This window comes from Miscanthus floridulus, chromosome 18 (genome assembly GCF_019320115.1).
Source record: "Miscanthus floridulus cultivar M001 chromosome 18, ASM1932011v1, whole genome shotgun sequence".
Lineage (NCBI taxonomy): Eukaryota > Viridiplantae > Streptophyta > Magnoliopsida > Poales > Poaceae > Miscanthus > Miscanthus floridulus.
The window spans coordinates 41,574,064-41,646,152 of NC_089597.1; the positions used below are offsets into that span (position 1 = coordinate 41,574,064).

Below are 72,089 nucleotides of genomic sequence, written 5' to 3' on the forward strand. Positions count from 1 at the left end.
AAAAAAATCTAATCTTGGGCCCAGCTAAGCACAGGCCGGAAAGACGTGTTGTACATTTATATGCTAAAAATACCCCTCCAACAGCCAGCACATGTAGAAGTACACCATGTTCGCTTGGCTTATAAGCCGTACTTTTTCAGTCAACGAACAGTATTTTTCTCGCACAACAAATCAGCCAACAATATTTTCAGTCATGACCTATCAGTCAAGTAGCAACTAGAAGCTATGGAATGATTGGAGTAGTCTCTAGAGAGCATCCATACATACCCAATAATTTTAATGTCCTTTATTATTATTTTTTATAAAAATAATAAAACATATCCTCGTATCAGGTTCTCTCAAAAAATGGCGTATCCGCGTATCCGTCCGATACCGATACATGTATATGTATCCCTGCTTAGAGTAGGTCATTAAAGTACACTTTTGGTACAGTGGATGATCCAGTATTCTTCTCCAATTCCATCTTTCTACCAGGGAAGATGTCAATGTTAATCTCAACATAAGCCTTTTCTGATGCAAGAATAGACGAACCATTTTGCAATCTTCACGCCCCAGTTTTGTGTATATTATTATCCTACTCTTCAATGTTGGTGGCTCCAACAAACCAGGCACATTTTCATTCAATGCTTCCCCAGTTACAGAAGTATCGAAATCTCAGCCAATTTTAATGAAGTTCAGTGGGGGCCTGATTAGATGCCGATTTTTTTTTTTTTTGGCAAAACGGACTGTAGCAGTTTTCGTTATTATTTGACAATTAATATCCAATTATAGTCTAATTAGGTTTAAAAGATTCGTCTCGTGGATTTCGTCTAGACTGTGTAATTAGTTTTATTTTTTTATTTATATTTAATACTTCATGCATGCGTCCAAAGATTCGATGTGACGGAGAATCTTGAAAAATTTAGCATTTTGGGAGGGAACTAAACTGGACCTGGGTTCCCATGGATTGCAAGTTTTTTCACTCTCTCTCCATCATATCAAATCTTTGGATACATGCATGGAGTATTAAATGTAGATAAAAAATAACTAATTATATAGTTTGATTGTAAATTACGAGACAAATCTTTTGAGGCTAGTTAGGCCATAATTAGACAATAATTATCAAATACAAATGAAAATACTACACTACCAAATATTGATTCCTAGCCCCGATCTAAACGAGGATTTCTGCTGCACCTCTTTAGGCTTGGATTCAGCATCTGTCCCGGTCTTCTCGCAGTCCATGCATTCTGAACCAACAGTCTTGTCAGCTTCAACCTTGAATTCATTCTCGTCCTTTTTGCCAGAAAGGCGCCGCATAAATGTTGAAACTGCAATTGCACTCTTTTCTTTAACAAAATATTTTATTGCAACAGCCCGGTCATTCAGTACAGACGCCCTTGTTTAGTACGGACTCCAGCAGCTACAGTAACGTTTTATTTTTATTTGGTAATAATTGTCTAATCGTTGACTAATTAGGCTCAAAACGTTCATCTCGCAAAGTACAACCAAACTGTGCAATTAGTTTTTGATTTCGTCAACATTTAGTACTCCATGCATATATCGCAAGTTTGATGTAACGGGGATTCTTCTTTTTGCATAGTGTCAAAGTTAGGAATTTGGGAGTAACTAAACACACCCCAAGTTCCACAGATTGATCGGAAGAACTCCTCGTTTCTTCTATTTCAGGAACCTCAGTTCCATCAAACACTGGCTCTTCAGATTTGTCTTCAGCAAGAATCTCTTTTGTGATCTCGTTTGAGCTTGCACATTCCATGACATCTGAGCTTGTCCTTTCATTCATTTGTCCATTTAAGCCCTTTTCTGAATCATCATCTCCCTCTTGGATCTGCACTTCTGATTCATTGTTTAATTTGTCATTCGAGGAACTTGGTGCTTCTTCTACATTTAACATTTCTGTTTTCCTTGACAAATCCCCTTCATCTTCGCAATTTTGTCCATGATTAGAAGACTCTTCTGTGACAGCAATTGTTTGTCATCCTTGTCTGTACTCTCCATGATACAAAACAGCCTTCAGCAGGGCACCTGTGCAATCATCGAGACATGCAGTAAATTGTTAATATACAATATGACGAACGTAATGAACACATCTCAAGTGTGAAAAAATATTGAGGATTATGCTACCCTACCACAGAAACTTTACACAAGTAGGGATGTTGGCATTTCCACACGAATACCAACATATATGTTAACAAATGGTATACATAATAAAACCAAATAGATGGGAAGCTATCCTTCCTAATTTAGGTCCCATGCAATTTTGCAATCCAATGCAGTCAGTATCTTGTACAAATCAGCAACTTACATGTGTAAGACAAAGTTCATTAGTTTTAGCGGCACACACAAACTACATAATCAGATCATTTTGGAACGTCAAATGTAGAAGGTTAATCATCCCCTATCCTGAAGAATGTGTGCAATGTTGAATGTTCACAGCTCAAAGATTGTGTACTGCATGGTAAAAGCTCAACCAATCCTCAAAAGCAGCAAGGACTCTTGGGCAAGTTCTCAACAGCACATCCTTAGAAAAACCACTCAGATATCACACCATCCATTTCAACTGCAGCAACTACACAGAAAAAATGCACACAAATGTTGAAATTTGAACATGCCGTATTGAACAATAGGCCGTGGAGCCACCAAACCCTGGTTCATCACAAACTACCATCAAACTACTCACCTTAAATAACGCACTCAATCCAATATGTAACTAGATGATCGATCACGCATAAAAGGGACCAGAACAAGTATTATTATCCTACCAAAGAAGAGCAGGAACCATGGCATGATGCCTTGATGGATGATCCATATGCATGCAGGTGGGAACATTTTACTGATAGAAACAGACTTGGAACACACAAGCATGGCAATCTAGCTCCCAACATGAGTTGTGTCTCCATTGAATGATTGAAACATTCCCCCACAAACCTGTCGCGTGTCTCGACCAAGTCCCCCAACCCCAACAGGTTACATCCATTAAAACGCCCAGATCAGCCGCTCATAATCGACAGCACACCATCACCTCACACACACGAACGCTAAACATAAAGTCCCACTCCCACCCACAGGGTACACCGAGAGCACGAACATAAACCCTATAGGCTATAGGGGGAGAGAGAAAAATCCCCCAACTAAACTACATCCGCAGCAATCCGAGGAAGAAGGGAAAAAAATCAAAGCAAATGACCACCATTCCACGCCACTCCTCCCCAAAAAAAATTCAAGCATACCAACCTGACGAAGAACGTCGGAGCAAAGGGTCCCAAACTGAACACCGAAGTCCACGAGCTGCGCGATTCAACAAATGGACCAAAACAAAATTAGATGGAAGAGGAATAAAACAAGCGGAGATTAATCGAGAAGGGAGCAAAGGGATGGAGGAAGGAACAAGGAAGCTGGGGGCGTACGCGAGTGCTAAAGCCGAGGATCCGAAATCCGTTTGCTCCCGAGCAGGGTTTGACTGGGAAGAAGGTAAGCAGGACTGCAAGATGTGAGGTGAAGGAAACAGGGGAGCGGAGCGGCGGCGGAGTGGGAGGACGCCGACCCGAGTCGACCGGGTGGCTGTAGGAAGCGGGAACCGCGGGGCGAGCGGAGAAACTGACGAGAGAAACGGGAGAAAGGGGCAGGTTGCCGGGCTGGGGACGTTTTCCACTCACCTGGGTCTGCCTTCTGCGGATCGGGCCTGTCGAGTGCAGAGGATAGACGCGGACTTTTGACCGTGCGCCGGGTGAGGGGTAGAATTGCGTTTTTTTCTTCTTCTCCGGGATGGAGGGAGTAGATTTGTATTTTATGCAATATATTATTTTTGACGTAAAATAAAATATATTTTATACAATTATATTATTATAACAGTATAAAATTTTTATTATTAGTCATTACTTTTAAGCATCTTCAATAAGTACATAATCATTAACATTAAAATTAATATAACTAGTCATCATGAAATAATTTTTTATATAATTTCATCTAGTAGTATAATCCACAAATATGCAAATATTGATGGTATCGAATATCCATCATTTTATAAAATTTATTTTAATTAGATAGAGAAAGTGATTGAAAAAAATAGGTTCAAACACATCCATCATCTATATCATGAGTACTGATACAAATATTTATATTTCATTTCAAGGTTTAGTGGACACGAGATAGTTTTTGAAAAGAAAAAATATTGGTCCATTTGGTAATTTAGGAATGATATAGTTTTTGAAAATAAAAATTCTTCTCCTTTCAGGTTATCCTCTTGTTATTCATTGACATCATATGTGGGCTATCCTCCAAAAGCCGAATACACAAGATTTGGTTGTGGTTGTTTTGTAGCACTTGGTACATGTGGCCATGGTTATCTTCTTCTAGGCACATGGGTAACGTTCTAGTCTTTGGATTGATAGTCACTAGAGTGTGTGGTTTACTCTTTTGATGGTTGTGTGCTTTCTATCAGGCAGAGACCAGAATAATTGTTTTCAAGGTTTTATATCAACTCGATGTAATGTCCTTAAATATTAATAAAAGCTTCCTTTATAAAAAAACTCAATGCAACATGACTATAAGGCTTACTAGCAAGCAAAACCACACAAGCTTTCATGCCCAACACTAGAATGTGCACTTCATGGAGCACAAGCTTATTACCTTCCATATGTATGAGTGCTCCACAAATTGTTAAGGCGCATGTTAGCAGTAGTTGAAGCATTGAACTGATGAAGAAAAATATGACCAACAGAAAACTATTCATTAGGCCTAATTATATATGATTCATCTTCTTCCACCAAAAATTAAAGGATAATCACCGGTGATAGCATCACATGCAAAGATATGGTAAAATTGTCACCAAATATTATTAGAAACTGAAGCAAACAACATCTTAGCCTCAAGTAAAACAAATGGTATGGAGATCAAGTCACACAACCAAACATCAACAAACATATATTTCATGAAAATGGAGCATCATCAGATGGTTTGATGCAACACAAAATTCTTACGCATTTTTCCTTAAACAACAGTATGGAAATTTGTGGATTGATTGCTGTCATACACCCTCTCATGAAAATCATTCCCCCCACCGTTAGATAAAACCAGGGGGTAGCTTATCCATCTCATAGGAGCATGGGACGATATGCAGTAGAAGGCCTCCTACTCCTTCCCCTTTGTCTTCCTCTTCCTCCCCTTCCTTCAGTACTAATAGCCTTGCTGCGCTTGGTAGAAGTCCCTGTAATTTTTTTTCAAACATGAAGTATATAATAATAGACCTCAAATATAAGCACTACAAATCTCCATTTTAAATGTAATAAACATTGATTTTATAACCACATTATTGACATAATGGAATATGGGTATGATCTTTTAAGTGCTGTTGAAAAATAAACAATGCATAGAAAGAATTCATACCACTACTTTCATCATCATCAGAATCCACTACCCTCTGCGATACCAAAGAACATATTAAAACAATGTTTAGCATTGTACAGTCTTTTCTAAATACCAAATGAGCATAAAAGATGTCACTGACAATCCATATTTTCAATTTATGCAGTTGTGCTTTTAATGTGACTTGAAAACTGCATTAAAACAGTAGATGCAATTGAAAATTTAACTTTCTATCTACATACTTCAAACTTTAAAGCACAAGAGGGAATAATCTACTAATGGATAAAAACTACAAGTACTAATGGAGTTTTCTAGAAAAAAAGAAGTGGCTACCTTCTTCTGCAATTTTCTTCCATTGAACATATCTGCTCCTTTTGACAATGCTTTTGGAAGCAAGTCAACTTTAGGTTTGGAGTGAAACTTCTTCATGTAATCCTGCTGAGAGTAAAACTACAAGTCAATTAAAAAAATTACTAGGTTTTCGGTTTTGGACTAAACATTTGTAAGTGAAATTGCATATCAAGCTAATGGTGCATACAACCCAATATAACATATCTCATCAAGCTAGTAAAACAACATGTTTAATCAATCATATGCAAGTTGGAGGCTAGATTATTGTTAATTTAGTGCCACTCTGTAGCCAGATTTTGAGAATTACATTGTAATGTCTGATGCACTATAATGGTTGGATGGAAGAATATGACAAAGTCCACTTACTGAAATAGGACATTACTTTCTAATGGTAACTACTTTTTTCATTATGTTTCTAATTACACCAATCTACCCCCTTTTATGTCTGAACTTATATCTCATGAAACCTTTCTAGTTTAGAAGGTTATCAACAATTCTTTACTTCTATTATCACAATTTGAAACACTCATTAATATCATGGTTTCCCTATGTTTATATATGTGAAAGTTAAGCTTTCTAGTTCTTTATAGTTTCTTCTAGTAGCAATAGAGCTTTTAGAGTTCTTGATACTTCTTAATTATTCATTTGATCTACATTGGAGTTAGCTCTCACATTTGTATTTTGAAATGTGATCTCACAACAATATATTAGTTTAACACATAATGTTAATTCTACCATTGTTATTGTCTCCCTCACAAATTCCTTGTCAGTGGCATCATTGAGGCCCCTGACGTTCTAGATGAGTAGAAAGGACATTGGTACTAATCATTTCCACCTTATATGCAATGCCATAGCAATGTAATTGAAGTCATAGCTAATCACAAAATGCAACAAACTAATAACCAAGCCTCAAATACACTTCCCCAACATCCTAAGAACCTATAACATGCACTCATTGACCTCATACAACTCAGAATAAGAGATTAGTTGCCTCTCACCACGAGGGCTCCCACTAGGAATACAACTAGCTCAGATACAGGACTACCTTTACTGCTATACAATATATCAGCACAAGTAATAGGCTGACTGTGACATGATTTATGGCTAACATAGGAAACAAGGGGTCTACTAGGTACTTGGTTCGACGCCATCTCTCTACATTGTGATCTTCTCCACATGTGTCGCCTATTCTGTAGCAGCCAACTAACCCACGACATTAATAACTTGGCCACTATACCATGGCAATGGCCTTCAGCGGTAGTAGTGTACAAAAGGTCCTACTCTATGCCCCCATGGCATGTTCTCCAATTAGCTTGTTTGGTGCTACTGCATCAAAGGCCCTAATCAGGTGGTTTCTTGCTCTCTTTGACACTAGGACCGAGCAAGTTGTTTCCTTCTATGCTTGGTGCACCTTCATAGGCCTTCATTTGTTGCCTTGACATTCATGTTTTGTCCACCATTTCTGCACATCAATCTCTAGGGGTTAGAGCCACTAGGAATGGCTACCCCACCACAACAAAAGTCCTATCAACGATGCTAGGTTCCTAGAGCATCCATCGCACCTAGGTCAAGATCGGCTACCTAGGCCATTAAGTCTGACGTGATCAAGCTGAGCTGTAGGTCCTAAATGAATGGCATTCTCGCAACCCTGAGTAGTCACCTTAGTGTTCAACTGTGTAACTATATCCTAGGTGGACTCTAGTGGGGTATACTCTGGAGATAGAATGATGTCATTCAAAGGAACCCCTTGGGAGAGTGGAGAAGGAAAGCTCCCTATTGATTTCCCACTCGCACATGTCTGCCAGCTCCCAAGCATGGGGTCCCAATCCATCCTAGAGTAGTAGGGATCAACCTACATACTTGTCATGCATATAGATTGTAAAAAATCTAGCGTTGGATTGGGATGTAGCATTGTGGAGGTAGGACCCCCACAACTAGGTCATAGAGCTCCATTAAGAAGCACGAAGCCAAGGCCCAACTTTGATATAGAGTGGAATTTCTCATGAGTCCACTCTCCACACTACAACTCATGCCCACTCCTATCATCACCAAGGGACAGGCTTGCTATTGTCCTCTTATGTGTGTATTGGTTCATCACAATGTAGGACACTAGTTGGTGAGCGCAAACTATGATGGTCCCAGTCTACACATCACATAGTGGTAGATGCCCTGCATGTTGAGAGTTTGGGACAGAGCATTGTAGGCTCCTTCTGCAATCCTTGCTATAGCCTAGCACCAATGTCTGGCTGATGAACGTGTTTGCTAATGCTTTCCTTCTCCATGGTGGTCACTGTCGATGTTTCATCATCGATAGCCTGCCATGGGGGGTACCCGGGGTAGTTTGTTCGGACTTCAATGTATGCAGAACTCGACGGTAAACGCAAGAGACAGTCGATTTATCCTAGTTCGGGCTCTCGACAATGATTGAGTAATAGTCCTACATCCAGTCAGCGTTAGCCTTTGCGTTGGATTGATTATCAAATGTCGTACAATTGTTGTTCTGAGTCCCTAGGAACCCTGCCCTCCTTTATATAGTCAGGAGGTCAGAATCCTAATCGGTTTACAATGAGAGTTCCTAGTAGGATTATAGAATACTACTACTACTAAGATTATAGGGGAAGAATCCTAGTTAGACTAGATATTCTCCCTTCCTTACGGGGGTATCCCATGGGTCCCGCACCGACAAGCCCCCGAGCACTTCATGGTTGAGTTCTAGAAGCCTTGTCTTGTTTCTTTAGGTCTTGTCGAGCAGGAACAAGCGTCGTCCGAGTGCTTTCTTGAGCAAAATCATGTAGCGCTTTGTGAGATCTTCGCGTGGTGTGTACCTTTTTGAAGAAAAAAGTACTCCCATTTAGGTGTAGCCCTCGAGCCTCTTGCTGTTTGGCGTAAGGAGCTGGAGGGTCTTTTCTTGAAATCACCCTGATTCTTTATCGAAGGGCTCCTGAGCATATACCCTGGTTCTTTGTCGAAAAGACCTCGGATATAGGTATGTCCAGGTTCTTTTTGCCATGTGGCCTTGAAGTGGTCTGTCTTGAAGAAGTCTTCTGAGTGATGTGTGCTTTTTCGAAGGAAAAAGTGCACTCACTGAGTGTAGCCCCCGAGCCTCTTGCTATTTGGAACAAAAAGTTAGAGGGTCTTGAATCTTATGTTGTTTGAAAAACTGTTGTCTTGAGGAAGTCTTCTGAGTGATGTGCACTTTTTTGAATGAAAAAGTGCACTCTCTGAGTGTAGCCCCTGAGCCTCTTGCTGGGTTCTTTTATCAAAAAGAACTTGGATACAGGTTCTTGGCATGTTCTCTGGTGGTCTGCTGTTGTCAGATGTAGTTGTATGGTGGCGGTTGATAGTAAATGCTGTTTGTTCACGAGTTATATAGTATTGGTATATTCTTTCGAATATGCTCGTTCTCGAGTACTGCTCCTTCATGCCTGACTCCTCTTTCATTGAATTCTATCTTTTCACTGTGTCCTTTGTTAGGTTTGTTTTGCTGGTGCTCCTGGTCTAGGTGCACCGCTTCTTTGGCCTATAAATATCCTCCTTGTGTGCTGTTTTGATTCATCGAGCATTTTGTTGCGTGGTCTGAAATCTCCGTAGTCATGAATATGGTAGTTTGTGAAGTAGAGCAGCCTCTGGGCGTATTTTGTAGTTCTTATGTATCTTGCCATAGCTAGAGGGAGTCTTGTGATAGGGATTAGAGGTAGGCTAATATCACAGCAGCATTGTACTTGGAAGTATGTGGCGGTAGTTGGAGGGAGTCTTGTGATGTGGGATGCAATCCTTCATCTGGCAGTTCTAGGTTGATCCTCGTCGCCTGCCCTGAGACTATCTGGTGTAGATCAACACCATATCTAGCATCACATCGGACTTGGGTAGATAGATGCCTGCCAGCCTTCTCTGCTCCATGTTGTCCCGCCATGCTGCTGATTTCCGCCTTGGATGCATTGCGTCCGTCCTTTGAAGAAAATAGTGTAGCCGAGTGTGGTTTGTTCTATCGAGTAGCAATTTGAAACACGTAGTCATTCCAGAGCCTAGCTGTGTCTGGGTTCCTCTTTACTACCTTGCTTGTCGTAGTATCGAGTTTGTTGGGTCTTGTAAGATGTATAATCTTCTCTTTTTTGAAACCATTAATGGAAAGAATCTTGTCTTCGTGGTTGTCTTCTTCTTTTTTCTGATTGCTTTCTTTGGTATTCTCCTTACTATCTTTTCTTGTGTATCGATCTTTGAAGGTGTAGCAATCTTTGATGGTGTGATTTCCTTTGGGGTGCAAGATGCAATGCATGTTTTCAATGTTGTCATACCTTCTGGGCTTAGAAAACTTCCTTGATTTGTCAGTCACTGCTACGGTGTTGTCTAGTCCATGTTTTCTTTCCTGATGTCTGTTGTTTCGATGATTTTGCTTGTCTGGGTTGTCTCGGTTGTTTCTATCTGGGAATCTTTCTCGTGTTTTTTCCTCTGTGGTAATCATTTTTTCCACTGTTCATCTGAATTCTTCATTGTTTCTTGGGTTTTCTTTGCAGAAGTCTTGAAATTGCCACCTAGCCATGATTTCGTGAGAGAAAGCTTCGATCACTTCTCGTTGGGTGATGTCATGTACTTGAGCTTGTAGTTCGCCAAATCATCGATAGTAATTTCTGAGACTTTCACCTCCTTTCTGCTTGAGTCCTTTTAACTCTGCGTGGGTGATTGGGTGTGTAATGATACCCGCGAAATTTTCACAGAAAGCTCTTTGCAAGTCCTCCCAATTTCTTATTGATCCTAGATTCAATTTGTCAAACCATTGAAGGGGCATGGTTTATAGGGCCATGGGAAAGAACAAGGTCTTGATGCCATCATCTCCTCTGGCCAATTCAATTGATTGCGAGTAAATCCTGAGCCACTACCTTGGTTCGGTCTTGCCATCATACTTAGAGTGGTTGGATGGCTTGAACTTGTGAGGCAGTCGTATTGAAGCAAGTTTGTTTGCAAAACAGGGGAACCTATCGTGCGTTCTGGCTTCTGTGTATTCTGATTTGGCACCCCCATCTTGCCAACTATTGTCTTGGTGAGAGTAGTTTTGCGTGGCTGTCCGAGTAGGTGCTTTACTTCTGGCCTTTCTTGGTTGTTCGACTCGGTCGTTTTGATTATGGTTTCTTCTACTTTCTCTGTTGTGACTTCCACTTGGTCCAAGTCTCTCGAAAGCAGACTTCCTTTGATTTTGATCTTCCTGCTCATGTGATGTTGACCTGTCAGGTAGTCTTGAGCGGGCCCTTCCATCATGCGTCCTTAGGACTATTGATCGGAGGAAATCCTAGAGCTGTTCTTGTTTTTCACTAGGATGTGAAGTCGCCCTGAGTTCTTCTAGTGCTTCTCGGATCTTATCGTAGGGTGTATTCACCGCTCGTCCTTCTTCGACCTCTTGCTCTGATTTTCTTCTATTGTACTCGGCTAGGTCTAACTCATATCTGATCCAAGCTTCCTTGCGCTGCTTAGCATGGCGTTGATGTCCTTGTTTCAATTTGTTCTTTCTCTCTCTGGCTTTCCTCTGACTCTTGGTCTCACCATCATGCCCCTAGGTAAATGGTGATATGTTGGACTCAGATTCATCTAAAGACCTGACGTTGGGCGCTTGTGGGGGGACCAATGGTGATTGAGGATGATGAATCATGAATACTTCTCAAGCGTGAGTTGTTCTATCATTGGCATTGGTTTCCGTACTGTCAGAGTTGTTAATAACTTCAGTAGAGGCTTCAAGGTCGTAGATTGAGTCTCCTTCTTGGTAGGGTAGATCTGTTGTCATTCTTGTGTCAACTAGCCAGGTACTGCTATCCTTAGGAACAGAACCTGGCCAGTGGATGATGCAGTCTTGAGATGTTATGGTTAGTATGAGACCTTTCTGAGCTCCTGTCAGTGGTACCCCAAGCACTGTATTAAGAAATCTTTCGAGCTGTGCCCAATAAGATGTTGCCATGTTGCTGAGACCAAATGGAAAAGACCCATCTTCTTTAAAGTACTTTGAGTGTACTCCGAGTTGTATTCTTGATAGGTTGATGTCATGTTCTAGAGCCTTGTCGAAAAAGAACTCGGATAAGACTCTGCCTCGGAAGCGGAGCCTGAGTTTGAATTGGATGTGTGAAGCCACGAAATCTGAGTTGGATCGGACATCACGAGCTACGTGAATCTTCTAGCAAGTTGATCTGTCGTAGTCATTGAAATAGAATGGTCCTCATGGTGATCCGAATTTTCAAGGAGATGGCTTTGGAGCTTGCCATTGTCACCTGCTTCACAGATCCATGAACCGAAGATGAAGGTTGATCCCGTCGAGAAGATCATGTTGTCAAGGTCCATCGAGCTCTCGGATGCAAAGTCGCCGAAAGCCCCTACCTGGCGCGCCAACTATCGATGTTTCACCACTAATAGCCTACCATGGGGGTACCCGGGGTAGTTTGTTCGGACTTCAACGTATGCAGAACTCGATGGTAAATGCAAGAGACAGTCAATTTATCCTGGTTCAGGCCCTCGACCATGATCGAGTAATAGCCCTACGTCCAGTCAACGTTAGCCTTTGCGTTGGATTGATTGTCAAATGTCGTACAATTGTTGTTCTAAGTCCCTAGGAACCCTGCCCTCCTTTATATAGTTAGGAGGTTAGAATCCTAGTCGGTTTACAATGAGAGTTCCTAGTAGGATTACAGAATAATACTACTACTAAGATTACAGGGGAAGAATCCTAGTTAGACTAGATCTTCTTCCTTCCTTGCAAGGTATCCCGTGGGTCCCGCACCGATAGTCACCACCCCCGGTGTGGTGAAAAAGATTGAGCGCCTAGCGTCCATTCTCTATTAAACAGAGAAGGCCACTCCTCTACTCATGATCCTCATACTCATCTTGCTAGCATCACTAAATATGTGGCCGTGGAGCTATACAACCTGAGTTCCAAGCTAGAGTGAAGTGTTCATTCAGCACCCCAAGAATCTAGTTGTCAAAGTTGTGGATACTCATGTACTCGCTAGAATCAGAAGACTCCAAGGATGAAAAGCCACTCTAATGAGAGCTTGTACTATGAATGCACATCAGGCTCTAGTCCTCATGGAAGTCTACATAGATGAGCAGTTTGAATACCTCATTGTTCTTCTACACATTCCCAACTTGCTTTGGAGCCTGTCCAAGTGGCCAACATGTTATGGGAAGATGGTCATCCAAACCCACAACTAAAACACATCCATGGCATCCTAGAAAAAAGGTTCTAGTCCGAATCCAACCAAGCAAACAATTTTCCCTAGCATGTCCTTAGCCACCAAGCCATTCCACATGCACCAGTAAGTTCTTGATGGCAACACAGACATGGTATACCACCAAGTGATGTCCATGTCATGGATGGATGTTGAGTTGATTCCCTCTATGTGTATCATCCCAACATGGAGAGACATATTGCACTACATAGGGTAGTTAACAAGGGCAAGGAAGTTTTTTAGGTGACGGTGAGCCATCCACATTTGAATCATGGCACACATATCATGTTGATGACCACCTGCGTGATAGCCATGGTAGAGGAATGCTCCCACTATGTAGCATGGGCCACCATTAGCATCACCCTGGTGTGGTTCTTGGTGATCTCATATGCCACAGATTAGGAGGAAAGCACTATCCATGCCCTCCACTGCCCAGTTCTTGTGCCATACTCATAAAACAAGGCATTGTCTTCACTTCGACACATTGTTCAACCCCACTGTAGATGGAAGAGGAGGTGAAAGCATCTAGGCCCCTAGTTAGGTTTCAGTGATTAATGACAATACATGATTACTATGACTAACGTGTGTTTTGCAGATGCAATTAAGTTAGGTCATGATAATGGCAATTGATTGGGCAATTATGGTTGTCATGCCCCTACGATGGAAATCATTTTGGTTTTTAAAGGATGGACGACAAGGTTAAGGATGGACTAGTTCTAAGTGTCGTTTGGTGTTGAGGAGACACTTAGAGTAGTTTAGGACTTTGTTTTTCCTTTGGCCAAACTATTAAGGGGGGTATGGATGGGTAGCTTGACCTAGGTGAGTCTAATGGGTTAGGTGTGGTGCACACTTGTCAAATCTAGCACTAGGTAGCTCCTAAGTAGCCCTTAGATCAATTGGAGCAAACATCATTCGCATATGATTTTGAGTTGGAAGTGAATGGAGGGTCAAATGCTGATCGGACGCTGGTTTCGGTGTGACTAGACGCTGGCGCAGAGTCCAGTCAGTTTATTTGATCAAGGTGAAGTCATCTGGTTATGACCGGACGCTGAGTGAAATGTGATCAGACGCTGGGTGCCAGAGTTCGGTCAACTCCAGTAAGGTTCTAGAGAGGGAGAATCCTGATCGGACTCATCCGGTCAGTGCTGATCGGACGCTGGTCAGGTTCTGGCTACTGACCAAATGCTGAGCAGCAAAGTGACCGGACACTGGGTGCCAGAGTTCGGTCAACATCGGTAAGGTTCCAGAGAGTAGTTTTTTTTATCGGACACGTCCGGTCAGTGCTGACCGGACGCTGATCAGAGTCTGGTCACAACTTAATGGCTTAGTGGCAAGGAGAACTGACTGGAGCATCCGGTCACCTTGACCAGAGCGTCCAGTCACCCCACAGAGGCGCATAACGGTTTGTTTTGAATGAGGGGTTATAAATACTTCCTCTATTCACTCAAGGGATTAATTTTGCTCATTTCAACAGCTAAGAAACACCCTTGAGAGTACCAAGAAGAGCAAGGTCCTAGTGAGGTGATTGGGATTTGAGAATCCAAGAGAGAGGCCTCATTAGTGAAAAGAGAGTAGCAAGTGTGCATCCACCCTTCTTATTAGGCTTGTTGTGGTCAAGTGAGAGTTCTTGCTTGTTACTCTTGGTGATTGCCATCACCTAGATGGCTTGGTGGTGATTGGAAGTTTGGTGATCATCCGGCGGAGCTTGTGGATGACCCAACTCAAGTTGTGAGCGGTTGTGGGTGATTCACCGTGACGGAGTGTAACACCTCGGGTGTTTAAATACTAAAATATGCCATGTCATCATATGCATTGCAAAGCATTTGATCTTAGTGAAAATTTTTATGTGCATTCACTAAAACAAGTTTACCTTTATGTTATATGTGTTGACTTGTATGGCTTGAATTGAGTTAAAATTCTTTGAATTGAATTGGATTTCCGAAAACCCTGATTTTCAGTATTTAAATCCTACCCTGAAAACCCATTTCAAAACCTAAGCACATTTTGGGGTTGAGTCTAAAAGCAAAAGTGTAGAGCTTGTCAAGTTAGACAAAGTTTGTTTTTGGAGTTTTCAAAGTTGTTATGAAAAATTTGAAGTAATTTGAAAAGGCGTAAATTCTTGAAATGTCCCCTTTTTGAATTTAAACTTGAGTTTCAAAATTTATACCGAATTAGGGGGTGGTTATAAAAGCAAAGTTGTACAACTTTGAATTTTGAACAACTTTTATTTTTGGAGATTTTTAAGTTGTTACATAAATTTGGGAGTAATTTGAGATTCAAATCGAGTGGTAATTTTGTAATTTTGGGGAACAGTGACCGTGGAAGCCACCTCACCGTCGGCGATCTTCTTCTGGGTTCCAGGCACGTCCGTGGCCGTCTTCAGCTTCGTGCTGGCATGGGGAAGGCTCCTGTGTGGCTTCCTTTTGCTTCTAAGCCATGTTATAAGGCCTTCGTCGCCGTCGTTCTTTGTCATTTCTCCTCCTCTGTTTTCCCGTCGCCACCGCCGCTGCTCCGTTGAGCTGTGCCGTCGCCGTCGCGCATTCCCATCCCCAACAAAGCTTGCCACAGCTCTGCTTGTTCCTTGCGCACTCAGTTGACCCACCCTTGAAGCCTGACTCAGCCTGGAAACATCGCTTGGTGCCTTTCTTCCTCACGGCCGGCAGCGTCGCCGTCGCGTTCGCCTTACCGTGGCCAGTGCTCCACGGTGCGTAACTGTCCTTGCTCGGTCTTGCTTCAGCTTTGCCATGATGCCATGGTGCTTTATGCCCAGTTGATTAACCATTTTGTCCACCATAGTCACTGGATCACCGTCACCGACGACAGTTGCTCCGCCGTGGTTGCTGTGCACGCCGACCCGCCTTTCTATTGCTCCTCCGGCTCGGCCATCGACTCCAACACGTTCGCGGTGAGCTCCTGGTGCTTCCTATGCCATTTATTTAACCGCTACCAGTTCCATTTTGCTGGCGTAGTGCAGCCGCTCCGCCGTGTCCACCATGGCCGGCGTCGAGCTCGGTTTGAGCTGTTATCGATGCAATCTGTGACACTAGTAGATGCGCCTTGTCGTGGTGATCACAATGGTACCTTTGCCATCGCCGTTGGTCTCGCCGGCGGCGAGAAATCGCCGGTCAGCGCCGTTGTCGCCATAGTCAGCGTGGGAGGAAGGGGATGACAGGTGGGGTCACCTTGTCAGTGGCGGTTTGATTTGAAAATGAAAATTTTCTTTTTCAGAAATGAATGAATAGTGTATACTTTTGTTATTTTTGTGTAGAATTAATTAGAGCTCCAAAAATTATGAAAATTTTTGTGTGACCTCTCTGTGATGTATATTATTTAGAAAAAATATGAAATGTTGTTTTTCAGTAATTTTTGAATGTGATAAAAATTGCTCAATTAATTAATAAATGAGTTTCTATGATTTTTCTAGGTTTAAATAATTATCTAAAAATTATGAAATTTGCTTTGCCACTTAGTTATCATGTGATAAGCCTTCATAAAAATTTTGAGCTCATTTGGAGAAAGTTGAATTATTTCATAATTTTGAATTAAATAATTAATTCATAAAAGCAAATAGTAACCTTTAATGATTTAGGTTTTGTTTGAATTTTTGGATTGAGTGGTGACCTTGGGTCATTAGTTGGTAATGATCCTTGGCAATTGAAGTAAGTGTTATGAAAAAGGTTTAGTTAATTTGACTTGTAATTGTACCATGAAGGAAAGTTGTATTCGAGTTTTTAACTTTCGCATCCATCATCAAGCATCATGTTTCGTATCCCGCATCATGTTAAACAAGGCATTGTTACTATGTATAGTGAACGAAGGTGAGCACATGGTAGTTAATCAAGTTGCGGAGGAGGTTTATCTGTTTGTTGAGGTTGGATCTGATATCAGTGGGACGACTCCGGAACCTGACTTTTCCGCCAACCAAGGCAAGCCCCGGATGCATTTAAACCTACCTTGCGTTTTATAAATTTCTATTGCTTTTGCTTTTATATACTGCATGAAGTGATTAGGAGTCAAGTGGAAACCTAATTGGTACATTACCAACCTTATTTTTCCATATCTACCTTGTTACCAGTTTAATTCGTAATGCTTAGTTATGCTTAGCCATGCTTAGACAGATAAAAGTCGGATGATTACCTATCATCTGCGAGTTTTACATGGATCTTAGTTTACGTTTGGTTACTTATGTTATCATGAGATATGAGCATGTGGAGTAATAAATCTAGACCGAGCGGACTCGGTGTCTGAGAGCCACAAGACGTGGAGGTCTTGTGAGCGGGCTCTTTCCGCCTGTGTCGATTAAGGTCCGTCCATTGTTGAATTGCATGAGGTGAGACTTTGTAGTACTAACCACATACTCCGGTAAGCCTTAACTTGGCGATCCTATTACGAGAATGGCTACTCGCGCACTGGGAGTGGAGAGATGGCGAGAATAGTGTGTACCCACGTGGCAATGGGCTGGATTGGTGGAGTACTGTATTCTCGGGTGGTGCGGACCCATTCTTGTTTTAGGGGACCTGAGGGTAGGTTGGTATATGTAGGTCAGGGACCTGCATATGTCATGTGGTCTAGAATTCCTAGCTGGGTTTAATCGGTTCAAATTGTCGTTGCTCCTCGGTTATGAAGACTCAACTCACTGTTCATCATCGTAGTAATAACTAGAACTTGAAGAAGGAATGAGAAAGTGTTGGATATGAAGTTTCATGATCTCATTACGGATCATGTCAGCTTTATATATGATCTTTTGAAGATAAAATGTTGATATAAAGAATCCTATTAGCAAGCTTTTACGCAAAAAGAACTTTGACTATTGCTAAAGCCATACCTTGAATCCCTGAGCCTACATTCCTAAGTCGTCTCAGTTTTAATTTTGGTTAAGTCTTGTTGAGTACTTTTATACTAAGGGTTTGTTGACCCTTGTTGCAGGTGAGCCTCATGAGCAGGTCTGTTGTGGACCATATTGCATGACTGTTGTTCAGGTCGATGCCGTTAAGTGAATGTGTGATCCTTGGGTAGGATACTTATATTGTGTGTTTTTATTATATTACTAATGCCACTCCACTATGACTATGGTTTGTAATATGTATCGAACTTAGTTTGTAAGGTTTAAAAACAACTGGTTTGTAAACTAAGTTATTGTAAGACTTCCGCTAATTTACTTTGATGTAGATATTTGAATAAATGTTGTATTACTGCAATGACTCTGTAATGGGATCCTACTCAGAAATCATGGATGATTCGGGGTTTCCGAGGACACCCGATAGTCTTCTTAAGTTTCTAGGAACATATGCATAGTTGTCAGAGGTCGTTGGACCGTGATAGGTGCATGTGGGTCCTATAATTTAGGAGGTTTTGCCACATGGAGTGTCAAAGAATCAACCCGTAGAGAGCACTTGATCCTTGCATAGATCAAGGGGGAGCTACACCCTTGTGTGGGTGCTCCAATGAGGACTAGTGGGGAGTGGCGACTCTTCGATACCTCGGTAAAACATCGCCGCATTCCTCCTTCTCTCTTTACTTTAAGCATTTACTTTGAGCAATTCAATTCTTGTCTTTACATTCATAGAATTGTCATGCTAGAGTAGGATTGGAACTTAGGTTGCAAAACTTTTGTGCGGTTGAACATTAGAAAGACTTTCTAGGCACAAGGGGTGAAGTGGGCTAAGTGTAGGGTTTAATTATTGCAAAGAATTTTAGAATTAGCCCAATTCACCCCCCTCTTGGGCATCTTGATCCTTTCAATTGGTATCAGAGCCTCGTGCTCACGTATTTAGGCTTAACCGCCTAGAGAAAGATGTCTTATGGGGATGGACCTCCTCCTATCTTTGAGGGAGATGATTTTCCATATTGGAAAATCCACATGGAGGCGTATTTAGAAGCTCTAGATGTTGGAATTCTTAGAGCCGCCTCGCAAGGTTTCTCAAAACCTAGGGATCCCACGCACCTTCAAGGCGATGAAGTGAACTACGAAAAATGGAATGCAAAGGCTAGAAATACTATCTTTAGAGGCCTTTGCAAAGATATGTTTAACTAGGTGAGAAACCATAAGGATGCCAATGCACTATGGTTGGACATTTGTGTGCTCCATGAGGGAACTAAGAGCGAGCATGAGGAACACTATCATCTCATAATTAAAAAGCTTAATTCTTTTGAGATGCTTCCTAAAGAGAGTACTAATGAAATATACTCACGCTTGAATGTTCTTGTAGAGGAATCAATGGGCTTGGACTCACTCAAATGCAACCATTCGATGTTATAAGAAAATCTTGAGTGTCCTCCCCATTAATAAATATGGGCATATTGTGACCATGCTTTATCAAGGTGATCTTTCCACCGCTATACCAACTCAAATCTTAGGAAAGATCAACGCTCTTGAGATGTACATGCACATTAGCCACAAGATGGCTCATCCTCTACCAAGAAGAAAGACAAAGACTTGGCATTCAAGGCTAGCCAAGAGAAGGGCAAAGCAAGAATTGAGTATGAGAGCTCAAGTGATGATGAAATCGATGATGCAAGTATTTCTCTCATGGTGAGAAGAACCCAAGATGCTAAAGAAGCTCAACAAGAATGGCATCAAGTTTGATGGTAAAAAAAAGAAGTTCTTCACTAGCACAAGAAGGAAGCCAATCTCTGAGATGGATTGCTACAATTGTGGAGAGCTTGGTCAACTAGCTCATCAATGCACCAAGCCCAAGAAAGACAAGTACAAGAAGTACAAGGGCAAGAAAGATGACTCAAGTGATGAAGATAATGATGAGAAGAAGAAAAACAAGCCATACAAGAAGAAGGATGGCAAGAAGAATGACTTCCACAAGAAGAAGAAAAATAGAAAGGCATACATTATCGGTGATTGGCTCACGGACATTGATTCATCAAGTTGCTCATCTGATGATGATAGTGAGAACGAGAAGGTGGCCTCTATTATGATTGACTCTTCATCATCTTCACCGACACCACTGCCATCATCCTCTACACACCTATGCCTTATGGCCAAGGGTGATCGAAAGGTATCAAATGATGATGATAGTAGTGGTGATGATCATGCTCACAATGATGATAGTGATAGTGATAGTGATGATGATGAATTTGAATCACCTTCATATGATGATCTTGTTAAATTGCTAAATTAATATACTAAGATCATTAGAAAGGCAAGAGCTAAGAATGAAAAGCTAGAACTTAAGAATGATTCTCTCTTAGCTAAATGTGATATAGCAGAAAAGGCTAGTGTTGAGCTTAGAGAAGCAAATGATGCTATGTCATCCAAACTCAAGGAGCTCAAATCTTCTAAGAAAGAGCTTAAAGAAAAACATGATAAACTTGAGGGGATACATAATGAGCTCATCACTAGCTATAAAATGCTAAAAGATGAATATACAAATATCAAGATCAATCATGATAATCTTATCATCTCTCATGAGTATTTATCCAATGAGCCACATGATCCTACTAATGATGTTGTTAAGATTGATATAGCTACATCATGTGATGATTTAATTGTTGAGAGCATTGAGCAAGGATCTAGTAGCAAAGGCAAGCAAGTGGTTGAGTCCGATAACTATGATGAATATGTCAAGATCAAGAATGAGAATGAAAAGCTTAAGAAAGATCTTGAAGAGCTATCAACCACCAACGCTATTGTGATAGAGAACCTTGATCATGACTATGATGTAGAGCTCAAAGAAGAGAATGAGAAACTCAAAGAGGAGAACAAGAGACTCAAGCAAGAGAAAAATCATGATGAGCTAAAAGAAGAGAACAAGAAGCTCAAGTTGGAGAAAGAACATCTCAAGATTAGCTTGAGCAAGTTCACAAGACGCAAGCATCTTTAAAGTGAGCTATTCATAAACACCGTCATGAAGATGGATAGAAGTGGAATTGGATATTTGGCAAATCAAGAGAAGAAGGCTCAAGCTCAACAACAACAACAACACAAGTCTAAGCCAAAGCCAAAGAGGTATTTTGAGTGTGGACAAGAAGGCCACTTTGCCCATGAGTGTCAAACTCCACCACCACAACCCTTGCCCAAGCATGCTAGACCTTTTGCTTTCAATGCTCATTACATGCTTAGAAATGATTCTAATGGTAAAATGAAAGTCATGTTCTTAGGACCTCCCAACAAGAATAGGCCTAAGAAAATTTAGGTTGCAAAGTCACTAGTAAAGAAAGTCAAGGGCCCTCAACAAGTTTGGGTCCACAAGCTTGATCTCTTGTGTGTAGGTGAACCACAAGACCGGTGGAAGTCATTGGGTAATTGATAGTGATTGCACACAACATATGATCGGTGATCCTCTTATGTTCACCTCACTAGATGAAGAAGTAGATGGCTAAGAAAGAATTACATTTTGAGATAATTCAAAGGGCAAAGTCAAGGGATTGGGCAAAGTGGCAATATCAAATGATCATTCTATCTCAAATGTGCTATATGTTGCTTCCTTGAGTTTCAACTTGCTATCCATTGAACAATTGTGTGATCTTGGCTTCCAATGCTTATTTACCAAGAAGGAAGTTGTTGTATCTAAGAAGGATGGTGATCAAGTGATATTCAAGGGATTTAGATACAACAAATTATATCTAGTGGATTTCACCTCCGAAGATGCTAACTTGAAGACATACCTATTCACCAAAACATCACTTGGGTCGCTATGGCATAGAAGACTTGATCATGTTGGAATGAGTTCACTCAAGAAGCTTATGAAGAATGAATTGGTGAGAGTGTTGAAGGATGTGAAATTTGAGAAGGACAAGCTTTGTAGTGCATGTCAAGACGGCAAGTAAGTTGCAAACACTCATCCTACAAAAGCTTTCATGTCAACAACAAGAGTGCTAGAGCTCCTTCACATGGACTTATTTGGACCAACAACATACAAGAGTTTGGGATGAAATCTTTATTGTCTTGTGATTGTTGATGACTACTCAAGATACACATGGGTGTTCTTCCTTCATGACAAGACTGAGGTTGCTTCATGTTTCAAGAAGTTTGCCAAGAGAGCACAAAATGAGTTTGAAGTGAAGCTCAAGAATATTAGAAGTGATAATGGTAAAGAGTTTGACAATACAAACATTAAAGCCTATTGTGATGAAGTTGGAATCAAGTATGAGGTCTCCGCAACATACACTCCTCAACAAAATGGTGTAGTATAGAGAAAGAACTAGACACTCATTACACTTTCAAGAACAATGCTTGATGAGTATAACACACCCAAAGCTCTATGGGCGGAAGCTATCAACACCGCATGTTATGCATCCAACCGCATATTCCTTCAAAAGTTTCTTGGCAAGACACCTTATGAGTTGCTTAATGGGAAGAAGCCGGACATCTCATTCTTCTGGGTGTTTGGTTGCATATGCTACATCTACAAAAAGCGGCAACACCTAGGGAAGTTTCAAAGATGTTGTGATATTGGTTTTCTTGTTGGTTACTCATCAAAGTCCAAAGCATATAGAGTATTTAATCATGCCACTGGCTTGGTTGAAGAAACATATGATGTGGAATTTGATGAATCTAATGGCTCCCAAGGAGCACATGAGAATCTTGATGATGTAGGTGATGAACCATTGAGGGAGGCCATGAAGAATATTCCGGTTGGAGACATTAAGCCACAAGATGATGAAGATGATGTACAAGTGATTAATCCACCCTCTTCATCAAATGTGCCACAAGATGATGATAAAGATGGGAGAGTAGAAAATAAAGATACTCATGTCTCTCATGATCAAATGGTGGCACAAGCACAAGATGTTGATGCTCCACAACCTCCCCCTCAAGTGGTTGATAGAAGAAATTCACCTCTACTACAAGCTCATCCACAAGATCTCATCATAGGAAGTCCATCAAAGGGTGTAATGACTCGATCTCAAAAGCTTGCTTCTTTTATTGAACATCACTCTTTTGTCTCTTGTGTTGAACATAAGAATGTAGAAGAAGCACTTCAAGATTCTGATTGGATAAATGCCATGCATGAAGAGTTGAACAACTTCGCCTACAATGAAGTTTGGACTCTTGAAGAGAGATCACAGGTGCAAGAGTCATTGGAACAAAGTGGGTGTTTCACAACAAGCAAGATGATCAGGGCGTTGTTTTGAGGAACAAGGCAAGACTAGTTGCAAAGGGGTTCTCTCAAGTTGAAGGGTTGGATTTTGGAGAGACCTTTGCACTGATTGCAAGACTTAAAGCCATTCATATCCTCCTTGCATATGCATCACATCATGAAATGAAATTATATCAAATGGATGTTAAAAGTGCATTTTTAAATGGCTTTATTAATGAACTAGTCTATGTTGATCAACCTCTCGGGTTTGAAGACCCTAGATATCCTAATCATGTTTATAGGTTGTCCAAGGCGCTATATGGGTTTAGCAAGCCCCAAGAACTTGGTATGAGCGCCTTTGGGATTTCCTCATTGAGAAGGGCTTCACCATTGGGAAGGTCGACACCACACTATTCACCAAGAAGCTTGATAGAGAGATCTTCATTTGTCAAGTATATGTTGTTGATATCATCTTTGGATCATCAAATGAAGATTCTTATAAAGAGTTTGGTGAATTGATGTCGAAGGAGTTTGAGATGTCAATGATTGGAGAGCTTACATTCTTTCTTGGTTTTCAAGTCAAGCAAATGAGAGAAGGGATTTTCATCTCTCAAGAAAAGTATACCAAGGATCTTCTCAAGAGGTTCAATATGGATGAATGTAAGCCAATCAAGACACCAATGCCTTCTAATGGATATCTCGACCTAGATGTGGGAGGTAAAATGGTTGATCAAACTCTATACCGCTCTATGATTGGTAGCTTGTTATACTTAACCACATCTAGGCCCAACATCATGTTTAGTGTGTGTATGTGTGCTAGATTTCAAGCTAATCCTAAGGAAGCTCATTTGATTGCCATTAAAAGAATCCTTAGGTACCTTAAGCACACACCAAGCATTGGCTTTTGGTATCCCAAAGGGGCTAGATTTGAATTAGTTGGCTATTCCAATTCGGATTATGCCGGTTGCAAAGTTGATAGGAAAAGCACATCCGGAGGGTGCCATTTGCTTGGTAGATCACTTATGTCTTGGTCCTCCAAGAAGCAAAATAGTGTGGCCTTATCCACCGTCGAAGCAGAATACATTGCCACGGGTGCTTGTTGTGCACAAATACTTTACATGAAGCAAACTTTGCTGGACTATGGTGTAGTTCTAGAAAAGGTACCACTTTTATGTGATAATGAGAGTGCAGTAAAACTTGCTAATAATCTGGTTCAACACTCTCGCACCAAGCACATAGATATCCACCATCACTTTCTTAGAGATCATGTTGCTAAGAATGACATATCATTAGAAGGTGTAAGGACTGAGGATCAATTGGCAGATATCTTCACTAACCGCTAGATGAGGCTACATTTTGTCGTTTGAGGAATGAGCTCAATGTGCTTGATTTTAGCAACTTCACTAGAAAATGAGCTTGTGTTGTCCCTTGCATTGCATTGTAATATACAACATGTTTAATATTTGGTAATGCATTTAGGGCTTGTCTAACATGGTTAAGATAATCGCCGAAAAGAGTGTGAAGAAGCTTAACCTTGGATCAAACTTGACAAGCAACTAGAATTACTTTCAAGTATTGCATTGCTTATGCATGTATGTTGTTTTATCGTTTCTCTTCAATCGCCATTTTATTGCCTATTTTCTTAAAAAGAATTATAGCCTAAGGCAAAATACTTTGAAATTTTTGAGGGTTTGAGAGAGGTCAATCACATCAGTCCTAATTGGTGTTTATTTGGGTCTTATTGAAGTTGGGACTTGATTGGGAACATGCAGCATGAAGGAACTTTGAAGATCTACTAAAAAAGAGTGACCGGACGCTGCACCGGACTCTAAAGTCTAGCGTTTGGTTAGTTCACAGGAGGTGAACCATTGCTGCGAAGGAGTGACCAGACATTGAAACAGTTCTTTCCCTACGTCCGGTCAGATGGCGTCCCTGCATCTGGTCAAGCGAAGAAGAAGATCTAAGGTTCGACCGGACTCTAGCTGCGTCCGGTCAGTGGTGATTGGACATGTCTGGTCATGACTCGAGAGGTTTTGGACCTCTCTAGAGTCGACTGGACTCTGGTTGGCAGCGTCCAGTCATTGCCACCGGAGAGCCCGGTCATTAGAAAACGTACGGGATCTGAACCCTTCTCCATTTCCTTTTCAATCATGTTGGGGGCCACCATATAACCACGTCGGGCTTGACCTAAGGCCACATCCCATCTGCCATTGCACCGACTTCGCCATGCCCGCGCTCACGCCGTCGTAGCCCCTATCGTCGAGCTCCCATTCCCGCACGCCATGCCCTAACCCTCACGCCACCACACTCGCCTCCACCGCCGTACAGCCGTGCCTCGCCGCCTACTGCACCGCCACGCTCGAGACATCTACGCCCACGCCATCACAGCACACCCGCACTGTGGCAGAACCTCCTAAGTTATTGGGCCCACATGCACCTGTCACTGTCCGACGACCATTGACATTCATGCATATGTTTCCATTAACTTAAAAAGACTGTCGGGTGTCCTCGGGGAACCCTGAATCATCCACGATTTCCAAGCAGGATCACGTTACAGAGTCATTGCAGTATTACAACATTTATTCAAATATCAAAACCAGAGTAAAAACAGCGGAAGTCTTACAATAACATAGTTTACAAACCAGTTGTTTCAAACCTTACAAATTAAGTTCCATAATTATTACAAACCATAGTAGTAGTGGAGTGGCATAATTAATATAGACATATCACACAAAATAAACATCCTGCCCAAGGATCACACATTTAATTCTCATCGTCAGAACGAACGATAGTCATGCAGCACAATCCAAAACAGATCTGCTCATGAGGCTCATCTGCAACAAGGGGTCAACGAACCCTGAGTACAAAGGTACTCAACAAGACTTATCCGAAATCTTAACTGATAAACTCAGTAATGCAGGCTCAGGGATTCAAGGTATAGCTTTAACAATGATCAAAGTTCTTTTGCGTAAAAGCTCTTTTAACAACATTCTTTATATAGAAAACTTCTCGAGAATTATATACAAAGCTGACACGATCCGCACTGAGATCATGAAACTTCATATCCAACTTCTTCACAAGCCTTAGTCAAGTTCTGGTTATTAATTCTACGATGATGAACAGTGAGTTGAGTCTCCATAACCGAGGAGCAACGACGATTCGAACCGATTATAAACCCAGCTGGGAATTCCAGACCACACGACATATGCAGGTCCCCGACTCACATATATCAACCTACCCTCGGATCCTCTAAAACAAGAACGGATCCGCGCCACCCGAGAATACAGTACTCCACCATTCTAGCCCATGGCCACGTGGGTACACGCTATTCCCGCCATCTCTCCACTCCCAGTGCGCGAGTAGCCATTCTCGTAATAGAATTGCCAAGTTCAGGCTTACCGGAGTATGTGGTTAGTACTACAAATTCTCACCTCATGCAATTCAACAACGGACGTGCCTTAATCAACACAGGCGGAAAGAACCCGCTCACAAGACCTCCACGCCTTGTGGCTCACACACACCGAGTCCGCCCGGTCTAGATTTATTACTCCACATTCCCATATCACATGCTAACATAATTAATCAATGTTCCATTTAAAACTTGCAGGTGGCAGGTAGTCACCCGACTTTCATCGTTCTACGCATGGCTAAGCAAAACTAAACATATACGAGTTTAAGATTGGTAATATGGTAAATATGGAATAACAAGGGTGGTAATGCAACAATTAGGCTTTTACTTAACTCCTAATCACTTAATGCAGTAACGGAAAGCAAAAGCGAAATTAATTTATAAAACACAAGGTAGGGTTGTATGCATCCGGGGCTTGCCTTCGTTGACAGAAAAGTCCGGTTCCTGCGATGTTACACAAGTATTCGACCCGACCTCAATAGACGGATTAACCTCTTCAACAGCTTGATTAACTACCACGTTTTCACCTTCGTTCACTACACGTAATAACAATGCCATGTTTAACATGATGCGGAATTCGAAACATGATGCTCGATGAGGGATGAAAAATTAATAATTTGAATACAACTTTCCTTCGCGGTACAGTTGCAAGTCAAACAAACTAATTCTTTTTCGTAAACACATACATCAACTGCCAAGGATCATTAACAACAAATGACCCAAGGTCATCACTCAATCCAAAATTCCAAACAAAACCTAAATCACTAAAGGTTACTATTTGCTTTTATGAATTAATTATTTAATTCAAAATTATGAAATAAATCAACTTATTCTAATTGAGCCCAAAATTTTAGTACATGTTCATTACATGTTAACTAAGTGGCAAAACAAATTTCATAATTTTTGGATAAATAAATAAGCCTAGAAAAATCCTGGAAATCCATTTATGAATAAATTGAGCAATTTTTATCACATTTAAAACTTACTGAAAAAACACTATTTCATATTTTTCTTAAATACTATACATCTCAGAGAAGTCACACAAAAATTTTCATAATTTTTGGAGCTCTAAATAAATCTACACAAAAATAACAAAAACAGACACTATTCATTCAAATCTGAAAATAGAAAAATCCATTTGAACGCTGAGTCACTGACATCGGACCCCACCTGTCATCTTCTACCTCCCGCGTGTTGACTACGACGACGACGGCGCTGACCGGCGCAAACTCACCGACGGTGAGTCCAAAGGCGACGGTCAAGGTACCAAAATGACCACATCATCCCGGCGCATCGACTAAAGGCGCTAGCTAGACGAATTACTACGAGTTACGAGCTTGGCGTCGGCCATGGCGGATGCGGTGGCTCGGCGACGTTACGCCGGCGAAATGAAGCCGAAAACGGGGAAACAGAGGGCATGGGAAGGTCCAGTGGCTCACCATGAACACGTTCAAGCAAGAATTAAGGCCGGAGAAGTAACGTAGACACGGGTCGACGTGAACAGCAACGGCGGCGGAGCAAGGATCGTCGGTGACGGTGTGCCGGCGACTGCAGTGGATAAAACGGCCAATCAATAGTGAAATGAGCACTACAGCATCGAGACGAAGCTAATGGGACACCAATCAAGGGCAACGGCTCACCGACGGACTCTGGCCACGAAGATGCGCATGCGACGGTGAGGTTACCGGCCGCGAGGAAGAAGGCGATGAAACTCGAGTTCCCGGTGAAGACAAGCCAAATTGGTGGGTCAGATGGACGCGCAAGGTTTAGGTGGAGCTGGGACTAGCTTAACAGCGACGGTGGAGCACGACAACGACGGCACGGGCTCGCCGGAGATGGAGCAGCGGCGACGGGAAAAACAGAGAGCGAAGAAAGAAGAACGACGGCGGCTCCAGAGCTTTATAGGGCAGCCAAGGAAGCACAAGAAAGCCACGACGCAGCCTTCAGCGCGCCAACGCGACGCCCAGACGGCCACACGCGCGACTGGAAGCAAGCCGAAGATCGCCGCCGGTGTAGCCTGAGCAGTGAGTACTGTTCACAGAAATTACAAGTTTGCCATTCGCCAAATTTCACAATTTACTCTCAAATTTTCATAACAACTCAAAAATCTCCAAAGATAAAAGTTGTTCAAAATCAAAAGTTCTACAACTTTGCTTTTATAACCATCTCCTAATTCGGTCTAGATTTTGAAATGAACTTTTGAATTTGAATAGGGAAATTTACTGAATTACGCCTTTTTGATTTACTCAAAAATTTTCTAAACAACTTGAAAAACTCCAAAAACAAACTTTGTATAACTTGCCAAGCTCTACACTTTTGCTTTTGGGCCCAACCCCAAAATATGCTTAGATTTTGAAATGGATTTTCAGGGTAGGGTTTACATGTTGAAACGCGGGGTTTTCTCGAAAAATTCAAAACCCAGTCAAACTTTGAACTTGAGTCAAACAATACAATTCAACACTCATTACACAAATGTAAACTTGTTTTAGTAAATGCACATCAAAGTTTTCACCAAATGCCAAATGCTTTGCAATGCATATGATGACATGTCAGATTTTAACATTTAAACACCCGAGGTGTTACAATCCTTCCCCCTAAAAGAAATCTCGCCCCGAGATTCAAAGCCATAGGGTAAGTAATGGAAAAGGAAATGTGTCGCAAGAACACATACAAACTCTGTCCATAAAACAGCTAAGGTTACTCTACAAAACACAACTTGTAGCAACCGAGCTCAACTAACATTATTCTATTCTAAATTGACGCTAAAAATTCGGGAAACTTTTCTAACAAGTAATCTTCTGATTCCCAAGTAGCTTCCTCTTCTGAATGTTGATTCCATTGTATTTTATAGAACTTGATTGTCCGTCTTCGAGTAACACGATCTTTCTGATCTAACACTCGGATAGGATATTCGGAATAAGTTAAATCCGATTCTAGTTCCACTCCTTCAACTTCAATATTTTGTTCAGGCACTCGGAGACACTTCTTCAATTGAGAAACATGGAACACATCATGCACAGCTGCAAGATGTTCAGGTAATTTCAAACGATATGCTACTTTTCCATACCTCTCTAAAATTTGATATGGTCCAATATATCGGGGTGCCAACTTTCCTTTAACACCAAAACGGTTAACTCCCTTCATTGGTGATACTTTCAGATATACAAAATCTCCTTTGTTAAATACCAATGGTCTCCGTCGTCTATCCGCATAACTCTTTTGGCGGGACTGAGCTATCTTCAAATTACTCTGTATTTGCCTAACCTTGTCTTCTGTTTCTTTCACAAGATCAACTCCAAAGAATCTTCTTTCTCCAGGCTCAGACCAACTCAATGATGTTCTGCATCTACGACCATAGAGTGCTTCAAATGGAGCCATTCTAATGCTTTCTTGATAACTATTGTTGTATGAGAACTCGGCCAAAGGTAAGCACTCATCCCACTTATTGGAATAGTTAAGGACACAACACCTTAACATATCTTCAAGTACTTGATTGACTCTTTCAGTCTGTCCATCAGTCTGCGGATGATAAGCTGTACTGTACAGAAGTTTGGTACCCAACGAAGAATGCAATTGTTTCCAAAAGTTGGAAACAAACTACGTACCCCTATCTGACACAATAGTCTTGGGTATTCCATGCAAACTCATGATTCTTGCTAAGTACATCTTGGCATATTGGATCGTAGGATATATTGTCTTGACTGGAAGAAAATGCGCTGACTTAGTGAGTCGATCTACAATAACCCATACTGAGTCAAATCCCTTTGATGTCTTGGGTAGACCAACAATAAAGTCCATGCTTATGTCCTCCCACTTCCAAGATGGAATAGGTAATGGTTGTAATTCACCAGCAGACCTCAAATGTATAGCTTTCACCTTTTGACAAGTATCACATTTTGTTATGTATCTAGCAATCTCTATTTTCATTTTAGTCCACCAGAATCTTTGCTTCAAATCATGGTACATCTTGTTACTTCCCGGATGGATAGATAACCTAGTAGCATGTGCCTCATCTAGAATTGACTGCCGCAACTCAGGAACTTTTGGTACCACCAGGCGATCCTTGAACCACAACACATCTTCATTGTCAATACTAAAGCACTCCGCTTTTCCCTTCTTGACTCTTTCCTTGATATGGGCTATACCCTTGTTTTCCCTCTGAGCAGCAATAACTTGACCTCGAATAGTGGCTTCAACAATTATGTTGGTCAAACTTCCTTGTTGAATTACTTCTACATTCAACTTTTCCATTTCTTGACATAAATTCAAACCCATTGTTCTCACTGTCAAACAATTGCAATAACTTTTGCGACTGAGAGCATCTGCAACCACATTTGCTTTACCAGGGTGATAATGTACTTCCAAATCATAATCCTTAATCAGTTCTAACCATCTTCTTTGTCGCATGTTCAACTCTGACTGAGTAAAGATATACTTTAAGCTTTTGTGGTCTGTATACATATGACACGTATTACCAAGCAGGTAATGCCGCCAAATCTTTAGAGCATGAACCACAGCTGCTAACTCCAAGTCATGAGTCGGATAATGTTCTTCATGTTGCTTAAGTTGCCTAGATGCATAGGCAATGACTCGGCCTTCTTGCATCAACACACATCCAATACCAATACCTGAAGCATCACAATAAACATCAAACGGCTTCTCGATGTCAGGTTGGGCTAACACTGGCGCAGTAGTCAACAGTCTCTTCAAAGTCTGGAAAGCCTCTTCACAATCTGATGACCAGACAAACTTAACTTGGTTCTTCAACAATTCAGTTATGGACTTTGATATCTTTGAGAAATCTGGAATAAACCGACGGTAATATCCCGCCAAACCCAGAAAACTCCGAACTTGATGAACTGTGGTTGGCGGTTTCCAATCAAGCACATCCTTCACTTTGCTTGGATCAATTGCAACTCCTTCGGCTGACAAGACATGTCCAATAAATTGCACTTCCTTAAGCCAAAAATCATACTTGCTGAACTTGGCATATAGTTGATGTTCTCTCAAGCGGGTCAGAACAATTCTGAGATGTTCTGCATATTCTTTCTTATTCTTGGAATATACTAAAATGTCATCAATAAACACCACTACAAACTTGTCTAGCTCCGACATGAATACTGAGTTCATAAGATACATGAAATGAGCTGGAGCATTTGTCAAACCAAAAGACATTACCAAGTATTCATATAACCCATATCTTGTGGTAAATGCCGTTTTGGGAATATCCTCAGGCTTTATCTTGATTTGGTGATATCCTGATCTCAAATCTATCTTGGAGAAAACTTTGGCTCCGGCCAGTTGATAAAAAAGCAGATCTATCCAAGGTAATGGATACTTATTCTTGATGGTCACTTCATTCAATGGACGATAGTCAACACACAACCTCAGGGTCTCATCTTTCTTTTTCACAAAAATTGCCGGACATCCCCAAGGTGAAGAACTAGGTTGGATAAACCCTTTCTCAATCAATTCTTGTAACTGAGTTTTCAACTCAGCCAATTCCTTAGGTGGCATCCTATAAGCTCTCCGAGAAATCGGAGCTGTTCCAGGTTGTAACTCTATATTGAACTGTACATCCCTATCAGGTGATAGACCGGGTAAATCTTCAGGAAACACATCCGGAAATTCACACACTACCGGAATATCTCTAATCTCTTTGACAACAGTTGCACAAATCTTACTCACTGATCTTCTTAGGGTTGGAAGTTGGATAAGAAGTTGAGAATTACTATCAGGCAAACTCACTCTTAAGGTCCTATTCAAAGCATCTATAACAGCCTTATGCTGGTACATCCAATTCATTCCCAAAATTACATCTATATCCTGATCCTTAAGGATAATCATGGTAGTGGGAAAAATATGCCCACCCAGGTTTACGGGTACCTGGTATACCATCTCCTTAGTACACAGACGTCCCCCGGGCGACTGTATAAAGAAACTTTCCTTTGTTGCCCCAATCGAAATTTCATGCTTCACGACAAATGTTCTATTGATGAATGAATGCGATGCGCCAGAATCAAAAAGTATAACTGCAGGGTGATTGGCAACAGGAAACATACCCATCATCACTGGCTCCCCTTCCGGAATTTCTCCAGCTTGAATATAGAACACCCGTCCTGTCTTCCTCTCATCTTTGCCCTTCTGAGCATTCTGATTGGGGTTCTTGTTTGGTGCCTGACCCTGTTGTTGATTGGCAGGAGCCTTCTGATAATTTTGATTAGCCTGCCTAGGATATGGACATTCCCTGGAGAAATGACCAGTCCTTCCACAATTATAGCATGGATAGTTGTGACCCTGGGATGTTGGAGCATTGCCACCAGGAGCATTGGTTGACTGTGAACTCGAATAGGTTATAGCAGGACAGACATTTGACTGTTGCCCGGCTTGGAACTGCGGCGGACGATAAGGAGGATGATTATGATGTACTGGATGATAAATCACCCTTTGCCTCTTTGGATTTCCCCCAAAAGATCCAGACGGCACACTCTTTTTCTTTTTGAGCTCCTTGTGCTGCCGATACTTTGATTCTGAAGCAATTGCAATATTTACTGCCTCATGATAAGTGACATTGGTGCAAGTGGTCATCATAGTCTGCAACTTGGTATTCAGGCCTCTCATAAACCACCTCTTCTTCTTGACATCGGTATTGACATGTTCGGATGCATATTGGGATAGATGATTAAATCTTCCCACATACTGCATCACGCTTTGATCTCCTTGTTTCAAAGCAAGGAATTCATCTAGCTTTATAGTCATTACTCCTTCAGGGATATAATGGGCTCTGAAGGCCGTACGGAACTCAGCCCAAGTTATTGGAATGCCAGCTGGTTGCATAGCCACTAAGTTTGCCCACCAAGCACTTGCTGCTCCTCTAAGTTGTTGGGCGGCAAACGTAGGTTTCTGATACTCTGTGCATGGGATAAGGTCAAATTTCTGCTCCATGGTTCGAAGCCAGTCATCAGCCTCCAATGGTTCATCTGCCTTGGTAAACACTGGGGGTCTTGTGTCTGTGAAATCAACATATGTAGCCTCCTATCGGTTATAGTGGCGTCCACGGTTTCCGTACATCTGATTCTAATTACTCTGAGCCATCTCATGAAGCAAACGAGAATTTTTAGCCGTCACATTGACAAGTGCAGTTATAGCATCAGCTAAATTGGTTGGAATTGGTGGCGGATCAGGAATACCGTCCTCATCTTGTGAAGTTCCTGGAATAAACGAACCCCGTGTACGACGCATCTACTCATAACAAACCAAACTTTATTCACATGTCTTTATTGAATTGTACCAAAGCTTACTCTAGACACATTACATGGAGCTTACTAATGTACAAACAAACCTACGAGTACAAAAACAGAACTACATAACTTAACTAGAGCTACTATTATACAACTCTCCTCCTTTCCTCAATTTCTTCAAACTTCAGGCTCGGTATCCATTCCGGAATTATTACCGCCTTCATCATCACTTTCATCGATCATTACTAATTCTTTAGGATCTTCTTCTTCTTCTTCCTCTCCCGATTCATCATCATCGGCAAGGATGACACCGGGGTCCATGGCATCAGCTTGAGGCTCATGATTTGGATTCAGTAGATTGCTAAGCCTATGAACTTCCTCATGTAGATATGTATTATGTTCTTCTAAATCTTCTACATAGAATTCTAGCTCATGAGTTCTAGCTCTAGCTACATCTTCCCTATGCCAAGCTTCATTTCTTCCTTCCACCGTACAAACTAACATACTTTCGCAGTTCCTATGCGCGGTGGTGAGCTGCCTCAATTGACCCTGTAATTCTCCTATTTGTATAACATCCAAAGCCCTATCTCTAGTAGATTGTGCTAACTCTGCGGAAATCCTCTGTATCTCTGCCTGGGGATTAGGCCTAGAACTGCTACTGCTAGCACCATCATTTCTAGGAGCAAGTTGGTGACGAGGAACTCCTTTGGGTCCGGTGGACTTATGGGGCGTCATCTTGGCACGAGCCATACTGTAGGTAACCAATTTAATCCAAGTAAGACCATTTGATCAAAATCCAAAGAGTAGCTAAGATGGATTACATTCCTCAAACCAGACTCACTACTTAACTCCAGACTAAGAGGTGAAGGAAGTAACGAGTGAATTATTCATGATGCATGAATCGTTCTTACGAACAAAAACATCAAAGTTTATAATGCATATAAACAACATTTATTTTTATATAGGGCATAGTATAATTACTACTCCACCACACAAAACATTTTAATCAAATAGGGAATGGTGAGAAAGAATTAAGATAAGTCAGAAGCAATTTGGACCAAATTATCAAGTTAAATTTAGTCATCCCAAATCATTTTGAAGTTTTCGTAAAACAATACAACAAAAACCTTGTAACGATCGCTCTGATACCATTCTGTGGCAGAACCTCCTAAGTTATTGGGCCCACATGCACCTGTCACTATCCGACGACCATTGACATTCATGCATATGTTTCCATTAACTTAAAAAGACTGTCGGGTGTCCTCGGGGAACCCCGAATCATCCACGATTTCCAAGCAGGATCACGTTACAGAGTCATTGCAGTATTACAACATTTATTCAAATATCAAAACCAGAGTAAAAACAGCGGAAGTCTTACAATAACATAGTTTACAAACCAGTTATTTCAAACCTTACAAATTAAGTTCCATAATTATTACAAACCATAGTAGTAGTGGAGTGGCATAATTAATATAGACATATCACACAAAATAAACATCCTGCCCAAGGATCACACATTTAATTCTCATCGTCAGAACGAACGATAGTCATGCAGCACGATCCAAAACAGATCTGCTCATGAGGCTCCCAGTGCGCGAGTAGCCATTCTCGTAATAGAATTGCCAAGTTCAGGCTTACCGGAGTATGTGGTTAGTACTACAAATTCTCACCTCATGCAATTCAACAACGGACGTGCCTTAATCAACACAGGCGGAAAGAACCCGCTCACAAGACCTCCACGCCTTGTGGCTCACACACACCGAGTCCGCCCGGTCTAGATTTATTACTCCACATTCCCATATCACATGCTAACATAATTAATCAATGTTTCATTTAAAACTTGCAGGTGGCAGGTAGTCACCCGACTTTCATCGTTCTACGCATGGCTAAGCAAAACTAAACATATACGAGTTTAAGATTGGTAATATGGTAAATATGGAATAACAAGGGTGGTAATGCAACAATTAGGCTTTTACTTAACTCCTAATCACTTAATGCAGTAACGGAAAGCAAAAGCGAAATTAATTTATAAAACACAAGGTAGGGTTGTATGCATCCGGGGCTTGCCTTCGTTGACGGAAAAGTCCGGTTCCTGCGACGTTACACAAGTATTCGACCCGACCTCAACAGACAGATTAACCTCTTCAACAGCTTGATTAACTACCACGTTTTCACCTTCGTTCACTACACGTAATAACAATGCCATGTTTAACATGATGCGGAATTCGAAACATGATGCTCGATGAGGGATGAAAAATTAATAATTTGAATACAACTTTCCTTCGCGGTACAGTTGCAAGTCAAACAAACTAATTCTTTTTCGTAAACACATACATCAACTGCCAAGGATCATTAACAACAAATGACCCAAGGTCATCACTCAATCCAAAATTCCAAACAAAACCTAAATCACTAAAGGTTACTATTTGCTTTTATGAATTAATTATTTAATTCAAAATTATGAAATAAATCAACTTATTCTAATTGAGCCCAAAATTTTAGTACATGTTCATTACATGTTAACTAAGTGTCAAAACAAATTTCATAATTTTTGGATAAATAAATAAGCCTAGAAAAATCCTAGAAATCCATTTATGAATAAATTGAGCAATTTTTATCACATTTAAAACTTACTGAAAAACACTATTTCATATTTTTCTTAAATACTATACATCTCAGAGAAGTCACACAAAAATTTTCATAATTTTTGGAGCTCTAAATAAATCTACACAAAAATAACAAAAACAGACACTATTCATTCAAATCTGAAAATAGAAAAATCCATTTGAACGCTGAGTCACTGACATCGGACCCCACCTGTCATCTTCTACCTCCCGCGTGTTGACTACGACGACGACGGTGCTGACCGGCGCAAACTCACCGACGGTGAGTCCAAAGGCGACGGTCAAGGTACCAAAATGACCACATCATCCCGGCGCATCGACTGAAGGCGCTAGCTAGACGAATTACTACGAGTTACGAGCTTGGCGTCGGCCATGGCGGATGCGGTGGCTCGGCGACGTTACGCCGGCGAAACGAAGCCGAAAACGGGGAAACAGAGGGCATGGGAAGGTCCAGTGGCTCACCATGAACACGTTCAAGCAAGAATTAAGGCCGGAGAAGTAACATAGACACGGGTCGACGTGAACAGCAACGGCGGCGGAGCAAGGATCGTCGGTGACGGTGTGCCGGTGACTGTAGTGGATAAAACGGCCAATCAATAGTGAAATGAGCACTACAGCATCGAGACGAAGCTAAAGGGACACCAATCAAGGGCAACGGCTCACCGACGGACTCTGGCCACGAAGATGCGCATGCGACGGTGAGGTTACCGGCCGCGAGGAAGAAGGCGATGAAACTCGAGTTCCCGGTGAAGACAAGCCAAATTGGTGAGTCAGATGGACGCGCAAGGTTCAGGCAGAGCTGGGACTAGCTTAACAGCGACGGTGGAGCACGACAACGACGGCACGGGCTCGCCGGAGATGGAGCAGCGGCGACGGGAAAAACAGAGAGCGAAGAAAGAAGAACGACGGCGGCTCCAGAGCTTTATAGGGCAGCCAAGGAAGCGCAAGGAAGCCACGACGCAGCCTTCAGCGCGCCAACACGATGCCCAGACGGCCACGCGCGCGACTGGAAGCAAGCCGAAGATCGCCGCCGGTGTAGCCTGAGCGGTGAGTACTGTTCACAGAAATTACAAGTTTGCCATTCGCCAAATTTCACAATTTACTCTCAAATTTTCATAACAACTCAAAAATCTCCAAAAATAAAAGTTGTTCAAAATCAAAAGTTCTACAACTTTGCTTTTATAACCATCTCCTAATTTGGTCTAGATTTTGAAATGAACTTTTGAATTTGAATAGGGAAATTTACCGAATTACGCCTTTTTGATTTACTCAAAAATTTTCTAAACAACTTGAAAAACTCCAAAAACAAACTTTGTATAACTTGCCAAGGTCTACACTTTTGCTTTTGGGCCCAACCCCAAAATATGCTTAGATTTTGAAATGGATTTTCAGGGTAGGGTTTACATGTTGAAACGCGGGGTTTTCTCGAAAAATTCAAAACCCAGTCAAACTTTGAACTTGAGTCAAACAATACAATTCAACACTCATTACACAAATGTAAACTTGTTTTAGTAAATGCACATCAAAGTTTTCACCAAATGCCAAATGCTTTGCAATGCATATGATGACATGTCAGATTTTAACATTTAAACACCCGAGGTGTTACACGCACCACTGCTCCTCATGCCCGTAGCTCTCCAGCGCTGTCGTGCCCTGCTCTAATGCCACGCCTTGCTCCCTGCCACCACGCTGACATCACTAGCGCCATGCACCCAAGCCCTAGCACCTCCATTGTCGAGTCAAGCACCGCATTGCCTCGTCGAATCCTAACCCTAGATGATTCTCGGTGGTGCCCTCGTGTTTTGTTCCTCTGCTCTTAGGATCGCCGGTTCATCAGGTAGCAAGCCCTCGCTTCTAATTTCATATCTATTGCTTGCTTCTTAGGGTTTCATATCTCTAGATGTATATTGAAATTATTCATGTATCCAATCTATTCCATCGTGCAACAAGTCAGTGTGTTTGAGATCACTTTGGTAGTTGTCAGTCAACTCGGGGCCAAGCTCGTGAGTATGGATCGAGGCCAAGCCTCGGAAGTGATAGTTGGCAATTGATTCTTGTCAGTGGCAGTTGTTCTTCTCAGCTCCAGCAATGGCACATGTCAAGAATGCCAGAGGTGGTCTAGGTGATGAGGATCCAAGGCCTCTGCCTTGCTTGCCTGCTAATGTGAAAGGCAAGGCAACAAAGAAGATTACGTCAAAGAAGCAGAAGTATGCAGATGCTGATACAACGAGAGCAGTAGCAGTTGCAACTGTCGTAGAGCATGTAGAGAGAGGAGGTGCTCGGAGTGGAGTTTAGATTGCATATCAGCTTTCACTAGCATAGAGGGCAACCATTGAGCAGGTTGAGCATCATCATGGTAGTCTAGCTAGGACTGTCATGCTTGAGGGACGATGTGTTGTTTTGGAGGAGACTTAGCCTTAGGGGGAGCCACAGCAGCAATCACAGCCACCAGTGCAGTCAGAGGGTGCTGAGTAGACTTAGGAGGGAGAGTAGACAGAGGAGACAAAGCAGGCATCTCAACCATAGCTTTGCCGCTCTAGTCATACTCATACCTAGGTGACACCGAGGCCAGAGACATAGAGGAGGGGTTCTCATCCACCTCCTAGACCACAGGGTCCGCCTCTAGTGACTCATCTAGATTTGAGGGTCGCCACAGCCAAGCAGGTGCAGCAGCTCAGGTTCATACAGTTCGAGGATTGGTTCCCGCCGAGGAGGGATGAGCGTGCTTCAGAGGGTTTCTATACACCACTGTAGAAGGATTTCTATAATGCATATCTTAATAGTGGGGTTGCCTTTAGATCTCAGAGAGTATGCTCTATTGAGGCTATTGTAGGAGCAGCTAGAGAGCAGATTTGCCCTCACCTCTCTTACTTGCCAGGGTTGATAGACCTACTTGGGTGGACAGGTAGATATGTACCATCATGGGTTCATGAGTTCTACACTACAATTTGGATTGACCCAGGCCACAGGTTCATTCACTTTGCATTCAAACGCAGAGACTACAGGCTAATGAGCTTCAGGGTCAAAGAGATACTCAGGCTTCAGGAGTCACCCATCCAGCTGCATGAGGTTTGCTATGGTCATATAGAGCCTCTTAGACGCCCTCATGGCAGTCTTATGCCTCCTACTAATTTGGTCCGACCCTGCTTCATAGAGCCATTCGGTGAGGGGTCGAGCAGGACACCCAAGGATCTTACTCCTATAGCGAGACTGCTAGATGCTATCATGAGAAGGGCCCTGCTTCCAAGGATGGGATATCACAAGGGATTGACTCACATTCAGCTGTGGCTACTGAACTCCCTAATTCAGCAGATAGTGTTTGATGTATGGGATGTCATTCTATCAGAGATGGAGGATACACTTGCAGAGGGGTTCAGGGGTCACCGATAGGTGCCCTATGCTCACTAGATCACTTTTCTAATTCATAGGGTAGTCACAGTGAGGCCTCTAGAGTTGTTGGTAGAGTACTCAGGAGCTACTACAGAGTTTCTAGCTTATAACATGACTCAGATGCTCTACCACAGTGCAGCGAGGACACCTAGCCAGCCGTGCTGTCGCCTAGAGGTGCCAAAGACTGTAGCCCAACAGGATGAGATCATTAGGGGCATAGTAGCTATAGAGGAGGAGCGGTTAGATGCTCAGTAGGAGGGTATGGTCGAGAGCGACCCCAGTGACAGCTCAGATGACTACTACTAGGATATCCCTCAGATGTCTCCTCGATGACATGATAGTGAGGCCAGTGGCTCTAGCTCAGCTCCACCTACACCATAGACAGACCCCGCTCTCCTTGCTATTCTTGAGTGGATGAGGCAGGATCAGGCTTGTCAGGCCTAGGAGATAGAGCTGCTCTAGCATAGGTTCAAGCTAGACAGGATGAGTTCCAGCGACAGCAGTAGGCTATCCAGTAGCAACAGCAGGCCATGCAGCAGTAGCAGCTTCTCATGTAGTAGCGGTTACTTAGATTCATGCAGCTTGTTGTTACTACTATTTGGGCTCCACCACCACAGCTTACACCCCAGCTCAGCCAGCCTACCACCACTTCATAGACTCTAGCTATATAGCCTAGTGGGCTTTAGAGTCAGGGATAGCTCGCTCCACAGTTTGCTTCACCAATAGAGCAGGTGTCCCAGTGGTTCGCCTCGCCTTTAACAACCCAGGGTCTTTCCTTCACACCTTTACATATGGGCTTCACACCATCTCAGACCTTGTCAATGCTTGTGACAGATACCCTAGTTTCTAGGAGCCTTGGTGCTACCTTCATTGAGTTGATAGGGTAGCCTACACCGCTAGATCTACATGTCCCTGGTCCTTCCATAGTTTCTCCTATTACTGGGACTGCAGTGATGCTCCCATTATCAGTTGCATCATCAGAGCCACCTACTTCAGTCATACCTACAGAGTCATAGGCCAGACCAGTCCTAGATCTAACCTAGACTGCTTCAGCATCACTTCTAGCGATAGAGGGACATACTACTTAGAGCTCAGGATCAGATGCTGCTGCTGCTGCATAGTTCTAGATCGCTCATCGCACCTCAGCACCCGACTCGTCTATTGCAATCCTACCGTTAGACCCTTAGGTTTTGGTGCTTGACGCTAAAGGGGGAGAGGGATCGAGTATGATAGACTTAGGGAGAGCGATATATCTAGGGGGAGCATATCTATTACATTTGGCTTTTTATGTGTGATATTTATTATGCATTCATGTTTACTTTTATGCATTGAACTACATAAGTGTGATCGTAATCATGATATTTATGTGACTGTGACATTTATGTGATATGTGACATGTGTGCTCTCTACTTTGAATTATTTATATGTCATGTCACTTGGTTATGCTCATTTGTTTTGCTTCCACGTTTTACTCTGATGCAAATGAGTTTTATTTCTTGTACTAATGCTTATTTCATATCTATTGAGTACATCATGTTGGCTTGGGTCATATAAGCTTGCCTAACTCTTTTGTTCTTATTGTCAAAAGCTTATATGAACCAAGCATGTTGAAAACCTCATCTATCTTACATACTTGAGGTTGTATTGTCATCAATCACCAAAAAGGGGGAGATTGAAAGCATCTAGGCCCCTAGTTGAGTTTCGGTGATTAATGACAATACGTGATTACTATGACTAACATGTGTTTTGCAGATGCAATTAAGTTAGGTCATGGTAATGGCATTTAATTGGGTAATCATGGTTGGCATGCCCCTATGATAGAAATTGTTTCGATTTTCAAAGGATGGACGATAAGGTTAAGGATGGACTAGTTCTAAGTGTCGTTTGGTGTTGAGGGGACACTTAGAGTAGTTTAGGACTTTGTTTTTCCTTTGGCTAAACTATTAAGCGAGGTATGGATGGGTAGCTTGACCTAGGTGAGTCTAGTGGGTTAGATGTGGTGCATACTTATCAAATCTAGCACTAGGTAGCTCCTAAGTAGCCCTTAGATCAATTGGAGCAAACTTCATTCACAAATGATTTTGAGTTGGAAGTGAATGGAGGATCAAATGTTGACCGGATACTAGTTCTGGTGAGAACGGACGCTAGCGTAGAGTCTGGTCAGTTCATTTGATCAAGGTGAAGTCATTTAGTTGCGACCAGACACTGAGTGAAATGTGACCGAACGCTGGGTGCCAGAGTCCGATCAACTCCAGTAAGGTTCCAGAGAGGGACAATCCTGATCGGACACGTCCGGTCAGTGCTGATCGAATGCTGGTCAGGTTCCAGCTACTGACCGGACGCTGAGCAGTAAAGTGACTAGACACTAGGTGCTAGAGTCTAGTCAACATCAGTAAGGTTCTAGAGAGCAGTTTTTGTGACCGGACGTGTCTGGTTAGTGCTGACCGGATGCTGATCAGAGTCTAGTCACAACTTAATGGCTCAGCGGCAGGGAGAACTGGCCAGAGCATTTGGTCACCTTGACCAGAGCGTCTGGTCACCCTATAGAGGCACATAATAGTTCATTTTGAATGAGGGGTTATAAATACTTCCTCTATTCACTCAAGGGATTACTTTTGCTCATTTCAACAGCTGAGAAACACCCTTGAGAGTGCTAAGAAGAGCAAGGTCCTAGTGAGGTGATTGAGATTTGAGAATCTAAGAGAGAGGCCTCATTAGTGAAAAGAGAGTAGCAAGTGTGCATCCACCCTTCTCATTAGGCTTGTTGTTGTCAAGTGAGAGTTATTGCTTGTTACTCTTGGTGATCGCCATCACCTAGACAATTTGGTGGTGATTGGGAGTTTGGTGATCTTCCGACAGAGCTTGTGGATGACCCAACTCAAGTTGTGAGCGGTTGTGGGTGATTCACCATGACAAAGTGTTGAAGAATCAACCCATAGAGAGCACTTGATCCTTGCTCGGATCAAGGGGGAGCTACACCCTTGCGTGGGTGCTCCAATGAGGACTAGTGGGGAGTGGCGACTCTCTGATACCTCGGCAAAACATCACCGCATTCCTCCTTCTCTCTTTACTTTATGCATTTACTTTGAACAATTCAATTCTTGTCTTTACATTCATAGAATTGCCATGCTAGAGTAGGATTAGAACTTAGGTTGCAAAACTTTTGTGCGGTAGAACATTAAAAAGACTTTCTAGGCACAAGGGGTGAAGTGGGCTAAGTGTAGGGTTTAATTATTATAAAGAATTTTAGAATTAGCCCAATTCACCCCCCCTCTTGGGCATATTGATCCTTTCAGGAGGGAAGACCAACTAATTTATGGATTAAAGGTGAGGCAAGAGTGAATGGTGGCATAGAAGGCAGTAGACAGGAGTAGATTAGGGAGAGCAGTGTGTGCCATCGCTCTTCTCTAGCCAATCTCAGGGCAAGGTGGTCATATTAGAGGTAGACCCAGGCTTAACAACCAACATGATCTTGACAAGAGGTGAGTTGATGGTTGCAGCCAAGGCACCAAAAGCACCAGCCCTAGAAGTAGTTCTTATAGCTTGCTAGCAATCCATTGTCAATATGGGCCTAGAGTGGCCACTTAATGGAAGATGACAAAGAAGCAATATCCTTGCTCTTCCTCCACCACTAGATCAATTTCATTCCTTGCTAGTTTAGTGTAACAAATAGTCGAGCAGGCCACATGCATACTGAAGGCAACCACTTGAAAACATTACCATCACAGCCTAGCACATTGGCCCTACTGCTAAAGGTATGTTCAACACCTAGGGCAAGAGGAGAGCAAGGGATAGAGTATTAGGAGAGAAAGGCACATCAATTACCTCTATTACAGTGGTGATGGCACACGTGCCCTGGATACCTGTCTGTGTGTTAGGCGAAGTTAAGGCATCTCTTATGCCCTCTTCTGATTTAGTGTTTGAGCCAAGGCCTAGATGCGTCTCCTCTCTTACCGCTTCTAGATGCTTAAAGGTGGCCACTTGAATGTTTCCCTTTGGTAGCACCACCCTAGGGCAAGTGACACTCCCTAGAGCACTAGTTGCACTCCCTAGAGCATCAACAGCTACTGACGCAACCTCATGGGGTGCAGAAGACAAGCAACATGTGGGGAGTGCCATAGGAGCCTAATCCTCCTCTTGTAGATCTAGATCGACACCCTGGAACTTACCTTCCTTTGGATCAATCTTTTCAAAGGCACCATCTTCATCATTAATAGATCCCTAGTCTAGATCATTGCAGGAGTCCTCCACTATGGCATCGAACTAGAAGAGCCTAATTGACTCATCCCTTGGTGCATCAGAGTTGGCTGCGGAGGCCATGATGGTGGCAAGCGCATATGTCGGGTGGGAGGTGGCTTGGGCTAGTGCCCCTATAGGGGACCGTGACACCTAAGAGGGGGGGTGAATTAGGCAACTTAAAATTCTAACTCTTAAACTATGGCCTCTTTTTATAACCTTAGCAAAACCTATGCAAAAGATAAACTATCTAAATATGCAACTATGGTTTTGCTAGTGTATTGCTATCTCTACCGCCAAATGAGTAATGTAAACAATGTAAATGCAGAAGCTAAAGAGCAAGGTAGAGATATGCAAACTCCCGTCGATGACTCTGGTATTTTTACCAAGGTATCGAGAAGCGCGCAAGCTTCCCCCTAGTCCTCATTGGAGCCCCTCACAAGGAATCCCTCGCAAGGGTCAAGCTCCCGGTCAGATAACTCCGTGGATAGCCTCGGGCCTTCCCCACACGCAAGTGGGTCTCCGACGTGCCTTCCGACAAGCCTCTCCCGGATGCTCCCTGCCGTCTTCACTATCAAGTTTTCGGCCGAAATACTGCGGGCCTTGTTCCCTCTGGTACACGGTGGTGGCCACACCACAAACATGATTGGTGTGATCTTGCAAGATGACAAGCCCCTCTGATGTACAACAATGGTGTGCGCAAGCACTAAGTGGTAAGAGGTATGCAAACCTCACTAAACACTAGGCCTAAACCTAGAGCAAGTGCATAAGCGGTGGTCTAATCAACCTAAGCACTTTCGCAAAGCACCTACGCTAATCACCTAATGAATCACTAAGCACTATGCAAGTGGAGATCGCTAAAATGGTGTATCAACACCCTTGATATGTTTCCTTAGCTCCACACCCTTCAAATGGCTGGTTGGGGGTCTATTTATAAGCCCCACTGAGAAAGTAGCCGTTGGGGACGAAATCCCACTTTTCTACTACTGACCAGACGTTGAACACGTCCTGACCAGACGTGTCCGGTTGTCCCGACCGTTGGAGCCACGATCAACTGATCGGACGCTGGCAGCGTTCGGTCACAAGCCACTAGATGCATCCAGTCATAGTTTTGCCGCTCTTGAACCTCTCTATACTCAATCGGACTCTGTTGTCCTACGTCCAGTCGATTTGCTTGATTAGCGTCCGGTTGCTGCTACAGCCGAGCCTCCAAATAGAGCGTTCGGTCACTGTGCTACCAGCGTCCGGTCTAGAGTCGAGTAATCTCTGTGAGCTCGTTCCTTAGTGATCTTGCATCCGGCTTGGTTCCTATCTTCATGCTTGGACTTTGCTTGATATCTTGGGTCTTCTCTTGTGCTCCTAGGGTCTTGCTTATGGTGTTGATCATTGGATCATCATGTCGCCTTCGTCCAAGTCACGTTTTGCACCCTATTGAACTACAAAATAAACACTTGTAAATTCTTTAGTCTAATTTAGTTGTGTTTGTCATCAAACACCAAAATCCAAAGTAAATGGGCCTAGGGTCCATTTTCCTTATAGCCCCGACATTGGGGCTAGTCATCGGGGGCACGAAGGTCACCGGTGATTGCGTTGGGTGGGTGGTGGCTGGGGTTGGTTCTTGAGTGCTCTTGCTCTCGCTCATGTCTTTTTCCTCTATGATTGATTTTGAGTTGTGACAATGTTCCATGCCTCCCTGCCACTAGAGGCAAAGAGCGCTACCGATGGCTATGTGACAGCCAACGAAGAGCATTTAATGCTTTGGTTGCTTAATGGTCCCTTGCTGGCAAAGGGGGCCATATGGAATAATTCAACAAAAAATTAAGATCTGGTTGACATGGATATAATATGAATAGTTGTATATAAATGAATGATGAAGATCAGATATCTATCATGTTGTGCAAATGTAAATTGAGCTTTTGAGGAATTAAATAATTTATTTGGGATGAACTACATATATACTGTAGATTATAAACCAGTCATTCTTTAAGCCATAAATAGTATGGTTCTAGCCATGAGTAGAAGATGTACTACTACCAACTTTCAACCCACTATCAGATTGATTAGATTATTATGTGTTATGTTTTCCAACCTTTACTTGACTGTAGAGCTCTAAAAAGGCAGTTCCATACATTGTTTACGTCTAAATCATATCAATGTAGCGACAACTGTAAAGCTTCCTAGTGGAGACGTGCTCTATATGGAATATTTTATTTTTAAATATCACATATTACACTAATTAAATATATACCAACAACAAATTGAGGTCACTATATATCTAAACATTTCTTAATTCTGCTTACTCATTTATTCCTTTTAGGTACGCATGATTCTGTCTTCTTCCTATCCTCTTATTCTCTAGAGGAACCTACCACTAGTGTTAATATTGAAGACAAATCGAGGAGGGAGGAGAGGAAAGAGAGGGCATGGATAACAAGGCAGTCTAGCCAAGAGACAATTAATCATGCCTCTATTATGGGTTGTGGCGCCGTGCGATTAGAACACATAGTCGCAGCGGATGCTCGTTGGCCTACGCGAGCAAGATCATGACCAAGGGCCATACAAAAATACTCTACCTGGTCCGTTAGTCATAAGGTATTTAGATAGTTCCAATCACCCTTTGTTCAACCTTTTGTGGCTACGATATTAACAAATTATTTTATTTTTTATTTGGTTTGTGTTGACAGGACAAAGACATCTATTGTACACTAATTAATTGCATTTCTCATTTCTTTAAATGTCCACCTTTGATATGTAGGTTCATTATTACATGCTAATCTTCAGGAAGATATGAGAAGCAGGGGAGAACCAAACCATCTTTGTTAGGTACTTATTTTTATACCAAGCTAGAAGATACCCCGCGCGTTGCTGAATTTAGAATGAAATTAAGTGGAGATGATGTGGATAGCTTGTATTATAAGAGGTTAGAAGTTAGTGGGATGATATAGATACTAGATGGATGTGCTTGAACCTATTTTTTCATTCATTTTCTCTATCTAATTATAAATGGATTTTAAAAAATGATGGATATTCGATACCATCAATATTTGCATATTTGTGGATTATACTACTAGATGGAATTATATAAAAAAATATTTCATGATGGCTAGTTATATTAATTTTAGTGTTAATGATTATGTACTTATTAAAGATGCTTAAAAGTAATGACCAACAATAAAAATTTGATATTGTTATAATAATATATTGTATAAATACAAATCTAATTAATTTCCAACATAATTAACATCATTAATTTTAATATAGATATTGATATAATTTTAATTAATATATGACCATAACATATAGTATTATTTTTAAATATTAGACATTCAACTTATAAAGGTTAAAACAATTTAAAAGTAGTGTCAACATTAATGAAAAATTGTGTTTTATTTTCAATATTACTGATGCAATCAATATTATAATATGACTATATATAATTTATATATTCTATATTTATTGCGAGGACCGTCCAATTAATAATGCAAAATCAAGTTGTCCTTTGAGCAACGCTTGAATTAACGCAATTAATCTGATCATCTCTAGAATTGCATCATCAGTGCTATCCACTATGTGCAAACACTTAGAATCCATTGCATTACATCAACGTTCATAACTCATACAACAGTTTTACTTTAACATAAAAGTAGTTAGGCTACATGGTAAGTTGTTCAGCACAGTTAAATTCATATAGTCTTGCAACAAAAGCGTATTAGTGTAATATTTCATAAAGAGCACCTCATGAACCATGCCACATCCATTGTTATACCTCTTCTATAAACTGTTCTCTTACTCCTAGTCGATTGAAGGCTCGAGAGCATAGAATAGCCAAAATCGAGGCCATCACACCCAAAACCTAAATGTATCACCATAAGTACATGAATATACTCAAGATTTACTTAGAGGTAGATCTAGTAGTGGGGCAGGAGGGGATCAAGCCCTCCTACTGTTGCCAAGCCCTTGAAGCCCCCCTCACCCTAGCTTTTTTTTGCTATGACTGTTTAAACATTGAGAAGCAGAAGTAGGGTCTCTAGAACCAATCGCAAGGTTGACGATGATACTCTTGCCAACAGTCAAAGCTTGGGGTAGCCCTTCCTATACACTCTTGCAATCGGCCTATATTCTAGCCCAATAAGGCTTGGTCTTTTCTCCAATGTCCAATAGATCACAACTCATGTCAACTGCATGTCTAAACTAAAACCTGATCTGATCCTTCCAACACTTTTCTATTTAAAGGTTTAGGAGGAGGTAGTGCTTCGGTGATAAGCGGTGGTGGATCACGCCTGGTTAGGAGGAGCAAAGGAGATCATGCTTTGGTAGATCTAGGCATATTCACGATCTCGCAAAGTGGGAGGCATGCTCTATGTGGCTATGTGGGCGTTGGGTGCGCGGTAGTAGAACTGCGAGTGACCGCTAATTGGCCACGATGTTAGATAGGAAAGCAGTAGCCGTGGCTAGCTAACAACGGCAGCACATAGTTGTTGTTGTAGGTCTACAACTTGTAGGGCAACAACGGCTGCAAGCAACCGGCCAAGAAAGGGAGGCTGAGGTATCCCTTTGAGACAAGGTGACGAGATCCTAACATACAGGTATGTTAAGCCTCGGGTCTAATGGTTCCCAAATGAAGAAGACCCCCCTCCAACCCCTTTAGGATCGCCCTAGGGCTTGGGGGCTATGCCCATCGGGCACGCTCACGCGCACCCTCTAGCAAAAAGATCTATCCAAGCCTGACTCGATCGTAGCCTTTGCCTGGGGCTCGGGGGCATCCTTGATCCTTGGTCTCCTAATCTACGACGTGACCAAGCTTGGTCCTTAGCTCTAGCCTGGCTCACGATGCCAGCCAAGGCCTAGGCATAAGAAGACAAGCCTCGAGCCACCCATGCTTAGGGGCTCCCCAGCACCGCTCCTTAGACATGGGCCTACCAATTGTTCCTCTAATAGGGTCACATCTAGGGCATGACACAAGAAAGACAAAGCTTCCCACGGCCTCTAGGGGCTCGGGGGCTTCTAGGCCTGTGCGTCAGCCCCCGGAGCTAACCTCCTTCACCACCAAGAAGATTCCAGAAGGTCTCACCCGGGGAGGCCGGTCTAAGCTGACACAACCTGACACGCAGAGTGTCAGAACAAAGTAGACAGACGACGCCCAAGGCTTCTTTAGCTCTAAGACACCACAACGGTCCATGGCGCACCGCTGCAAGAGCTCCCTAGACTCTGACACATGTAGACCATAGACTAAACCCCCAAACTGCCATGTACCTGACCTATCTTGTTATATAAGGGATAAGGTAAGATCTAGAGGGGAGGGAATCTGATTCGATCACCAAACACTCCATTCTATTCCATCTGCCTTCGCTCTGCATAGAGAGCAGGACAACCCTGAGAGGGAAACCGAGAGCCCCTCCTCCACCACTAAAAGGTCCTAATATGGCTAGAAGGGGGGTGAATAGCCTATTTAAAAATCTATAAATCAACTAGAGCAATTTGATTAGTATGACAAATAGCGTAATGCAAACTTGCTCTAGCTCTACAAGGGTTGCAAGCCACCTATCCAACAATTTTAGTTGCAATGATTACTTAGGCACACAAACTTGCTACTCTAAAGAGCTCAACTAGATGAATGTAAACAATAAAGCAAGCTCTCAATTCTAATTACACTAAAGAGCTTGTATCAACTAGTTTGCAAGAATGTAATCAAGTAAGTAGGGTGATTATACCGCCGTGTAGGGGATGAACCAATCACAAGATGAAGATCAAGCCAATCACCGGGAGAATGTAAATGACAAGAGACAATCGATTTTCTTCTGAGTGACTACATAGCCTCCACCCTTCTTCTTTTGGAAGGTCATTCTCTTCTCCTTCTTCTCCTTCTTTTCTTTCTTATCCTCCTTGTGCTTCTTCTTCTTATCCTCATCATTGTTACTATTGTATGGACAATTTGCTACTACATGATTGGGGCTCTTGCAATATTAGCATCTTCTCACATACTCTTTCTTCTTGGTGTGATCTCTTCTCTTTCTTGCACCATAGCCCTTCTTCTTCATGAACTTGCCCATCTTGCGCACAAAGAGAGCCATAGCCTCATCATCAATATCACTTAGATCTTCATCATTACTTGATTCTTTCTTGGACTTGCCCTTGTTTTTGTATGATGATGAACTAGCCTTGAATGCTATGCTTTTCTTCTTCTTGTCCTCTTCTTCCTTCTTGTCCTCCTTGTCATCCCCCTCCCTTTCCACACGGTATGTTTCTTGTGTCATGACATCACCTAGTACTTGGTTGGGGGTAATGTCCTTCAATCCTCCTCTTATGATGAGCAATCTTAACATCTCAAATCTTGGAGGTAAGCACATCAAGAATCGATGGGAGACATCATCATCCTTGATCTTCTCTCCTAATACCTTCAAGTCATTGACAATGACTTGCAATCGATGGAACATCTCTGGAATGCTCTCATCTTCCTTCATCTTGAAGCTTGTCAATTTATCCTTGAGGATATACAACTTGGCACTCTTCACCGCCGGTGTGCCCTCATATGTTTCCTCCAATCTCTTCCACACCTCATTTGCTCTATCACAATCCTTGATTTGCTCAAACACCTTAGAATCAATGGCATTGTATATGGTGTTGAGAGCCATTGTATTGCATTGCTTGTTGATCTTATCTTGATTGGTTGGATCATCGGGATCAATGATAGCATAGTCATTCTTGGTCACTTCCCATACTTGATCATTGATTGAACCAAGATACATTCTCATCTTTCTCTTCCAATAACCATAGCATGTGCCATCAAAGAATAGTGGTTTGCCCCCCACATGGTTGAATACAACTTGAGCCATAATTTGGCACCGAGGTTGTTAAGCCTTTAATCAAATGGTGACCACGGCTCTGAGCCCACTTGAAAGGTCCTAATATGGCTAGAGGAGGGGTGAATAGCCTATTTAAAAATCTACAAATCAACTAGAGCAATTTGATTAGTATGACAAATAGCATAAGGTAAACTTGCTCTAGCTCTACAAGGGTTGCAAGCCACCTATCCAACAATTCTAGTTGCAATGATTACTTAGGCACACAAACTTGCTACTCTAAAGAGCTCAACTAGATGAATGTAAACAATAAAGCAAGCTCTCAATTCTAATTACACTAAAGAGCTTGTATCAACTAGTTTGCAAGAATGTAATCAAGTAAGTAGGGTGATTATACCGCCGTGTAGGGGATGAACCAATCACAAGATGAAGATCAAGCCAATCACCGGGAGAATGCAAATGACAAGAGACAATCGATTTTCTCCCGAGGTTCACGTGCTTGCCAACACGCTACGTCCCCGTTGTGTCGACTAACACTTGGTGGTTCGGCGGCTAAGAGGTGTTTCACAAACCTAGTCCACACGATAGGACACCGCAAGAACCGACCCACAAGTGAGGTAACTCAATGACACAAGCAATTTACTAGAGTTACCTTTCGGCACTCCATCGGGGAAGGTACAACTCCCCTTACAATCACCAGAGATGGCCACGAACAATCAACAACTCGTGCCGATCCTCCACCACTGCTCCAACCATCTAGGTGGTGGCAACCACCAAGAGAAATAAGCGAAATCCGCAGCGCAACACGAATACCAAGTCCCACTAGATGCAATCACTCAAGCAATGCACTTGGATTCTCTCCCAATCTCACAATGATGATGGATCAATGATGGAGATGAGTGGGAGTACTTTGGCTAAGCTCACAAGGTTGCTATGTCAATGAAAATGTGCAAGAAGTTGTCCCTTGAGCCGGCCATGGGGCTATAAATAGAGCCCCCATCAAATAGAGCCGTTATACCCCTTCACTGGGCAAATCACAGGCCGACCGGACGCTGCAGTCCTACTGACCGGACGTAGCACCGGACGTGCCGGTCGTGAATACCGGACGCATCCGGTCGGCATACCAGACATGTCCGGTAGCCCCAGACTGCCACGTGTCCGGTTCAAATCATCATAGCCATTGCCATGCATACTGCCAATGACCGGACGCTCACACCAGACGCAGACACTCAATTGACCGGATGCTCTACCGTCGAGTCCGGTCGAGTCTAGTAAGCCACCAGGGCTGACCAGACGTGTCTGGTAGAGACTGACTGGACGCTCAGCCTCAGCGTCCAGTTGAGTACAGTAAGCACCCATGGACGACCGGACGCGTCCGGTCACACCGGACCGGACGCTGCCAGTGTCCGATCGACTTCACTGTGGAACACTGTTTTTCTAAGTCATACCGGACGTGTCCGGTGTGGCGACTGGACGCGTCCGGTCGCTGAGTCTTCCGCCAAATACTGGACATGTCCGGTCATCATACCGGACGCATCCGGTCACTCTGTAACCAGCGCGACTACCTCCTCTTCGACTCTATCTTCTTCACCCTTGCTCAAATGTGCCAACCACCAAGTGTATCACCATGTGCACATGTGTTAGCATATTTTCACAAACATTTTCAAGGGTGTTAGCACTCCACTAGATCCTAAATGCATATGCAATGAATTAGACCATCTAGTGGCACTTTGATAACCACATTTCGATACTAGTTTCACTCCTCTTAATAGTACGGCTATCTATCCTAAATGTGATCACACTCACTAAGTGTCTTGATCACTAAAACAAAATGGCTCCTACTTTTTTATACCTTTGCCTTGAGCCTTTTGTTTTTCTCTTTCTTCTTTTCCAAGTTTAAGCATTTGACCATCACCATGCCATCACCATTGTCATGATCTTCACCATTGCTTCATCACTTGGAGTAGTGCTACCTATCTCATAATCATCTTGATAAACTAGGTTAGCACTTAGGGTTTCATCAATTAACCAAAAACCAAACTAGAGCTTTCAATCTCCCCCTTTTTGGTAATTGATGACAACCCTTATACAAAGATATGAATAAAAGTTCATTTGAATCCATGTTGCTTGCCCAAGCATATTTACCATGTGTAAATAATATGAACAAGTTTCATGAACTCCAAATGGTAGCAATTGCCCCCCTACATATGTGCTAAGAGTTTGGATTGTAGCTTTGCACATATGATTAGATAGGAAATATAGGAGTCAATTTCTACCAAATGATGCTAAGGTATAAGAGATGGACCTTTGAAGCGTGATACCAATCGGAGTGCATCAATATACCATCCTTAGCACCATTAGTAACTAGAGATATAAAAAAAACTAGAATACCTCATGAGATCAACATTACATGCAAGGGTCTAGTTTCTATAGAAAGAACATAAGTCTAGTTACTTAGCCTATGCATGCTAGTTTTTCATTTCAACATTCAAACTTACAACTAGAATACACCACACAAGCATGGATATTTGGAATTAAAACTTATGCCATGCAAGCAAACATATGTAATGCTCATTCAAATGCACCATACAAGTTTATGAGCTTGCTCCCCCTACTTGTGTGCTCAAAATTTTAATTGATCCCTTTCCTTTAGCATATCTCTCCCCTAATGTCCAATACTCCCCTATCACTCATATCTTTGTTTCTCTCCTCCTTTGTCAACAATTAGCACAAAAGGTGAGCTCAAATTATAGATAGGTTGGGGTGAAACCATGTGAAATGAGGATCATTTTCCCAATTTGGTTCAATCTAGATTACTTGCACAAGATATTTAACTCGGTTTGATCCAAGGACAAGCTTCTTCACACCTCCAAATAAGGGTTATCTTGTACCATGTTGAGTTAAATACTTATAGCTCATTTTCTAAATCAAACACTAGGTTTACAAAGCCCACAAACATGTCATATGCTACCACTAGATCATTTCAAACATACAAGCAATAGTGGTACCATACAAGCATCAAATTCATTTGATTTTCACGAATGAGCCTAGAACATGATGGGAATGACTAGATGCATTAAACACGTCCTTAGTAATGAATGGATGACATGTCAATTAACTTTACCTTGCTTTGCTCGAAGGAGAGGCATGTCATATAGTGGGGGTGCATCAACTCATATTGGAGAAGTCAAGTATGTTCAATTCATTCCTTAGCTTGCAAAACCTCTTCTCATCAAGTGGCTTGGTGAATATGTCAGCAAGTTGATCTTCGATGCCCACACTCTCTATGCAAATGTCCCCTTTTTGTTGGTGATCTCTTATGAAGTGATGACGGACATCTATATGCTTTGTTCTTGAGTGTTGAACCGGGTTGTTGGTGAGCTTTACGGCACTTTTATTGTCACATAGCAATGGCACTTGCTTGAACTTAATTCCAAAGTCACTCAAGGTAGCCTTCATCCAAAGTAATTGAGCACAACAACTACCAGCCGAAATGTACTCCGCTTCGGCGGTTGAAAGTGCTACACTATTTTGCTTCTTTGATGACCAAGACACAAGTGATCTTCCCAATAATTGACATGTGCCCGATGTGCTCTTTCTCTCAACTTTGCATCCCGCATAATCAGAGTCTGAATATCCAATCAACTCAAATCTTGCTCCTTTGGGATACCATAATCTAACATGTTGTGTATGCTTTAAGTACCTCAATATTCTCTTAGTTGCCTTCAAATGACTTTCTCTTGGTGAGGCTTGAAATCTAGCACACATGCATACACTAAACATCACATCTGGCCTTGATGCGATCACATAGAGTAGACTTCCAATCATGGACCGATACATCTTTTGATCCACCATGTTGCCACTTGCATCACTATCCAAGCTTCCACTTGTCCCCATTGGTGTACTAATAGATTTACTCTCATCCATTTCAAACTTCTTGAGCATGTCCTTGATATACTTGCCTTGACTCACAAATGTGCCATTCTTCATTTGCTTGATTTGAAGACCAAGGAAGTAACTAAGTTCTCCAATCATAGACATCTCAAAGTCAGTTGCCATCATCTTGCCAAACTCCTCACAAAATTCTTGATTTGTCGATCCAAAGATAATATCATCAACATAGATTTGCATTACAAACAAGTCATTTCCAAGCTTCTTGGTGAAGAGAGTGGTGTCAACCTTTCCCATCTTGAATCCCTTAGAGAGTAGAAAATCCCTTAATCTCTCATACCATGCTCTAGGTGCTTGTTTCAATCCATACAAAGCCTTTCTCAACTTGCATACATGGTTGGGTTTCTTCTCGTCTTCAAAACCGGGAGGTTGCTCAACATACACAAGATCATTGATGTACCCATTTAGAAATGCACTTTTCACATCCATTTGGTACAACTTAATGTTGTGGGCACAAGCATAAGCTAGCAAGATCCTAATTGCTTCCAATCTTGCAACCGGGGCATATGTTTCTCCAAAGTCAAGGCCTTCAACTTGAGTGTAACCTTGAGCCACTAATCTTGCTTTGTTCCTTATTACTATCCCATCTTGGTCTTGCTTGTTCCGAAAGACCCACTTAGTTCCAATCACATTATGATCCTTAGGCCTCTCAACTAAATCCCATACATGATTTCTTGTGAAGTTGTTTAGCTCTTCATGCATAGCATTGATCCAATCAACATCCCTCAAAGCTTCATCTATCTTCTTAGGTTCAATGGATGACACAAATGAGAAATGCTCACAAAATAAAGCCAATCTTGATCTTGTTTGCACACCTCTTGAAATATCACCAATGATAGTGTCCAATGGATGATCTCTTGCAACATTGGTTGGTTGAAGCACTTGCACTTGATTTCTAGCATTTGATTGATCACTTGGTTGAGATGATGAACTAGCCATTTGTTGATCTTGCACATTGCCATTAATAGTGATTGCTTGTATTTGATCATGAGAACCACTAGCTTGCACGTTTGAGTTAGAGAGCACTTGATTCTTGTCATCTTCAACATCAATCACCTCTCTAGGCCTTAACTCACCAATGTCCATGTTCTTCATTGCATTGACCAATTGAGTGCCTCTTACATCATCTAGATTCTCTTCTTCCTCTTGGGAACCATTTGTTTCATCAAACTCCACATCATGAACCTCCTCAAGAGTGCCACTAGCCAAATTCCAAACTCTATAAGCCTTGCTAGTAGTGGAGTAACCAAGCAAGAAACCTTCATCACATTTCTTTTCAAACTTGCTTAATCTACTGCCTTTCTTCAATATATAGCATTTACAACCAAAGACCCGGAAGTATGCTATGTTGGGCTTTCTTCCATTCAATAGCTCATAAGGTGTCTTCTCCATCATGGGGTGACAATAGAGTCGGTTGCTATAGTAGCAAGCCATGTTGATTGCTTCGGTCCAAAATGAATGACTCACATTGTACTCACTCAACATTGATCTTGACATATCAATTAAGGTTCTATTCTTTTTTTCAACTAGCCCATTTGATTGAGGAGTATACTTGGCCGAGAATTGATGTCTAATTCCAAATTCATCACATAACTCATCAACTCTAGTGTTCTTGAATTCACTACCATTGTCACTTCTAACTTTCTTGATTGTTGTTTCAAACTCATTGTGAATGCCTTTGACAAATGATTTGAATGTAGCAAACACATCACTCTTATCAACAAGAAAGAACACCCATGTGTATCTAGTGAAATCATCCACAATCACAAATCCATATTTGTTTCCACCAATGCTAGTGTATGTGGTTGATCCAAACAAGTCCATGTGCATCAACTCAAATGCCTTAGATGTGCTCATCATGCTCTTCTTAGGATGTGTGTTACCAACTTGCTTTCCAGCTTGACATGCACTACATAACTTATCCTTCTCAAATGTGACATCTTTCAAGCCTCTAACTAAGTCATGCTTAATCAACTTGTTCAACTGTTTCATTCCAACATGACCAAGCCTTCTATGCCATAACCAATCCATGCTAGACATAGTGATCAAACATGTTGATAATTAAGCTTCTCGAGCATTGAAATCAACTAAGTATAGATTCTCATATCTAAATCCTTTGAATATTAAGTTAGAGCCATCTACACTTATGATCTCTACATCATCCACACCAAATATGCACTTAAAACCAAGATCACACAATTGAGCTACCAACAATAGGTTGAAGTTCAAGCTCTCTACTAGTAGCACATTGGAAATACTCAAGTCATTTGATATTGCAATCTTACCAAGCCCTTTGACCTTGCCTTTGCCATTGTCACTAAAAGTGATACTATCAATCCCATTGCTCTTGCTTTCATTGATTGAATTGAACATTCTTGAATCACCGGTCATGTGTTGTGTGCACCCACTATCAAGCACCCAATGCCTTCCTCCGGTTTTATAATTTACCTACAAAAGAAGATCAATTCTTTTTAGGTACCCAAACTTGCTTGGGTCCTTGTAGGTTAGTCACCAAGGTCTTTGGTACCCAAATGGCCTTCTTCTTTGGGCCCACAATTGGTGTACCAATGAACTTAGCCTTCACACCATTGGCACCCTTATAAAGCATGTAACAAGAATCAAATTTGATTAAGGATACATTAGATAGCTTGTTCTTGTTAGTCTTGCAACTTTGCTCTATATGCCCAACTTGCTTGCATCTATTGCAAAACCGACCATTGCCCTTCATAAAGCTAGATTTGGGAGTGACAAAGGTTGCCTTGCCTTTCTTGAGGGTATAGCCTAATCCCTCTTTGTTGAGAGAAAATCTTTGGCTACCCAAGCACTTTAGCAAGTGGGCTTCTCCACCATAGGTATTGCCTAAGGCACGAGTGAGCTCATTTACCTCCTTCTTGAGGTTCTCATTTTCCACCATTAGTGATGTATCATTCATAGGTGGAGTAGAGGTGGTAGTGCTACAAGAAGTGTTAGTAGGAGCAACAAAAATAGATTCATTAATAAGATCACATGTTAGTCCCACATCACATGTTATGATCATTTGCTCCTTCTTGGCTTCCTCCACTTTGACTTGCTCAATGAGAGAGGAGTGAGCCTTTTCAAGCTTAGAGTGAGCTTTGCCAAGCTTCTCATGGGCTTCCATTAGCCTCTCATGAGTGGCATTGAGCTCATCAAAGGATAGCTCAAGAGATTTTAGCTTCTTGCGCAATTCTTTGCACTCCTTTCTCTTCATCTCATTGCAAGCGTGCACTTGCTCACACATGTCCAAGAGCTCCTCCTCAGAGTATTCCTCATCATCATCATCATCATTATCATTCCTACAAGAGTCACTTTCACATTCATCATCATCACTCTCATCATATTTTACCTTGGTAGGTTTTGCCATGAGGCATGTTGATGGAGTGTCGAAGATGGATGGCTTGTCGTTGATGGCGATGCTTGCTAGTGCTCTCTTGATAGACTTCTTGCCATCATCACTAGAGTCATCACTATCTAATGAGCCATCACTATCCCAAGTGACTACATAGCCTCCACCCTTCTTCTTCTTTTGGAAGGTCATTCTCTTCTCCTTCTTCTCCTTCTTTTCTTTCTTATCCTCCTTGTGCTTCTTCTTCTCATCCTCATCATTGTCACTATTGTATGGACAATTTGCTACTACATGATCGGGGCTCTTGCAATTGTAGCATCTTCTTACATACTCTTTCTTCTTGGTGTGATCTTTTCTCTTTCTTGCACCATAGCCCTTCTTCTTCATGAACTTGCCCATCTTGCGCACAAAGAGAGCCATAGCCTCATCATCAATATCACTTAGATCTTCATCATCACTTGATTCTTTCTTAGACTTGCCCTTATTTTTGTATGATGATGAACTAGCCTTGAATGCTATGCTTTTCTTCTTCTTGTCCTCTTCTTACTTCTTGTCCTCCTTGTCATCCCCCTCCCTTTCCACACGGTATGTTTCTTGTGTCATGACATCACCTAGTACTTGGTTGGGGGTAATGTCCTTCAATCCTCCTCTTATGATGAGCAATCTTAACATCTCAAATCTTGGAGGTAAGCACATCAAGAATCGATGGGAGACATCATCATCCTTGATCTTCTCTCCCAATACCTTCAAGTCATTGACAATAACTTGCAATCGATGGAACATCTCCAGAATGCTCTCATCTTCCTTCATCTTGAAGCTTGTCAATTTATCCTTGAGGATATACAACTTGGCACTCTTCACCGCCGGTGTGCCCTCATATGTTTCCTCCAATCTCTTTCACACCTCATTTGCTCTATCACAATCCTTGATTTGCTCAAACACCTTGGAATCAATGGCATTGTATATGGTGTTGAGAGCCATTGTATTGCATTGCTTGTTGATCTTATCTTAATTGGTTGGATCATCGGGATCAATGATAGCATAGTCATTCTTAGTCACTTCCCATACTTGATCATTGATTGAACCAAGATACATTCTCATCTTTCTCTTCCAATAACCATAGCATGTGCCATCAAAGAATGGTGGTTTGCTCCCCACATGGTTGAATACAACTTGAGCCATAATTTGACACCGAGATTGTTAAGCCTTTAATCAAACAGTGACTATGGCTCTGATACCACTTGAAAGGTCCTAATATGGCTAGAGGGGGGTGAATAGCCTATTTAAAAATCTACAAATCAACTAGAGCAATTTGATTAGTATGACAAATAGCATAATGCAAACTTGCTCTAGATCTATAAGGGTTGCAAGCCACCTATCCAATAATTCTAGTTGCAATGATTACTTAGGCACACAAACTTGCTACTCTAAAGAGCTCAACTAGATGAATGTAAACAATAAAGCAAGCTCTCAATTCTAATTACACTAAAGAGCTTGTATCAACTAGTTTGCAAGAATGTAATCAAGTAAGTAGGGTGATTATACCGCCGTGTAGGGGATGAACCAATCACAAGATGAAGATCAAGCCAATCACTGGGAGAATGCAAATGACAAGAGACAATCGATTTTCTTCCGATGTTCACGTGCTTGCTAGCACACTACGTCCCCGTTGTGTCGACCAACACTTGGTGGTTCGGCGGCTAATAGGTGTTTCACAAATCTCACCCACACGATAGGACACCACAAGAACCGACCCACAAGTGAGGTAACTCAATGACACGAGCAATTTACTAGAGTTACCTTTCGGCACTCTACCGGGGAAGGTACAACTCCCCTTACAATCACTAGAGATGGCCACAAACAATCACCAACTCGTGCCGATCCTCCACCACTGCTCCAACCGTCTAGGTGGTGGCAACCACCAAGAGAAATAAGCGAAATCCGCAGCGCAACACAAATACCAAGTCCCACTAGATGCAATCACTCAAGCAATGCACTTGGATTCTCTTCCAATCTCACAATGATGATGGATCAATGATGGAGATGAGTGGGAGTACTTTGGCTAAGCTCACAAGGTTGCTATGTCAATGAAAATGTGCAAGAAGTTGTCCCTTGAGCCAGCCATGGGGCTATAAATAGAGCCCCCATCAAATAGAGCCGTTATACCCCTTCACTGGGCGAATCGTGGGCCGACCGGACGCTGTAGTCCTACTGACCAGACGCAGCACTGGACGCGCTGGTCGTGAATACCGGACGCGTCCGGTCGGCATACCGGACATGTCCGGTAGCCCCAGACTGCCACGTGTTTGGTTCAAATCATCATAGCCGTTGCCGCGCATACTACCGATGACCGGACGCTCACACCGGACGCAGACACTCAATTGACCGGACGCTTTACCATTGAGTCCGGTCGAGTCTAGTAAGCCACCATGGCTGACCGGACGCGTTTGGTAGAGACTGACCGGACGCTGAGCCTCAGCATCCGGTCAAGTACAGTAAGCACCCATGGACGACCGGACGCGTCTAGTCACACCGGACCGGATGCTGCCAGCGTCCGATCAACTTCACTGCGGAACACTATTTTTCTAAGTCATACCAGACGTGTCCGGTGTGGCGACCGGACGCGTCCGGTTGCTATGTCTGCCGCCGAATACCGGACATGTCCGGTCATCATACCGGACGTGTCCGATCACTCTGTAACTAGCACGACTACCTCCTCTTCGACTCTATCTTCTTCACCCTTGCTCAAATGTGCCAACCACCAAGTGTATCACCATGTGCACATGTGTTAGCATATTTTCACAAACATTTTCAAGGGTGTTAGCACTCCACTAGATCCTAAATGCATATGCAATGAATTAGACCATCTAGTGGCACTTTCATAACCGCATTTCGATACTAGTTTCACTCCTCTTAATAGTATGGCTATCTATCCTAAATGTGATCACACTCACTAAGTGTCTTGATCACTAAAACAAAATACCTCCTACTTTTTTATACCTTTGCCTTGAGCCTTTTGTTTTTCTCTTTCTTCTTTTCCAAGTTTAAGCATTTGACCATCACCATGCCATCACCATTGTCATGATCTTCACCATTGCTTCATCACTTGGAGTAGTGCTACCTATCTCATAATCATCTTGATAAACTAGGTTAGCACTTAGGGTTTTATCAATTAACTAAAAACCAAACTAGAGCTTTCAACCACATCCCATCATCTTCCTCCTCTCCGATGAGGGGGAAGGCTCCAACAACGGTGAGGCAACCTTAGGATTAGCACCGAGCTAACCCCCTACTAAATCATTATCCTTTACACTCTATTGTAACCTCCCAATTTTGGGTGCTTTTGAGTATAAGGATCATCAGCTGCTGGACGTAGGGACCGAATTGGCCCGAACTAGGATAAACCTTTGCATCTCCTCTGCGTGATTCTTGTGTTCCTAAGTCCACCCGAGACACCGAGACCCGTACTCTGACACTGACTCGAACAACATGCTTGCCGCGATTTTGACCCCACGATAGCTAGCGCACTAGGTAGGGGGCAGTGTCAAGTGCGATTCTGGCTCTATGATGGTCGAAGCCACCTGCCTCATCATTGGAGCACACAGCACCGCCCTAGATGGTGGTGTCTGCTTCCCCAATGAGCTCTCGGTCATGGCCGATGCCTTCGCTCCGAGCTAGGTCCTCAACTTTGGGACCCTGGCCTATGTCACTAATTGCTACGATGAGCTTGATCTACTCCATGGGGCTACGCCGATAGGCAACAAGCCCCTGATGTTGCCCCCTCCACCAGAGCCCTAGAGGGAAGATCTTGAGGTCCTGGCCCAATAGATATAGTGTAGCTTGGGGCCAGACCCCACTATGTCGGATCGCCATCAGATGTTCTACATGCTGGCAAACATTCATCACTGGACCACCACCGGTGAGGCGCTCCCGCTGCCTCATTGCTTCGGTACAACCTCCTAGATCTGCCCTTGGGAATCTAAAACATGATAGAATCCTTCTAGATGGAGCTAGAGCGCCTCGTCATCCGTGAGGCTCCTTGGAGCCCCATCCTCTCTAGTGCAGCAGGGGCCGATGCCCCTTCGTTGTGCGCCTTCTTCGCGACCCTCCAAGGAAGTAATCCAGAGCATCACTCCAACGACACCGAGCATAGCGCGGCATCCCACAAACGCCATCACACTAAGGACAAGGCTCCAGCTGGGGGAGAAGTGGGGCGGGCGGGCCAGGAAGCCATCGTGATGGAGCGCAAGCCCCAAAAGTGAAAACTTGTGCAGCAACACCGCGTGTAGCCCCCCGCGAACAACAACGACGACCACACTGAGGCCCCCATGGGCCCATGGCAATGGACGGAGAAGAAGATGCGACACCGGCATCTAGTCCATCCAACTCTTGGAGCACGTTCGATGCACCAAGCGGCAGCAGCGGCTTGGAAGGTCCCTCTGCCCTGGTGCCTGGTCCCCAAGAGGAGCTAGCTCGGTCGAGGGGAGCCTCGGCCCTTCCCAACAGTGGAAGACCCTCGCCAAGCTGATTCCCTGAAGGGCCAACGTCTGATCCAAACCAGAGTGCCCTCGCCTTTACCCTCAGTCGAGCATTCAGGAGAAGGGCATAAAGCTATGTAACTCTCCCTATTTACTTCCTGCATTTCATTTTTCCTAGGCTAAATATTGGGTTCGCTTCCTATTCACCGCTAATCCCCCTCCTCCCAGTAAGCGCGAAGTGCTGCTCGCGCACTGCTCGCCAAGTGTTGATGGTCACTAACACCTATTTTGACCATCAACATTCCACCCAAAAGCATGGTAAAGTGAGGTAAATCATCATCACATGTGAAGAATTATGTTTAAATTTCACCTAGTTCCACTTATGCCTGTAGAACTATTTGTAAGCAGGAAATATACCAAAGTTTGGCCAAAATGGCGACAAATATGGACATATGGAGCAAGTGGAGGTGATAGGAGGCCTTGGGCCTACTTGGGACCATCGCTCGGCCCCCAGGTGGCCCTGCCATGTCATCGATCCGTGGGAGCTACTCCTAAGCCAATCACAAGCTTTCATTCAAGGCGGTTTGATCAATGGACAAGATTTGATGCCGGTGGATTCATGGGCCCATTGTCATAGACTTGGGAGCTCTCCACTGACTTACCAACCACCTTACCATCCAAATTTTGGCATATGCTACTTCTACAACCACCATTGGGAGCCAACCAGAGCCAAAGGATCAAGAGGTGGTGGATCCAAGGGCTGGCCAGCGCCCTACCTTGGTCGCCTAGCACCCTAGGTCCTCCACTGACCTCCCTGCTGCCTACAAATACCCCTCCCCTCACTATACACTATAAATAGTGGGTGTGGAGCTCAGTGGAGAAGGGCCCCATTCACTTCCAAGCTCTCCAAGCTTCTCTTAGCTTTCTAGCTTAGCATTAGCTATAGAGTAGTAGTCTAGTAGTGGAGTAGAGCAAGAGCAAAGCTTCTCAAAGTCCGGAAGAGTCTTTTGGTTCTGGTATAGCTCCTTTGTAATTCTTTCATTTTTGCATTACTTTATTCAGTATTTATTTCAGTACTTTATTCTAGTATTGCTTGTTTTACTTTAAGTACTTAGTCATTAGTGTGCATCATTAGTGAGCTTAGGTGCTTATTGTTTGGCATTAGTAGCATAGGTTACCTTATCATTAGTAGTCTTTCGTTAGTATCGGTTCCACCATCGGGTTAGGGTCCTTTGATCTCATTTAATCCAGAGCTCGGATCAAAGTAGTAAGCCTATAGATTAAGCATGGTGCTTAGGCTATAGATTACCTGTGGATATGGCTAGGCCTCTGGATAGATTGTGGTAGGTGGCAAGTGGTGACAGCCTTGTCCATCCTCTGTATTCTACTATGATAGGTCTAGTTATTAAATCATAGGGCTCATGGAAGACCTTGTCTATTTAACTCTCCTAGTTGGTAGGCAGGCTATGCCCTGAAGTACTATCACATTTCTCCAAGTTATTTGTTTACCCTTAGTTACTAGAAAGATAAATCACACGCTCTCCCACCTAGCTATCTCTAGTTAGCTTATATTTAGTAGTTAGTTTAGGTAGTTCACACCCATCCTTCACTATTTTCACTTACCTAGGATCAACTTAAGGCCTTCCTCTAGCAAATCCTAGTCCTATATAGATTCTAGCCTTCTACCTTTCGGTGGGAAAAATATAAATTCGACACTCGGTACTCACCGAGTGAAGTGCTACACGATAGTTCTATGTGCTTACGGAATCCTCCAATAGTCATTAAGAAATATCAACACCAAGCCGACCTGGCCATATCCTCCCAGTCTATTTGCACTTCTCGGCTCCCCAACCTAGCGCCAGCGCCAGTGCGCCATCGAAAGGGGTCACGGACCCTGGCCACTCATGGCATGGCCAAGGATCTCATGAGAAATGAGACTCCAAATACCAATCGGGGAAAGGCCGCGGGCACCAACAAAGTAGAACAATATGGGTGGCAAAGAAACTACAAACAAAAAAACTTAATATTTACAAAAAACATTAGATTATCACTATTCAGCCATAGAGCACACGCTGGTTAATCTTTTTTCTCTTGCAAGCAACGGTTGTTGAGCGCATGAGCAGGGAGAAGCAAGAGTCATAGAAAGGGGGAAGGTTTTGTGGGAAGTAGAAGGTAATGCCCCCTCTCTGCCTTTTCATCTCCACTTTTGTACTCCATGAGCAGCAGCTACTATGCTCCCATGATCCCACATGCAATCGTACGACGTGGTGGCAGTTGCTGGACCTGAAGCGGAGGTGAACCGCTACCTCCCTATCAACATGACCCTGTTGGGCCAAGCCATGCGTGCCACCCACTCTGCACACCCTTCCTCACGGGACTTGGGGGTATCCAACTCCCCCTGGGCCCATCGGCTATAATCGATGGCTTGGATCCACACGCAATAAGTGCCATGGCTCCTCCTCCACCGGATCTGCTCCACGTAGCCCTGACTTCCAATCTCCTAGATGAGGCAAGATGACGCGGGGGTTGCGTACCATAACTCCTCTACCAGGCACGACGGCCCAAATGCCATCAACTACCTACATAAGGCGTCAGCGGATGGGACACACCCATAAGCTACCCCTTCCGCTGGCAAGGAGGCCCCCACAATGGCCTCGGGGGCTGTGTTAGCTCCCAAATGGAGCAGCCTGATCTCCTGATCGATAGGCGCTCGGGGGGTGCATCCCCCAAAACCAACAAACTCCCCGAAGTTGGGTCAGGAGCCGCTGAGTAGTGGGCCCACTGAGGGCCTCCATCCAAGCCTCGGTGCGCTCCCATCTCCTCAACCTATGGCCATAGAGGGTCGGCCCTAGAAGGCTGGCTCAAAGAGATCGGGACCTATTACCAAAGCCCCCAGAAGGGTGTGGCACTTTGGATGATCAGATGGCCCCAAGCCAGAGCCTAGCATTCTTGATCACCTGACCCATAGCAGGCTCCAATCAAAAAGGAGGGCACCCCTGGGCCTATAGTAGGTAACTCCTAGACGAGTTCACCTAGCCCTCGCTCAAGTTGAAGACCCATGTGACATAGGCTCACGAAGGGATCAACACCATCTTTGCTCGGCCCCGATAGCTGAGCAACGTCCATCACTTTGGATAAGAAGGCCCCAAGAAGGGCGTAGTGCTCTCGTTAGCAGAAGACGTCCCCCCTAAGGAGGGTTCAGTCACCAGTCGATCAAATTCAACCCTTCATCGCCATCATGCTAGGTGAGGCCATGAAGGGCTCAAGGGCTTCTAACGAGATCCTAAAATATAGGTATGTTAAGCCTCGGCTCCAATGGTTCCCGAATGAAGAAGACCCCCTGATCGACCCCTTCAGGATTGCCTGGGGGCTCGTAAGCTATGCCCATCAGGCATGCTCACGCGCACCCTCTGGCAAAGAGATTTGATAGAGCCTGACCTAACCATAGCCTCTGCCTAGGGCTCAGGGGCTTTCCCCAAGCCTTGGGCTCCCAATGTATGGCATGACCAAGCCCGGTCCTTGGCTCCTGCTCAGCTCACGACGCCAGCCAAGGCCCGAGCATAAGAAGACAAGCCTCGAGCCATCGATGCTCAGGGCTCCTTGGCTTCACTCCCTAGACACGGCCCTACCAACTGCTCCTCCGACAAGGTCACGTCTAGGATGTGACATAAGAAGACAAAGCTTCCCAAGGCCTCTAGGGACTTAGGGGCTTCTAGGCCCACGTGTCAACCCCTGGAGCCTACCTCCTTCGCCACCAAGAAGACACCAGATGGTCTCACCCAGGGGAGGCTGGTCCAAACTAACACAGCCTAACACGCAGAGTGTCAAAACAGAGCAGTCGAACGACGCCCAAGGCTTCTTTGGCTCCAAGACACCACGACAGTCCATGGTGCACCGCTGCAAGACCTCCCTGGACTCTGATGCACATAGATCGAATACTAAACCCCCAAACCGCCATGTACCTGACCTATATCATTATATAAGGGATAAGGTCAGACCTAGAGGGGAGGGGATCCATTCCATCCGCCTCCGCTCTCCACGGAGATCAGGGCAACCCAGAGAGGGGCACCGAGCACCCCTCCTCCACTGCATCCCGTTGTCTTCCTCTTCTCCGACGAGGGGGAAGGCTCCATCGGCGGTGAGGCAAACCCCATACCAAATATTCTTCCTTTACATTCTGTTGTTACCCCTGATTTTGAGTGCTCTTGAGTATAAGGATCATCAGCTGCTGGACATAGGGACCAAATTGGCCCAAACTAGGATAAACCATTGCGTCTCCTCTGCATGATTCTTGTGTTCCTAAGTCCACCCGAGCCACCAGAGATCCGTACTCTAACATCGACTCGAACATCATGCTTGCCACTGTTTTGACCTCGTGACACAAGGTTTAGGATATGTTTGGTTCCTGACTAACATAGCCACGTCTGTTGTGGCGCTACCAAAGATGAGCCGAAGGTGGAGAAATTTGATGCCATTGTTTGTGGTGAGAGTTACACGGCTGGTGAGCCGAATGATTTTGTGGCTGCCATATCACATGCAAGAACCAAATAGGTACCAGATTTATGTGCCAACCACATGCATGTCATGGGGAAGTAGGCGGGGAACCAAACACCCCCTCTTCTCCCTTCTACTAAACTAGAAGATACCCCACATGTTGATACGAAGATTGTGAAAAAAAAATAAGTAGAGATAACATGATAGCTTGCATTAAGAGGTTGAAAATTAGTGGCATGATATGTCTATTAGTGAAAGATGATGTGGATAGTTAGTGAAACATTATGTGGATGTCTTGCATGTTAAGATAGAACTTGAGATGTCATGGATAGCTTGCATTAAGAGGTTGAAAGTTAGTGGCATGGCATGACTATCAGTGGAAGATGATGCGGATGTCTTGCATGTTGAGATAGAACTTGAGATGACATGGATAGCTTGCATTAAGTGGTTGGAAGTTAGTGGCATGACATGGTTATTAGTGAAAGATGATGTGGATGTCTTGCATGTTGAAATATAACTTGAGATGATGTGGATAGTTTGCATTAAGAGGTTGGAAGTTAGTGGCATGACATGGCTATTAGTGGAAAATGATATGGATGTCTTGCATGTTGAGATAGAACTTAAGGTCACGTGGATAGCTTGCATTAAGAGAGGTTGGAAGTTAGTGGCATAACATGACTATTAGTGAAAGATGATGGCATGGCTATTAGTGAAAGATGATGCGGATGTCTTGCATATTGAGATAGAGTATGTAGTGGAGATTAACTTTATAAGAGATATAGATTAATTTATTGTTTAGATACTCGTTTTTAGTTTATTAACTTGTATCTATTTATAGTCATTTGAGAGTACCATAACAAAGCCAATGCTATGATAGTCCTATTACCTACTAAGAGATAATAGCTCAAACAAATCTGAGCGATTAATAATTAATACTTTATTAAAAATAAATAAATAACCTAAGAAAAAGGAAAATTCCCTTTAACCGATCTTAGGTCAAACACAATCCGACTTTGTTTGTATATAAGCCCATCATTTTGGGATTTTGGCATTCATCTGTCCTAGTACCTTTTGATCTTGATCCTAGCAGTTTGAGTTTAAGTTATGCTTAATTAATCTACCACCTAGCTCTTTTGAATCCTTGGGGACATGTTATATATAACAATTTTATACATATACACATATGGATATTGGATAAGATTGTTGCTATATAGTATAAAACATAGGGATGGCTTAGGCACTTGGGTTGCTTTAGCATAGTTACAACTTACAAGCATAGCTTCATGCCTTCGTAAACATTGATGGCCCCATAAAAACCATTTATCTAGATTCGTCACTCGACTTACCTAATCTATCCCTAATAATAAAAAGATAAAATTTCAACCTTGTTTTATCTGGGCATTTTTTCATCTGGCCCATTCATTCGTTGTCCCACTCACTTGCATTCAACCTCCCGTGGCCCACTCACCGAAAAAGCTAAAAGGTCCTAATGGCTAGAGGGGGGGTGAATAGCCTAATAAAAATTTCTACAACAACACTTAACAAAATGGTCAAACAATTATGAAGCGAAGCAAGTGTTGCGCTAGCCTACTTAAAATGCAAGCCACCTACCACAATTCTAGATTAGATAGTATGTACTCACACAATAGCTATAACACTACCCTATGTTAGTGTGCTCTCAAAGGCTAACTAAAGAGCCACACCAACCAACCAAGCAAGCTCTCACAACTAGCTACACTAAAGAGCTTGACAACTAGTTTGCGGTAATGTAAAGAGAGTGATCAAGAAGATTATACTATCATGTAGATGAAGGAACCAATCAATCACAAGGATGAATAACAACGAAGACCAATCACCTCAGAATCAATGATGAACACAATGATTTTTACCGAGGTTCACTTGCTTGTCGGCAAGATAGTCCTCGTTGTGGTGATTCACTAACTTGGAGGTTCACACGCTAATTGGCTTCATACGCCAAACCCTCAATAGGGTGCCGCATAACCAACACAAGATGAGGATCACACAAGCCACGAGCAATCCACTAGAGTACCTTTTGGCTCTCTGCCGGGGAAAGGTCAAGAACCCCTCACAATCACCACGATCGGAGCCGGAGACAATCACCACCCTCCATTCAATGATCCTCGCTGCTCCAAGCTGTCTAGGTGGTGGCAACCACCAAGAGTAACAAGCAAAATCCACAGCGAAACACGAACACCAAGTGCCTCTAGATGCAATCACTCAACCAATGCACTTGGATTCACTCCTAATCTCACAAAGATGATGAATCAATGATGGAAATGAGTGGGAGGGTTTTGGCTAAGCTCAAAAGGTTGCTATGTTAATGAAAATGGCCAAAGGTGTGAGCTTCAACCTGCCATGGGGCTTAAATAGAAGCCCCCATGAAATAGAGCCATTGTACCCCTTTACTGGGCACAACACAGGCTGACCGGGCGCTCCGGTCATGTTGACCGGATGCTGGTCCACAGCGTCCGGTCGCCCGATGATAGCCATGTGTTCTGATCTCAACGGTCACTTGAGTTAACCAAACGCTGTGCTATAACTAACCAGACACTGAGCCACCAGCGTCTGGTCATTTCCAGTAAGGTTCTAGAAATGCATTTTGCCCTTCGGACGCGTCCAGTCATGCACGACCGGACCTTGCCATCGTCCGGTCAGAGACCCTAGCCTTTGTGCGCTGCCTGACAATAGGACCGGACACACCCTTCCAGCATCTGGTCATTCAAGACCCAGTGTTCAGTCATTTGATCGATGCCAGCATCTCTGCTATTACACCTGACCGAACGCGCCGGTTCCACTGGGACCAGCGTCTGGTCACCTTGTGATCAGCGAGACTAACTCCTTTTCACCTCTAACTTCTTTACCCTTGCTCAAATGTGTCAACCACCAAGTGTATCACCTTGTGCACATGTTGTTAGCATATTTTTCACAAACATTTTCAAGGGTGTTAGCATTCCACTAGATCCTAAATGCAAATGCAATGGGTTAGAGCATCTAGTGGCACTTTGACAACCACATTCCGATACGAGTTTCACCCCTCTTAATAGTATGGCTATCAAACCTAAATGTGATCACACTCTCTAAGTGTCTTGATCACCAAAACAAAATAGCTCCTATGATTTATACCTTTGCCTTGAGCTTTTTATTTTTCTCTTTCTTCTTTCCAAGTCCAAGCACTTGATCATCACCATGGCATCATCATCATCATGCTATGATCTTCATTTGCTTCACCACTTGGAGTGTGCTACCTAGCTCATGATCACTTGATAAACTAGGTTAGCACTTAGGGTTTCATCAATTCACCAAAACCAAACTAGAGCTTTCAATCTCCCCCTTTTTGGTAATAGATGACAACCCTTTCACAAAGATATGAATTGAAATTCAATTGAATCCATGTTGCTTGCCCAAGCATATTTACAATGTGTAAAACAATATGGATAAGTTTCATGAATCCTAAATGGTAGCAATTGCTCCCCTACATATGTGCTAAGAGTTTGAATTGAAGCTTGCACATATGCTTAGATAAGAAATGTAGGAGACAATGTCTACCAAATGATGCTAAGGTATAAAAGATGGACCTTTGAAGCGTGATACCAATCAGAGTGCACCATTATACCATCCTTAGCACCATGGTTAGCTTTATACTACTTGAAATCAATACTTTGAAAAGATACCACTTGTAAAAACTTACTTGAAAATGAAAGTTATTTAGTGATTTCATTTCACCATTCAATCTTACAACTAGCATACATCACACAAGCATGGATATCGAAATTTAAAACTTATGCCATGCAAGCAAACATATGAAATGCACATTCAAATGCACCATACAAGTTCATGAGCTTGCTCCCCCTACTTGTGTGCTCAAAATTTTAATTGATTCATTTTCTTTGTCATATCTCTCCCCCTATGTCAAATTCTCCCTTTTTGTTGTCTTTTCACCATCTTAGTACACTAATATATCTTTTGTCTTTCTCCCCATGTACTAATATCTTTGTTATTTCTCTCTCTTGTTATTTCTCCCCCTATCACTTATATCTTTGTTTCTCTCCCCCTTTGTCATCAATGACCACAAAGGCTTAAAATATACATAGTACCACTTGTAGGGTCGAGATTACCAATATCAATCAATGGGATGAGGATCATTTTCCCAAATTTGGTCTAATCTAGATCGTTTACCAAAGATATTTAACTTGGTTTGATCCAAGGACAAGCTTCTTCACACCTCCAAATAAGGGTTATCTTGTACCATGTTGAGTTAAACACTTAGAGTTCATTTTCTAGATTAAACACTTAGTTTACAAGCCCATAAACATGTCATATGCTATCACTAGATCAAGTCAAGCATAGAAGCAATAGTGATACCATATAAACATCAAATTCATTTGATTTTCATGAATGAGCCTAATAAAATTGAACCACTAGAAAGGTCCTAATAAGATTGAAAATGTGACTAGATGCACTAAACATGTCCTTAGCAAGGATGTATGTCATGCCAATCAACTTTTACCTTGGATAGCTCGAAGGAGAGGCATGTCATATAAGTGGGGGTGCATCAACACATATTTGAGAAATCCAATATGTTCAACTCATTCCTTAGCTTGCAAAACCTTTTCTCATCCAATGGCTTGGTGAATATATCAGCAAGTTAATCTTTGGTGCCTACACTCTCAATGCAAATGTCCCCTTTTTGTTGGTGATCTCTTATGAAATGGTGGCAGACATCAATGTGCTTTGTTCTTGCATGTTGAACCGGATTGTTGGTCAACTTGATTACACTCTCATTGTCATATAGCAATGGCACTTTCTTGAACTTAATTCCAAAGTCACTCAAGGTGGCCTTCATCCAAAGTACTTGTGCACAACAACTACCGGTGGATATGTATTCGGCTTCGGCGGTTGATAATGCAACACTATTTTGCATCTTTGATGACCATGAAACAAGTGATCTTCCTAATAATTGACATATGCCCGAGGTGCTCTTTCTTTCAACCTTGCATCTCACATAGTCCGAGTCGAAATAACCAACTAACTCAAACTTAGCTCCTTTGTGATACCACAAACCAACATTTGGTGTATGCTTTAAGTACCTCAATATTCTCTTTGTAGCCTTCAAATGACTTTCTCTTG

At 42.7% G+C, this 72,089-nt stretch overlaps 1 long non-coding RNA gene and 1 pseudogene across 1 annotated transcript; both read right to left on the bottom strand.

The window, feature by feature from the left end:
* Window positions 1-1,539: 1,539 nt before the first annotated feature.
* On the bottom strand, window positions 1,540-3,544 carry LOC136520065 (uncharacterized). Its single transcript, XR_010775130.1, has 3 exons — window positions 3,408-3,544; window positions 3,235-3,288; window positions 1,540-2,025 (listed from the first exon to the last, which is right to left on the bottom strand). It is a non-coding gene; the product is annotated as an uncharacterized lncRNA (long non-coding RNA).
* Window positions 3,545-5,062: 1,518 nt separating this feature from the next.
* LOC136523712 (uncharacterized) lies at window positions 5,063-49,033 on the bottom strand (annotated as a pseudogene).
* Window positions 49,034-72,089: the final 23,056 nt, after the last annotated feature.